The sequence below is a fragment of the Muntiacus reevesi genome, chromosome 15 (assembly GCF_963930625.1).
Source record: "Muntiacus reevesi chromosome 15, mMunRee1.1, whole genome shotgun sequence".
Classification (NCBI taxonomy): domain Eukaryota; kingdom Metazoa; phylum Chordata; class Mammalia; order Artiodactyla; family Cervidae; genus Muntiacus; species Muntiacus reevesi.
In genome coordinates, this window is record NC_089263.1 from 56852830 (window position 1) to 56924918 (window position 72089).

The 72089-nt window shown below is 43.8% G+C and overlaps 1 protein-coding gene and 1 non-coding gene across 2 annotated transcripts; one reads left to right on the forward strand and one right to left on the reverse strand.

Moving 5' to 3' along the window:
- Nucleotides 1-20400: 20400 nt before the first annotated feature.
- TRNAE-CUC (transfer RNA glutamic acid (anticodon CUC)) lies at nt 20401-20473 on the forward strand. The gene has a single exon. It is a non-coding gene; the product is annotated as a tRNA-Glu (tRNA).
- A 4149-nt stretch (nt 20474-24622) lies between these two features.
- On the reverse strand, nt 24623-28196 carry TCL1A (TCL1 family AKT coactivator A). The gene is made up of 3 exons (XM_065906079.1): nt 28066-28196; nt 25096-25258; nt 24623-24679 (listed from the first exon to the last, which is right to left on the reverse strand). The coding sequence occupies exons 1-3, from the start codon at nt 28194-28196 to the stop codon at nt 24623-24625; spliced, it is 351 nt and encodes a 116-aa protein (XP_065762151.1).
- Between the last annotated feature and the right edge of the window lie 43893 nt (nt 28197-72089).

Below are 72089 nucleotides of genomic sequence, written 5' to 3' on the forward strand. Positions count from 1 at the left end.
GGCTAGAAAAGCCCTCACTTTTACACCATGCCCTGCCAGCCTCAGTGGTGAAGAATCCACCTGCCAGCGCAGGAGAAGCAGGACATGCAGGTGCGATGCCTGGGTCAGGAAGATCCCCTGGAGTAGGAAATGCAACTCATTCCAGTATTCTTGCCTGAAAAGTTCCATGGACAGAGGAACCTTGCCGGCTACTGTCCTTGGGGATGTAAAGAGCTGGACAGGACTGAGCAACTGAGCACGCACATACATTGCCATCCCCACAGCACTTTATGTTACAGATTCAAGGTGAAATATGCAATGCAGCATGGAAGCCTAATCCTTATAGCAAGCCCAGGAGGCAGGTCTCTACTGCTCTGAGGAACCCAGGCCTCTGAAACGTGCCCTGGTCCACGGTCAGTGGTGGCAAAGTCAGGGCTAATGCTCAGGCATCCCAGCTCCCCCATCCCGGCTCTTCTTTGCCCCACCAGGCAGAAGCTGTGGGAAAGGAGACAAATGAAGATGCAAGAGTGGTTGAGGAGAGAGAATGGACGGAACTTGGTACTGAGCAGATGTGGGAGAATGGGAGAGCTGGGGACAAGGATGCTTCTCAAGAGTCCTGGTTTGGCCAACGGGGTCCTGAGTTGGGAACATGCAAGGAGGTGGAGATCCAGGGTAAATAAAGCCGCGAGTCGGGTTTGGGATGCTAAGTGGGGTATCCAGGTTGAAATACCCCGGAAACAGGTGTGGGTCTAGAGGAAGGTTGGGGCTGAATTCATAGGTGGAAAAGTCATCATCAGAGGTCATTGCCAGCCAGAGGAGAAGAGAGAAGTATCTGGGGCAGAGGTCAGCAAACTCCCTGCCCAGGGACATATAGTAAATAGTTTTGACTCTGCAGGCCATGTGGTCAACTCCTCAACTCTGCTGTTGAAGCATGAAACTAGACATGCGTGACACATGAAAAGTGGGCGTGGCTGAATCCGAATACAATGTCACTTAACCAAAGGTCAGCAGGCCAGATTTTAGCTCATCAGCCATAGTTTACTGACCCCTGATCTAGAGAACAGGTATGCCAAGCAGAAAGAAGAATGCCAGATTCTTAGCAGGGCAGAGAAAGAATCAGCAAAGAAAACGTAAGTAGAAGCAGTCCAGATGGTTGGTAGCTAGTTGGAAGAGAGAGAGAAAAGTCTGATGTGGAGAATGAGAAAAGGAGTTTAAGAAGGACATATAAATTTCTTCTTAAAGATGGCTGAGAAAACAAGGCACCATCTTTGTACTCCCAGGCACACAACTCCAGAGGTACCACCCACTCATACTGGGATGGACTGGTCCCCCCAGGGCTGTGTATCATGGTGGTCTTTGTTATGCCCGATGTCCAAATCCCCGAGCGGGAAGAAAAAAAGGCTTCTAAGACAATGCAACTCGCAAAAAAGGGAAGTTTATTACTGACTCGAGCCAGGGCCTTCTGCCTCACCCATCACAGTGGTGCAGGGTCAGAAAAAGCCCCGAGCCCAAGCTGTTAGCAAATTTATAAGATATGCATAAGCAATTAGTAGCTGGCTTAAGCGGATTGGTTACATGTTTGCAAAGCAATTCTATTGGTACAGACTTTCGCGGGCTTTTTCAAACCTGGGCGTTCGCGGGCTTTTCAGTTTTCCCTTTGTCTCTTACTGGGCGCATATTGATTGGCTGGCTCCAGGTTACCTGATGGGGGTAGGGAATCTTACCATTTCGGGGGAAGCGAAAACTTAATCCAGGCTGCCTGTCATGGTATTAACCCTGGCAGCCTCACATTCCCCCCTGTCTTCTTGTTTCTGTGGAAGGCCCAATCATGGGTCATTTATCTGTGGGGGCAGTTGAATATTGAGATCTGAGTAACATTAGGTGGACAGACAAGCAGTGTGTTTTTCCTAACAACTCTCTCTTGAGAGAGACTTCATACTCAAGATGCTTTTTGGGAATTGGGGCGGAGGTCTCTTTCTTCTGTAACTTCTTCCTGCTGTGCCTGGGCGTAGGCCTGCCTGGCAGAGCAGAAGTCTCTCTATACCTGACCTAAGTTGGGGTGTCTTATATCTGAAACCAGCTTTTATTTTTGTAATAACAGCAACTTAGTTTGAAACTGTTGGCGCCTCTCAGAGATAAAATAGACAGTTGCCAAACAGGAGACCTAACAGGATGGTCATCACTGGTCTCCAGAAACAGGAGGCAACATTTGGGGTGATTTGCTGGTGGTCAAGCAACAGAGCTGTGTTTCAGGAATCTTGTGTTTAGTCTGAAGTTACCATCTTTTACCTGGGTAGGGGCTCCAGTTCTGTAGAAGAACTCAAAAGACATTGTTATGCATGTTTTTTGAGTCAGAACCAGGACCCGTCTCAAGGCTGTACCACCATTTGATTGTTTTTTTTTGTTTCTGTATTTTTTTTTTTTCTTGATTAGCAATTGTTTGAATCTATGCTTTAGAACTCAGGGAAGGTCAAGGAGGCTGAATAAAGCCTATATTTTACAGTACAGCAGGTCTGTACTCCAGAGTCACCAACCCACAGAGTCTTGCTCAGCTTTAATTTAGGGAACAGGGTAACTATGACTGTGATAATCTCTTGTCAAAATGGGGCATAGGATTGCCTCAACCTGGAGAAGAGACATTGAACTGGAAGTATTCCTGAGTTTCAAGTCTCAGATCTGAGCCTTGCATGATCAAAATCTCAATCCCCTGGTCTGCCATTTTGTTGTAACATACCCAGTTAGTAGTAGCTAGAGGAGGGATAACTGGAGTTTTAATAGACAAAATAAACCTCTTTTTTAGAAGAATAGGCCTGAAACCCAGTCTGGACCTGGCACTTCAGGGAGACCTGTAGCCAGGTGGCCAGTTGCCCAGCCTTATAAAAAGTAAGGTAGAAGTTACTAGCTTCCAGCAGACATTGTTTTGAGAATGGTGGCATCCAAGCCCGACACGACTCAGAAAACTCAAGTGTCCAGCAATACAATGTCTAATCTGAAACTACACCCATAGTAACACCTGGTTATTTCTCAGGATGTCTGAACCATAGCTGAGTACTCTATTTTGACTTTTAATTGTAAAATTTTTTTTAATAGCCAAAGCAGATGGCACCATTAATGATGTCAGTGTTTTTCTAAGTATGAGAAGATGCAAGAATTGGGACTCACAAAATCTCCTGAAAAGATCTAACTATCTGAAGGCCTGTTCTGCCAGTTTTTTTTCTAGAGCACGGAGTGCCTCATTTTTGATCTTCACCCTGAACTCCCTTCAGGGCCGTTAAAAGTCAGCAGCTGCAGTGGCCATGATCCAATCTCTGTAGATGTAGATGGCAAGTGTCAATCTTCAGTTGGCAGAGCCCCTTTTTGTTCATAAACTTGACCATGATTTTGAGGGGGGCATTTCAAGGCCATTTTATCCCACGGTGCTGAGAATGTCCATTCTCAGGTTTGGCAAAGATTTTGTTGACAGGCCACTCAACGTGCTGTTACTGGACTAGGCCATAAAACAGTATCCAAAATTCTCTGGACCACCTGTCTTACTAGCCTCTTGGTCCAGGAAAACATTCCCTCTTGTTGCTTTTTCTCATACCTAGAGTTACACTGCCATCATCATTGATCTCATAGGGAACTATATATTATTTTATCAGAGGCCTCAGTCATACATTTGGCACTGTAAGAAATACCAATTTTGTAAAACAGGTGAAGTACAAAGAACATAGCCAGCAGTACTAGTAAAGTCACAAGTAAGACTTAAGAGCTTTCATTAGATGTAGCCCAGTATATATCCCAGGTCGTCTGACTTAGTCTATTCTGTACGAATCTTTATCTTTCAGGGAAATTATACATTGGCACTACCATCTATAAGGCACATAGCTCAGTTTTCTACTGTTACTAGACTGATTATCTTTAGCATGATATAATTGTTTTTAACACAGAGGAGACTTTAAACCTCTTATAATTGTGGGAGACTTTTTTTTTTGTTGTTGTTGTTGAAACTTTTTTGTTGTTCTGATTGAGCTTGAGGAATAGAAAAAGGCTCAAATTTATGGCCAGAGTCAGAGTAGGCATTATTAATTGGCCCAGTGAGGGGATCTAAATTTTTTCAGGGCCAACCAGTTAGAGTCTTGTAGTGGAGAAATTTACCAAGGTAACCCAGAACTAGATACAGGTAATTGGCCAGAAACCCAACAATTGGATTGATTTCTAAAACCAGCATAGAATCAGGCCTCTGCTAGAAAAGCATTTGATTTATATGCAAAGGTCTAACAAGTCAAGAAAACATTATAAATGATCATACAAAGCAGATCCAGCATCTTGGGCAAGCTGTCTACCTCTGATGTTGCTGTCTTCTCATCCTGGTGTAGTTTCTTTTGTTTGAGCATCATTTTAAGGTGAGATCAGGTCAGCTGTCTTCTCTATAGACTAATCCAGTGTAGGAGCCTTTGAAAGTGGGAATTAATCTAAGAGTTAATTTTTCTTCAGTTTTATTGTGCATGAGCTAGTTAAGAGTACCTGATAAAAAGTCTTTTCATCCAGGTTGGAGACAGTCTCTTAAATTATGTCTTTTTCCAGTCCTGGTTGCAGGTCACGAGGCATCTGATCTTCATCCAAAGATAGATTACTGAGATAAGCTTTAGAAACAAACTTTTACATTAATATCACATAACAGCAAAGAACTATCTGAGAAATGAGTCTTATTACATGCAGACTTCTATCAACAAACTGGGATTTAACATTTATGTACCTGTTAGTGAGATAACCTTCTTAGCTCATTTGTTAAACTTACTGGAAACCTAAGAGACCAAATTATTTTTATAACTAGCTTGAGAGGAAGGTTTTTTTATTTCCGGAAAACACACGATTTAAACCTGTAATTTTTAGATAGAAACCATAAAAGTTATAAGCATATTTGCTGGTTCATTTAGTCCTTTGTTAACTTTTGTGAAGTCATCAGGTTTTTCATTAGAATACCAAGACGTATCAGAATGTTAAGAACTCCATATACTTTTTAGGATATCTGTATTATAAATTTTTCATACATTATAACATGAGCAGATTTATTACTCATTTGATAATCTTTTTCATGTAATTTAACCAACTAAATAAACAGTTTAATATCCCTCTTTGGGGTGTTTCAGGGGCCCACTGAAACACCCCAAAGTTAGCTAGATGTCAAAGGAACTTCAAAAGAATTCAATTTAGGAAGTTTTATCGAAAAGATCAATTAAGAGCTTTAGAACATTTGGTCAGATTTAGTCAATGCTGATGGGTGTATCATTTAGCTTGTTGATATGTCACAGTGGGTGTAAATACCAAGGCTCAAGGTCTAGTGAAAGTCAGCTCAGCCACTTGGACCTAATTGGTTCTAAGCAGTTTTCTTACAACCAGGTCATTTTTAACAAAGTCCACTTATCTAACTAATTGTAATTTAATTTTAGAAAATCTTGATCATGCATAACTCTTTTTTACTATTTTTTCATACTTTACTGAAAGCACACTTCTTGCTTTCTTTTAGCAATCAAGAGCTAACTTTTATATTAGCATTTTATAGATTGGTGAGCATAAATACCAGTGATAATTTTTAAAACTCTTGCTTTTTTTAAAACATTTTAGGATGGCATGGAACATTATTCATTTATAGTCCCAAATCTCTTTCGTTTTTCTGTAAAAGGAAATTAGTGTTTAGTAGTAAATGTTTTAAAATCTTATTTCATTTGGAAATGACCTAATTATTTAGACACACACACATATAAACCTGGCAGTCCTCATCAGACACTCCCTTAAATACAAGAATGCAGTCTCTCAGAAAACCTTCTATAGAGACACAAAACTTCAGATGTCTTCAAAGATTTTAAAAGGAGGAAGGGAAGCCAGGTTGAAAGAAGGAGGAGGAGGCGGGAGAGGGGGCAAAAGGGGTGGACTTACAGACGTCTCCTGCCACCTGCAGACACCCAGGCGTTACAGGAATTTTCCTGGGCTTCCAGAAAAGGGAGACCAGAGACAATGCCGGCACACACACAAACACGGAGAGCCGAAGACAAACACACAGACAGACAGACGTCGGCCGACGACACAGAGCTGGGTTTTCGGGCCCCCTGAATTTTTTTTTTGCCTCCCGGTAGCCGATGTACTTTACCGAATGGTGTCCGCTGTTCACCAGACTCGGGGTCGGGAGAGGAACTTTTTTTCCCGCGGAGTCGGCTGCCTCCCAGCGCGTCCGCTGGCCTTGGCCTTACGCCAACTAGTCCCCCTTTATAGAAAGCCTTCCTTCTGCGCCAGATACGTACCCTCCTGCTCCCCAGCAGGGCCTTGAATTTACTCTGGTCCTTCCTGAGCACCGGTGTTATTATTTATCCTTCCCCTTTGTCCTGTAAGCATTTTTTTCTCCCGGTCAAGGGATCCCGGACGAGCCCCCAAATGTTATGCCCGATGTCCGAATCCCCGAGCGGGAAGAAAAAAAGGCTTCTAAGACAATGCAACTCGCAAAAAAGGGAAGTTTATTACTGACTCGAGCCAGGGCCTTCTGCCTCACCCATCACAGTGGTGCAGGGTCAGAAAAAGCCCCGAGCCCAAGCTGTTAGCAAATTTATAAGATATGCATAAGCAATTAGTAGCTGGCTTAAGCGGATTGGTTACATGTTTGCAAAGCAATTCTATTGGTACAGACTTTCGCGGGCTTTTTCAAACCTGGGCGTTCGCGGGCTTTTCAGTTTTCCCTTTGTCTCTTACTGGGCGCATATTGATTGGCTGGCTCCAGGTTACCTGATGGGGGTAGGGAATCTTACCGTTTCGGGGGAAGCTAAAACTTAATTCAGGCTGCCTGTCATGGTATTAACCCTGGCAGCCTCACAGTCTTGCTCCCTTCAGATGATTTAGAACCACCCAGAACATAACACATGAAAGATAACCCAGCACCGGAAAACATAACCACTGATGTTAAGTTCGAACACAATTTGACCTTTGGCATTTCACAGGGTATCATGCTCATCACTCTGGTAGAGTCTTTGTGCTATTTGACCTGATGGACAGGAAGTGGCTGGCACCCCAGATGCCCTCATAAGATACATGTGTGCCCAGAAATAGGAGTTAACCCCTGTGAAGGTTCAACGCTGTGTCTTCAGTGACGTTTTTGGGTCCCTGCGGTTTGTGGCAGGATGGACCAACCCCTCCAAGCTAGAACATCGCCTGTGGCAGTGGGGCCCAGAGCAAGAGAGGGCTCTGCCACAGATCTGCTCTTTCGTCAGGGCCAAGAGACCCAGCAGATGCCAAGGCAGCTTTCCAGTTCCCGGGTTCGTGGGTCAGAGTGGCATTCCCATGGGCAAGACATGCTGCCCTCAAAAGCTGAGAAAGCCCAGCCAGTGCCACACCTCTTTAATGGTGGGAGATGAGAGGTGAAGGGAGAAGTGTGACAACTCCTTTAGCAGGATACCATTCATATAGTCCCTGCCCCGCCCCCCCCAGAAACCTCATAAAATGATACCACATAGATCATCAGATACAAGTATGTTGTTGTTTAGTCATTAAGTCGTTTCCAACTCTTTTGTGATCCCATGGACATAGCCTGCCAGGCTCCTCCGTCCATGGGATTTCCCAGGCAAGAATACTGGAGTGGATTGCCATTTCCTTCTCCAGGCTATCTTCCCAACCCAGGGATCAAACCTGCATCTCCTGCATTGCAGGAGGATTCTTTACCATTGAGCCACCAAGGAAGTCCATATATAAGTATAAATACAGAGAAGAAGCACAATAATGATCCATCCAAAAATGAAAATAGTGGCTAGTACATCTGAGTCTGGAGTGTGTTCATGTTTTTAGTGTTTAATTTTCTTATAAGGAAAATGTGCTTATATCTCACTTGTGCAATCAAAGTTCATATTCAAGAACCGAAAACAACCCCACACCAAAAAATAATTACAGATGGTTCCCTACCTACTTACCTTCACTGCCAAGTAGTACCTTTGCATCTTCGTATTTCCCAGCTGGACCAGAAGGTGACAAAATGTAGCCTGTGGGCCAAATATGGCCAGGCCCCTGTTTTTATAAAATTTTATTCGCACGCAGCCATCCTCATCTTTATATATTGCTGTCGATTGTTTTTCACCAACAATGACAGTTGTATGGCTACAACAGAGAACTTTATGGCCCATAAAGCTGAAAACATTTCTTAATACCATCTGACCCTGTACAGAAAAAGTCTGCTGGCCTCCAGTTTAGACAACTTTGCTGGTTCCTCTGCCTTCAGGTCTGTCCCAGCACACAGGAGGTGAATCAGACGTGTCACTTCTGGCTTCCCCCAGGCCCTTAGGACAAAATAATCTTCCTGGCCAGCAGGGTCTTTCTCTCCATTCCTGATTCATGTGTAGGGCCACGGGGTCTTGTCTGCCCGTGGCCAGCTCGCTTGCTGTCCTCCCAGCTGAGGAGTCCACACCTCAGCTCTCGGGACAGCTGGGGCCTCCTCGCCTCAGGTCCCAGCCCCAAGTGTTGCCTCCTCGTGGGGGGCTTGCTTGACTGCTGCATCCCTGCTCATTGCCCACCACTTATCACCACCACAGGGCTTCCTCTTGTCCTGGGGCGTGCACCTGCTGAGTCTAGCTCAGGGCCGAGGACCGAGCTGAATACAGAATAGTGGGGGCTGGAAGGGGGACAGATTCTGGCCACACGTGGGCCACACCGCTTACAATTTGGGGCAAATAACCACACCTTTGAGGAAATTGAAGAAAAGAAGACTAACTTACTCCTTTGTGGGGTGGAAAGGGGTAAGTAGCTCATCAGTCCATTGTTACCACTTTGAGCCCAACTCCCCTCCTGGATAGAGGAGGTGACCAAGGCGCAGGAAGGGGCTGCCATGACTCATTCCTGCGGCAAGTTAGAACGTTGGGGCTAAGAGCCCGGCCTCATGACCCTCTGTACCACGTCATGCACCATCAGCCTTGCATTGCTAACCGGTGAGCTCATTACTTCCAGCCTCTTGGAACTGAAGGACAAGGTCCCCCATTATCCATGGGAATCCCAGTAGAGGCCTGAGACCACGGATAGTATCTAACCCTATATATACCATGTTTTTTCCTATGCATACATGCCTATGATAAAGTTTAACTTATAAATTAGGCACAGTAAGAGATTAACAATAACTAATAATAAACATAACAATTATAACAACAATATAGTATAATAAAAGTTATGTGAATGTGGTCTCTCTCAAAATATTGTAGATTTCATGCCTTTTCCATTTTAACGTAGCATTTATTACACACTGTGGCCTTTTCCAGGTGTAGCGGCAAAATTAGTATGAATTTTTTTTCTTCTTCACAATTTCATGGATAGAATATTCATTCTCACTGTAGATCTTAACAGTATTAAGATCTTTCCTTATTGAGAACTTTTACCTGTTTACTTAAATGAAGCACCTTATGGCTTCTTTTGGGCAGATCCAAATGGCCAGCATCACTACTCTTGTTAAGGAGTCCAAGCTCTCTCTGCTGGCCACATGCCAGGCCAATTAACCAAGAGACAGGATGTTTTGAGGCGAGGAATAAGGTGGCTGACTAAGAAGATGGCTGACAAGTGTCTCAAAATAACCATCTTACTGGGGTGTGGATGCCAGGTTCTTTTTATGGAACAGAGATGGGGGAGGTGAGGAAGTAAAGTAAAAAGACAGTCTTGCAAATATCTCCTAGAATGGCAAGCCCTGAGGAGGGGATGTGTTAATTTGTTTTTTCCTGGAGTCACCTGCAGGCAGACTGAGTCTAGAAGAAAGGCATTCTGGTTTAACAATCAGGCAGAGGGGCAGGGTTCCCCCAGGCAGGCTATTATGTATAAACAGTATCCTTTTAGTGAACAAAAGCAAAGGGCAGCAAAGATTAAAGTAACAGATCCAAGGTGGGGTCAGAATTGGCTCCTCCCTGCAGCACTCTTATGCTCTGGGACCCTTGTTAATAACACAAGGGTTGCTTAACACAAGTACAACAATACCAAGATGGCCAGTTAGTGACTAAGGGTGGGGACATGCTGGAAAAAAGATGATTCATTGTCCTGCGTGCTTTCCCAATGGCTCAGCAAGTAAAGAATTTGCCTGCAATGCAAGAGGCCAGGAGATGTGGGTTTGATCCCTGGGTCAGGAAGATCCCCTGAAGAAGGAAATGGCAGCCCACTCCAGTGTTCTTGCCTGAAAAAGCCCATGGACAGAGGCTGGTGGGCTACTCAGAGCCCACATTTTCCATTTAATATGTTCAGACCCCAGTTGACTTTGGGTAACTGAAACCATGAAAAGTAAAGCTACAGATAAGGGGGGATTCTCATGGCTCTGTACACTTCAGTTCAGTTCAGTTCAGTCGCTCAGTCATGTCTGACTCTTTGAGATTCCATGAATTGCAGCACGCCAGGCCTCCCTGTCCATCACCAACTCCCAGAGTTTATTCAAACCCCTGTCCACCGAGTCGGTGATGCCATCCAGCCATCTCATCCTCTGTCGTCCCCTTCTCCTCCTGCCCCCAATCCCTCCCAGCATCAGGGTCTTTTCCAATGAATCAACTCCGCACGAGGTGGCCAAAGTATTGGAGTTTCAATTTCAGCATCAGTCCTTCCAATGAACACCCAGGACTGATCTCCTTTAGGATGGACTGATTGGATCTCCTTGCAGTCCAAGGGACTCCCAAGAGTCTTCTCCAACACCACAGTTCAAAAGCATCAATTCTTCGGCGCTCAGCTTTCTTCACAGTCCAACTCTCACATCCATACATGACCACTGGAAAAACCATAGCCTTGACTAGACGGACCTTTGTTGAACTTTGTTGGCAAATGTCTCTGCTTTTTAATATGCTATCTAGGTTGGTCATAACTTTCTTTCCAAGGGGTAAGTGTCTTAATTTCATGGCTGCAATCACCATCTGCAGTGATTTTGGACCTTAAAGGCTACTAAAAACTGGGATTAATGAAAGTCAGGATACAATATTTACAAATCTCTGCCTAAAAGGATTTCAAGAAATGTGACAGCAAAACGTGCATAGTACACAAGTTTTATTCTTTTGTTTATATATACAAAGATGTTTTAAGTAGGTATATAATTAACAATACAATTTGAGTTCAAGTTTACCTTTTCATTCTGTGGTATTAACACCTGGATAAATACATTCTTGGGTTGCCTGAAGCAAACAGGGATGGGGGTGCCTGTCACCCTGCTAAACAGTCTCCAAGAAAAGTAGAAATGTTGAAAAAAGGCAGCTGTAACTTGGAGCAAAAATCAACCTACTTATTTGTGATTATATGTCATGTTTTTTAAGGCAAACCCCTCAAATAAACCAATTGTTTGATTTTTTTTTAAATAGAGCAAATCGTATTGTTCTTGCAGTATTCTTCATCTTTTTAGCTGCAGACCAACAACCATTCCCTCCTTCCTGTTTAAATTATATTAATAAAAATAAAAGAACTGGCACTGACATTTGGTTTGTCCCTCAATTCTTTTTTTTTAAATAAAGCAAAATCATCTTGTGTGTGTGCTAAGTCGTTTCAGTTATGTCCGACTCTGTGTGATCCTATGGATTGTAACCTGACAGGGTCCTCTGTCCCTGGGATTCTCCGGGCAAGAATACTGGAGCGGGTTGCCGTGTTAACTAAGAGTGAAGATACCCTAGTTAATCCCTCTAAGTCCCAATTTTCTTGTGTGTAAAAGAGGCATCATTATAATAATACCTCCCTGAGGGGTAGCTCTTCAGCGGCTCCTAGTCAGCACTGCAGGCTTGCTCTCAGGCCTGGGCCAGACTTCCTCCCTGCTCCTGGCCTCGGTCCTCTCCTGGAACACCCCAGGATGTCCCTCAGTACAGCTGAGTTCCGCCTGTTTTCCAGAAGGTGTTCTTTGATGGGTCCTGTACTTCTGAACTCTCTTCCCCTCCTCCCTCCCTCCTCACCTCAAACATTCTGAGCAGGTATACAGGAAGAAAGGAAGCAGAAAGCGTAAGAAAAGAGAAAACCTGCAATGACCCAGAGCAGTTCTGCCTCCTAGGAGAGATTCTCCTTGGAACAGTTCATCTTTTATTTAGCAAAAAACACATTGACGGGGCACTGAATCCAGAAGAGCTACCCCAAGTCAACCAGAACACAGTTGTTCTGCATAATAAGCTAAGAATATTAGCATTTCAGACATTAGTTATATGAAGAAAGGAGGGAGGAGGTGATGGCTTAGTGGGGAGGGTCTGGTGCTGCTCTAACAATGGCGGTTAGTCGCTCAGTCGTGTCCCTCTCTGACCCCGTGGACTGTAGCCTGCCAGGCTCCTCTGTCATGGGATTCTCCTGGCAAGATTACTGGAGTGAGTAGCCATTCCCTTCTCCAGGGGATCTTCCAGGGATCAAATCCAGTTCTCTCACATTGCAGGCAGATTCTTTACCATTTAAGCCATGAGGGAAGCCCAAGGGACTTTTCAAAACCAGAGTGTCGAATAACTGACTTTAAGGCATAGTCTGAATGTTGAACCAAAAACCTCCTCAAATCCTCAATCACAACTCCAAATGCACCCCCAGATCCTGTCAAGTGCAGCCATGTGGTCAGGAATGACAGTGATGCCCAGGGAAGGTGAAGCGATGTGCATGGACAGGAATGGATGGGAGATAATCCATAATCCAATCTTGTAAGGGGCAACGGGCAGATGCTGAGACCCCCGGAAATCCCTGGGGAGACAGTGAAGTGTGATATGGAAGAAGGGGAGGAGTCAAGCTAACTTAAATCTTTTCTAAAAGGATGCAGTGCCCTAGCCAATAAATAGATCACATTAAACACGGGATTTCACCATGAGCCAGATGGGATCATCAAATCATGACCGGAATCTATTATTCGTGTGTGTGTGTGTGTGTTTGCTGAGTTGTCTGACTCTTTGCAACCCCATGGACTGCAGTGTGCCAGGCTTCCCTGGTGGCTCAGACAGTAAAGAATCTGCCTGCAATGTAGGAGACCTGGGTTGGATCCCTGGGTTGGGAAGATCCCCTGGAGAAGGAAATGGCAATCCACTCCAGTATTCTTGCCTGGGAAATCCCATAAACAGATGAGCTTGATGTGCTGTAGCCCATACGATCCCAAAGAGTCGGGCAGCTGACACACACTTCTGTAACATGCTAAATCTGTGTGTGTTCTTTCCAAGATGAAGATTTATTGTGGTCATCCATGACCCTCAAGAGTCAGAGGATATAGGTAGGAAGGAGACACTCAGATCTTTAAACAAATACAGTCCAATCAAAAAGGTGGTGAAGGACATGGCTCCTAGGTGCCCTTGGTTGGTGGTCTGATAAGGCTAGTGTTGAGGGGAGGCATCATTTGGTCAGAGCAACCAACCAAGTTCTCTTGATTTTTGGCTTTTTGGCTCAAGTCCACGGGCTCAGGTAATCAGCATCTTAACCAATGGGGCTGCTGTATAAAGACCCGTATCATCTGAACCAGTTTTCAAAGTTGAATTCGATTACTGAGAAGTGCAAAGAGCTCTCCCATATTATTGAAATGTTCAGTTTAACAGTTTCAAGGACTATTGATTTTCCACCTCAAAACTATGAATGTTTACTATAGTAAAGTACTTGTGAGAGCATTTTCTTGGGAAATTTCTCACTTCAATTTGTAAACTGTTTGCCATAGGAGGTTCACTCACCAAAACTAGATGGACTCACTAACTGGCAATGATTTAACTGAACTAGTTCAAGTTACCTTGTTTGGTATAAAAAGATGGGGGAGAATCTTTTAGAATTAGTATATTTCTAACGGCATTTCCCCTTTGTTTATGAAGTTGTTTTGTAAGCAGAATACAATGACACTAACAAAGTAGCTTTAAAAAACAATAAGAATCAAGGAAATTTGGTAACAATGGCATTGATTCCCAGTTTCCTCAAAGCCCCTCACAAAACCCAGCAGAGTAACTAGGATAGAAAAATAATGTAGAAAGTTGAAAAAAAAATCAGGAAAAGGAGTCTTCCAAAGTATTCAAGTGAAAGTGATGGATAAAGAAAACAGGCTAAGGAGATTCAACATATGCATATTAAAAGTTCCTCCTCCACTCAAGTCCCCAACTTCAGAAAAGTAATACTGTGGAATAGAACAAATACAAGATATTTCTAAAAAAACTTTCTGGAAAATAAAACAACGAAATCACTTGAACCTGTTTTTTGTTTTTTTGGTGTTTTTTTTTAAATATCTGGCTGCACCAGGTCTTAGTTGTAGCATATGGAATCTAGTTCTCTTATCAGGGATCAAACCCAGGTAGCCTAGCCTACATTGTAAGCCTGGAATCTTAGCCACTGGCCCACCAGGGAAGTCCCAAACCTGTGTATTTTAAAATAAAAGGATATGATGTACCTGGAACATACAACCAAGAACAGTCAACCCTGAGACACAGACTATTAAAAGCATCACATTTTATAGAATTGAAATCCTTTTGACATAAGGTAAAATGACCAAGTACCTTATATGGGATTAGACTTCCATGGAACACTTTTATCATTTATTTGGCTGCACCAGGTCTTAGTTGTGGCACTTCGGATATTTCGTTGTGGCTCTTGGACTCTTTTTAGTTGTGGCATGGTTTCAGTAGTTGTGGCACACAGACTTAATTGCTCTGTGGCAACTAAGGATCTTAGGACGCCCGCCAGGAATCAGAGTCGGGTCCCCCACATTGCAAAGGTGGATTCTTAACCACTGGACCAGCAGGAAATTCCCATGGAACACTTTTAAATTAAAACACAATGGAGTAATAAAGTACAGATATCAAAGAAAGAAAATGTGAACCAAGAATTTTTTTAATTCAGCCAAAGTGATCTTCAATTATAAAGAACACAAACAAGCTGATGAAGCTGAAAGAATCAGAGAATATTGGTTCTGTGCGCCATGCCTGAGCGACCTACAAAACAATAAGGTTCAAACAATCAAGAAGTGTTTAGAGAAGCTTTTTCTAAGAACTACTAGTGAGCACTAATTGTATTTAATTGTAGAATGAAGATTAGGAGGCAAAAGGGTGAAAAATACTATGTATTTGTTCCATCCTCCAATAATGAAGACAGAATTCATCTATTAAAAGCTGGGAGAGAAGAGAGAGATTATGTATAATGTAAGCCTGCTCATTGCCTCAAAGGTATTGTTTAGCACTAATACTGGCCACCTGACGCAAAGAGCTGACTCGCTGGGAAAGATTGAGGGCAGGAGGAAAAGGGGCTGGGTGACAGAGGATGAGATGGTTGGATGGCATCACTGACTCAATGGACATGAGTTTGGGTAAACTCCAGGAAATGGTGAAAGACAGGGACGCCTGGTGTGCTGCAGTCCATGGGGTCACAAAGGGTCGGACATGACTTAGCAACGGAACAGCAACAACAAAGCTTTCCCATTGCCTTAAAGGTAATATTTAGCACTAAATGGATGAGATACTTAGGGAAGAAAAAGGAAAGGGGAAGAAGAGGTTACTAATTTCAGTACTCTTCACATTAAGGAACCACAAACTCTGTTACCATCCAATATGGCAGCCACCAGCCACATATGGCCACTTACTTTTAAATTATCATCAAATAAAATTTAAAATTCAATTTCCCAATCATACTAGCTACATTTCAAGTGCTCCACTGACTACTACATGTAGCCAGTATATCTTTCACACACTCGAGAACACAGATAACAGAATATGTTCATCATTATAGAAAGTTCTTCATACAATGCTACAACAGATAGCATTTTTAAAAGAATATTACCCTGAGATATCAGTATAAAGATAACCATTGAAACAAAACACCCGTCGATGGTATTTTGCTTTGGCATCCCAAGAAGATGAATAGATAGCCATCCTCTACATATTAATCTGCAGAATCAACACAGTCTGTCAAAATATCCGCTGACTTCTTTGCAGAAGCTGTCAAGCGACCCTGAAATTCACACAGATATTCAAGGGAACCAGAAGAATGAAAACAATCTTGAGAAAGAACAAAATTGGAAGACATACTTCCCAGCTTCAAAACTTATCATAAAAATAGAGTCATCAAGACACTGTAGTATTGGCAAACATCAATTGAATAGAACTGAGAATCCAGAAATAAACCCTTACTTTTACAGTCAATTAGTTTTCTAACAGAATTTTAATTTATTTTCGACTGTGCTGGGTCTTTGCTGCTATGTGGGCTTTTCTCCAGTTGCGCCGAGCAGGGGCTACCCTCTAGCTGTGATGCATGGGCTTCTCACTGCGGTGGCTTCTTTTGTCGGGGTGCACAGGCTCCAGGCGTGTGGGTTCAGTGGCTGCGGCGTGTGGGTTCAGTGGTTGTGGCTTCTGGGCTCCAGAGCACAGGCTCAGTAGTTGAGGTGCACAGGCGAAGTTGCTCTGCGGCATGTGGGAGCTTTCTGGACCAAGGATCGAACCCATGCCTCCTGCATCAGCAGGTAAATTCTTTACCACTGAGCCACAGAGAAGCCCCAGTCAATTGATTGTTGACAAGAGTGCCAAGACATTTCAGTGGAAGGAAGAAGTCTTTCAACAAATGATACTGAGGTAACTGGCTAAACACGTGGAGTCCTACCCTCACAACATACACAAAAATTAACTCAGACTGAAAAAAAAATTAACTCAGAGTGGATTATATACATTAATGTAAGAGTTTCAACTTTAAAACTCTTGGAAGAAAATCTAAGAGTAAACTTTCATGACTGTGAAGGTTAGACAAAGCTTTCTTAGATATAATATTAAAAACACAAGTGATAAAAAAGATACATTAGATTCATCAAAATTAAAAAGCTTTGTACTTTAAAGGATACCATCAACAAGTGAGTAGACAATACACATATTGGGACAAAATATTTGTAAGTTATATCTGATAAGCAAGTTGAGTTCAGAATATATAAAGAATTCTTGCAACTTGGTAATAAAAAAGAAAATAACCTAATTTAAAAATGGACAATAAATAAATAATGATGATTTAACGTTTAGCATGGTGACTATGGGCTTCTTTGATGGCTCAGACGGTAAAGAATCTGACTGCAATGCAGGAGACTCAGGTTCAATCCCTGGGTCAGGAAGGTTCCCTAGACAAAGAAATGGCTACCCACTCCAGTATTCTTGCCTGCAGAATTCCATGGACAGAGGAGCCTGGCAGGCTATATAGTCCATGGAGTGGCAAACAGTCGGAAATGACTGAGTGACTAACACTCTCACTTTCATGTTGACTATAGTTAACAATATTGTATTATATATTTGAAATTTATATAATAAGAGAGCATATCTTAAAAATTATTATCACAAGAAAAAAATCTGACTATGTATGATGACTGATGTTAACTAGACTTACGGTCATGATCATTTCACAATGCATACTAATATCAAATTATTATGTTAGATGCCTGATATGTTACATGTCAAATATACCTCAATTAAACAAATGGGCAAAGCATCTTAGTAGGCATTTCTCCGAAGAAGATATACAAATGGCCAATAAGAACATGAAAATGTACAAACATAATTAGCCACCAGGGAAATGCAAATCAAAAATACAGAGATTTTTTATACCTTCTATGTGGCTAGAATCAAAAAGCCAGATAATAACTGACAGGGATGCGAAGAATGAAATTCACACATTATTGGTGGGAATGTGCAGCCACTTTGGAAAACAGTCTGGTAGTACTTTAAAAAGTTAAAAAAGTTACTGTATGACTCAGCAATTCTACTCCTATGTATTCTACCAAGAGAAATGAAAGCACATGTCCACACAAAAACTCAATGTGTGACTGTTTGCAGCAGCATTATTTATAATAGGAAAAAGTATAAATAACCTTAATATCCATGAATGTATAAAGTGGGGTATATTCATGTAATGGAATATTATTCAGTCCTAACAATGCATGACATTTTATTATATGCCATAATACATATGAACCTTGAAAATATTATGTCAAAGTATCATCACAGAAGGTTACATACAGTATGATGCCATTTATATGAAATATACAGAATAGGCAACTGTGGTGATGGTTGTACAACTCTGTGAATGTACTAAAAACAACTGATTGTACATTTTAAGGGTGCATTGTATGGTATGTCAATTATATATGAATAAAGCTGCTACATAAAATAACCATATAAAAATTAAAAATAATAAACACCCAATTAAAAGAGCTAGAAAAGGGACAACAGAAACCAAAAGAATATACAACTTTAGAATTAAAGATAAAAATAGGCATCAATGATAGAGAAAACAAGCAAAATAACAGAATTAACAGATGAGTCTAAAAGTTAGTTCTTTGGGAAATAAAATAGACAAGCCTAATTTTACTGGAGGGGTAAGATTTAGTAAAATTTTTAATAATAAAAAAGATAAAAGAAATAACATGGGACAAAAAGTAGAAATGTGGCTGCCAGGAGTTGGTGGTGGGGCAAATGGAGAGGGGTTGGTAAAGGATACAGAGTTTCAGCTATAAGATGAGTAAAGCCTGAGGATCTAATGTAAAACTTGGTGACCATACAGTTGATAATACTGGATTGTATAATTGAAATTTGCTAAGGGAGTAGAACTGAAATAATCTCAAAAAAATTAATAAATATGTGTGGTGAGGGCTAGGTGAATTAACTAAAAGGGGGAATACTTTCACAGTGTGTGTGTGTGTATATATATATATATATATATATAAAATCATCATGACATATAATTTATATATCTTAAAATTTTATTTGTCAAATATACTTCAATAAAGCTGAATTTTTAATGATAAAAAAGAAATAACATGGGGCAATAATAATGCAGAAAGGACATTAAAAGTCCTGAGACTATTTTGAACAACTATGAAAATAAAGTATAGACCCCAGATGAAATGGACACCTTTCTAGAAATAGTTATTTAATCAAAGTTTACTCCAGTAGAAATGAAAAACATTTCATTCATTCAAAAGAAATAAACAGACCAATTTCTATAGAAGAAATTAAGAAGTTGGAGAAGAGCTCCTTGAAAAAAATAACACCAGACTTGAATTCTTTCAAGCTAAAAAAAGATAATCCCAATGCATTTTACAGTATTACAGAGTAGAGCAAAAGAAAAACCTCTAAATTATTTTTATGAAGTGGCTATAACTTTGATGTCAAAAGCAAAGATGGGGGGAGAAAAATTTCAGACCTTATTAACTACAATGCAAAATTTTAAAATAAAACATTACACAGATGTATTGAACAGTCTTTGGACTCTGTGGGAGAGGGCGAGGGTGGGATGGTTTGGGAGAACGGCATTGAAACATGTATATTATCATATGTGAAATGAATTGCCAGTCCAGGTTTGATGCGTGATACAGGGTGCTCGGGGCTGGTGCCCTGGGATGACCCAGAGGGATGGGATGGGGAGGGGAGGTGGGAGGGGGGTTCAGGATGGGGAACACATGTACACCCATGGTGGATTCAAGTCAGTGTATGGCAAAACCAATACAATATTGTAAAGTAATTAGCCTCCAATTAAAATAAATAAATTTATATTAAAAAATAAAATAAAACAAAATAAAACACTAGCAAAGAGATCCACCAATACACTAATGCATTATTCATCATGATTAAGTGTGGTTCATTCCAGGAATGCAAGAAAGAGTCAATATCCTAACATCAGTATAATATTCTTAAAGTTTAATAAAACTACCATCTAATCAATCCACTCTGGTATTCTTGCCTGAAGAATTCCAAGGACAGAGAACCTTGCAGGCTAGAGTCCATGGGGCTGCAAAGAGTTGGACACGACTGAACACATAACCCATGATTCTCTCCTTACATATCAAAAGGCAGGTAATAAAACTCAGTATCTGTTCAAGTTAAAAATTCTAAAACAGGGATTGAAAGATTTTTCTTTAACTTGATAAAATATAAATACTTAAGCCCCAAAGATGGGCTCATACTTAATGGGGAAACACCAGAGGCCTTTCCAATAAAGTTAAGAAAATTTTTAAAATGTCTATTACTTATCATAGATTTGGAGACATTAGACAAGAAAAAGGAATGACAATCCTAAGAGTTAAAAAAAGTTTACCTGGTTTGCTGTAAGGAAGGAGGTGGGTTATAGATCACAAGAGACTTCAGATGCATCAACCACACACAGTCTGAGTCTTGATTTAAACCAGCTGCAGAAAGACATCAGAGACAACTAGGGAAATCTGAAAACAGACTGGGTTAGATATTGAGGAATTACAGTTAATTTTGTTAGGGGTGACAATGGTATTGTGGTTATCAGGAATAAAAAGTCTTCTCTGTGAAGATACATAATAAATTACTTGTGGGTGAAATTATACAGCCTGTAAAATACTTCAGCCAAAAACCAAACCCCAATGTCGTGGAGGGTGGGGGGAATGAAACAAGACTGGTATGGTACTGGTAACTGCTGAAGCTCTTTGTCAGATGCCAACATACATTTGTGACCCAGTCCATCTTGCTTGGCTTCCTCAAGAATGCCGGTCCTGGGACTTCCCTGATGGTCCAATGGCTAAGACTCTGCACTCTCAATGCGGGTGGCATGGGTTCAATCCCCGGTCAGGGAAACATCCCACAAGCTGCAACTAACAATCCACATGCTGCAATTAAAAAAGCCCGCATTGCCGCAAGGAAGGTCAGAGATCCCACAAGGCACAACTAAGACCCGGAACAGACAAATAAATTAAAAAATTAATAAATATTAATTTATTCCCTTCAACTGCACAAAGGAGTAGAGTGTCCGTCACCCCTGACCGAAGCCCCCTCAAACTACACTTCTCCACAGCAAAGCTCCTAGCAAGGGCTGTTTCTCCTCACTCCCCTTCTCTCTTATGCCCACCCTGACCAGACCACACTGCCATCACAGCAAACTTCTCCTGACGATGTCACCACCAGCCTCCACATGGCCAAATCTGATGCCCACTTCTCTCTATTCAGCCTCTCACCAGCATGCTCCACAGCCTAGCATCGCCGCCCTCTGTAAATACTTCCTTCTTCGGTTTAAAGATGCCACCATCTTTCCATGAGGGGCCTCGGCCAGGCCCCTGGCTTTCATTGCTATTGTCATTTTAATGACTCGTACACTGATACTTTTACTCCTGACGGGAGTTTTAGATCCATATTCTAACAACAGCCTATCAGTTCTCCAACTGGAACATCACAAGCAACTCAAACCTCATGTTGTTAAAACAGTCTGGACATTTCTGTCCTACTGAGCCCACTTCCCCTATCTCAGCAATACCACTGTCCACCCTGGGGGTCTCAAACACAACCTCAAAGTCATTCTTGTTGCAGAAAACTCAGATTCTGTATCACACTTATAATTAGGATGACATGCTCATAAAGGGCTTCTCTGGTGGCTTAGTAAAGAATCTGCCTGCAACGCAGGAGACGCAGGTTCGATCCTTGGGTCAGAAAGATCCCCTGGAGAAGGAAATGGCAACCCACTCCAATATTCTTGCCTGGAGAACCCCACGGACAAAGGAGCTACAGTCTGTGGGGTCACAAAGAGTCAGACATAACAGAGGCTGAGCACGCACACGTGCATTCTCTTAGTAAAGAGAATCTTGTGCCCTTTCAATTTCCACAGCAAATTAAACTTGCACAACCTTATATCTCCTTATCCTGGGATTCTCCTCCCTAACTTAAGAATCTAGCTCCTTCTCATTTTCAAGGTCTGATCTTAAAGGCCACCTACAAGGATGGGAATTCCTTCAACACCTGACCTAACTTGCTACCTGGTTACTGTGTTCCTTTTTCTCCGTAGGATTTGGCACGTTCTGAGCTTCTTGTTCTTCTTTATCCAGAGGGACAGCTGCCCAAGAGCAGGGCCTCAGTTTTGTTCACTGCTGTATCTGCAGCCCTCAGCAGAGTTCATGGAGGTGGCCAAAGTTTTCATGAACACAGCCTTGGTTTGCTTGAGCTGCTGTAACAAAATATCACAGACTTGGGGGCTTAAACAACAGATGTTTATTTCTCCCAGTTCAGTGTGAGGTCAGAAGTCCAAGAGCAAACTGCCGGCCAGCCAGCTCAGTGGTTGTGTGTGGTCCTGGCTTGCTGCCTGCCGTCTTCCTGCTGTGTCCTCACACGGCCTTTCCTTGGTGCGTGCACCTGGAGAGAGGTCTTTCTTCCTCTTTTTATAAAGGCACTAGTTCCATCATGGAAGCCCCATCCTCAGGCCGTCTTCTTACTCTAATCATCTCCCAAAGGTCCCACCTCCAAATATACACACCCAGCAGTTAGGGCCTCAACATATGAATATGGGGGGGGGGGGGGTTGGACACAAACATTCAGCCCCAATTGAGAACTTTCCCGTTCCTGTGCCTGTTCCTAAAATAGGCCACTGGCTGCCATGGATGCTCCTCCTCCTCTGAGGTTCCGACGCTCCAATAGACCAAACTCCTAACATTGTTGAGTACCGTGCAAAACAACAGGATTGAGACAGAGGCCCAGGAAGGTGTGGAACCAGACGCTCACCTGTCTGATGCTAATTACGAAGACTGGGATCGGAGAATATAAAATAGGAAAAGTAGTATTTTTCTTATACAATTCTCATATTAGATTCTTGTACGCGTGTTAAGTCACTCAAGTCGCGTCTGACTTTTTGTGATCCCCATGGACTGTAGCTCTCCAGGCTCCTCTGTCCATAGGATTCCCCAGGGAAGAATACTCAAGTGGGTTGTCACGTTCCTTCTCCAGGGGATCTTCCTGACCCAAGGATTGAACCTGGGTTTCCTGTGTTGCAAGCAGATTCTTTACCATCTGAGGCACCAGGGAAGCAGTATTTTTCTTCTGTAATTCTCAGATACTTAACAACCTATTGATATTTGTGTCCTGACCCTGACATGGCTCTGTGATGAAGAGCTATGGACTAAGGTTACAGCAAGTGAGGAGGAGCAGTATTCCTCTGACTGGAAGGCATTCCGTTGTGATGCCTGAGGTCCTGTTTACCTGTTCAGAAGATAAAGGAGGAAGGAGCCACGGCGAATCTTGAGAAGAAAGCAGGAGGCTTCTGGGGGCTGGGCTGTGACCTGGGGTGTGGGAGGAAGGGAAGGACTCTGGCTGGCTGGCTGGGGACAGTGTCCGGCAGGAGGGGCTCCTGCTGGGATTGGAACTACCCAGGGAGGGACAGGAGACAGAGCTGGCTGGACCAGGAAGGGAGGAGAATGGGGCAAAAAAGGGGCGTGTGTGTGTGTATGTCCTGAATGCCAGGAGAGGCTGACTGTGACTTTTTGAGGTCACTTACTCCAGTGGTTCTCAAAACTATACCTCTAAGAACACTGGACTTTTTGAGCACTTGGATTATATGAAAATAAATTCCAGCCTTATCTCCAAAGTAAAAACTATACACACACACACACACATATATATATACAGTAATTTCATGAGTATTCTTTCCCTTTCAAATATTCTTACTTGGTGACTGCTCCTGCTTCTCTCCACTAGAATCAAGGTCAAGGATACAAGCTGGTCCAGCACAAAGTTAGATGAACTGTCTTACATTTAATCAATCAACATTACAAAGTGTTTACGCTACATACAACTTCATAACATCCGGGTCTGAGGGCATCTGTAAAACAGGGGGACCTCCAACCTCTCTTTCCACAGGTGGGCAATCAGACGGCCGGTCCACCGCGCTGGCCTGCCGGGCCTCCTGCCATGTCCCGGGCTGGGCGCCTCTGAACCACAGGCTTCGGAGTCCTGAGCACTGACCCAAGCCCCTCCCAGGCCGTCCTGTGAACCCCACCCAGGCTGCTCGGGCAGGGGGCGGTGCTTTCGGGGCGTGGGCGGGGCTTTCTGAGGCATGGGCGGGGCTTTCGGGGGCGTGGTCGTGTGCAGTCAGGGACGACGGGAGATAGCTGGTTCAGGGGCTCAGAGACCAAGCGCAGGCAAGCCAGCCCCATTCCCTGCGGCCAGAAGGATACAGAGCTGAGGGGACGGAGCGGGAAGCAGTCCAGGGTGTGCAGGACGTGACACTATTTGCTGTGAGGGGCGGAACAGGGAGAGAGGCTGAGACCATCAAGCAGCTGAGAAGACCAGAGGCAGGCAGAGCCGGGGCACGTGGACCCCGAAGCTGTGCCCACACGGCCTCTCCCGCAGGCAGGTCCGGTCGGGGGAACTCATCCTCTGTCTGTCTGTCCGACCCGGGTGTGGTGGAGCAGATCACACAGGGTTGGTAGGTACAGGAAGGTGAACGCCAGCACGAATATCCCCCTGGCAGGCTCAGGGCTTGGGAGGAGATGGGAGCTGCGGGACCTGGGACAAACGAGAGAACAGGGTCAGGGGCAAAGGGAAGGAAGGGGTGGAGGGGCTGGGGTCTGGATAGGGGAGCCAGGGGGGTCAGTCCTGGTCCCCTAAGTCAGCGGCTTGGCGTGAGAAGACCTGGATCTGAAACATGACTCTGTGATCTGGACCAGTCATTCTATGTCTGAACCCCCCCCACCCCCCGCCACCTATGACCTATAGAGTTAAATACTATCCAGGTCTGGTGATGTGATGGTCAAGAGACCCCACGCCTACGAAGCACCGTGCAACTGTGAGCCCCTAATATTAAGGAGATGATCGGCTCCTGAGGTGTTAAAGGAGAGCGAGCCCGGGTCCCCAGCCCCGGGGACGATCGGAGGTCAGTGCAGTTGGGGATGGGGGTCAGCACAGCCTCCACGGCGGGGAGGAGGGGCGTCCCCTCTTCCTGACCTGGCCCCGGAGTGCTCACCTCATCACTCGTCCTCTGGGTCTGGCAGCTGCTCCAGGAGCATGTCCTCGGTGCCGCCGATCTGAGAGACAGAGGGAGGTGGAGGCCAGAGCCCAGGATCCTCCGTCCCCTCCCACTTCTGGCCCTGGGATTGGGGTATCAGCTGGGAACCTGCGTGGGGGGGACCCCAGGGGCCTCGTCCCCCCAGCCTGCAACCCTGAACTGCTTGCCAGAGAGGTGCCTGCCACTAAGAGGGCTTCCGTTGGAGACCCCTGAGGCTGGCTGGTCATTCACTTTTAATGTCTCAGCAATCCAGTCCTAAAAATATCTGCCATTGTAAAGTCCCTCTTTTTTTGGGGGGGGGGCAGAAGTGGAGGGTATGGAAACTAAAATTTCCATTTACTAGAAAATAAATGGACTGCAGGGGCCAGACATGGGGGCGGGGGAGCGGGGTCTGCCACGACCACCTGACGGGTCCCCAGAGAAGCCCACACTTGCCTCGATATGGTATACTATGCGCCAGAAACTGGAGTCTGAGGCTCGGTACCTCCTCCCAGGGTAGAGCTGCCACATGACGGGCAGCAGGTACGGGCCCAGCTGGCTGGGGCACACAGGATCCCCCAGGGGCACGTCTTCCTGACGCAAGAGGACTTGGAGGCTACTTTCTATCTGAAGAGAAGAGAAGGCCGGGGCACACCCTCAGGGTCCGGCAGGCACAAATACCCACGGCCATCCAGCCACCCGCCCAGCCTGCAGCTGAGATGCTGGTGATCACTGCTCCCCAAAGATCCGGTCCCTAAGCCAGACAATGCTCCTCTCAGGGGGCTCAGGCTGGGCCGGGATGAGCAGCACTTGAGTGGGTCAAGATACCCAAACAGGACCACAGAAGGTCCACCTCGAGACCAGTGCCTAGTTGCCAGGGAATGCCACAAGGCCCCCGGGGCTTCTGTAACCATGGTGTCTGGGGTCTGTTTCAGCTGATGTGGGATGTTCTTGGATTATTCATTATCATGCATCCCCTTTGAAACAGAAGATCTCCCCAGACCCCGGCATCAGGTGACAGAGCACATTTCACCATCTTCACCGCAGTCCGTTTCATTGCGTTTCACTAGACTACAGAGACACCAACCTGCCGCCGAGTTGGTCCTGTGACCCACAGCCAAGTCTCAGCTCCGCAGCCAGTGTGTGTGTGTAAAAATCCTGTCCCTCCACTGCTGGGTGCCCTTTGACACCTTCCAATCGCAGGCAGATGAGCTGGAATCTTCACCATGGCCCGCAGGCCTGCTGAGCCAGGTCCCTGCCTCTCTCACCTCTCACCTCCTCCTATTCCATCCCAGTTCCTCCATCCACTCCGGCCACACTGACCTCCTCACCATGTCTGGGATACACATGATCCCTTCAAATAGAAATCCCTCCTACTTGCTGTCCTCTGCCTGGAACATTCTCCCCTAAATCCATGCAGGGCTCACATCCTTTTTAAAGGTAGTTCTCTGTTCAAATGAACGTATGTCTATAAAGACAAATGCCAGAAGAATCCAACTCTATGATATCCATAAGGGGCATGCCCAAACAGATGTCCAAAAAGGTTTCAGAGAAAATGATGGGCAGTTTGCAGGTACATGCAAATGAAGACTCTGGAGGGGACCTGCATGAAGACCCTATGCCTGGTTCCTGCCTGCTATCCCATTGGAGTTATCCTACACAACTTCCCACCCACCTCACTACTGTCCTGTCCCTCTCCCTGAGTAGAATATCAGCTTCACAAGCAGTGGGATTTAATCCCACTCACTGCAAATCCCCACAACCGAGAATTCTTGGCATATCAATCAGACACTTATCTTTATTCAATGATTATTTTTCCAAAGTGGAAACAGCTTTTCAAATTTTGTCCATGAAGTAAGTTAGAATTCACTGTTAAAAAACAATTCAGAATATCTTGCAAGATACAAGGGTGGAAATCACGATTCTTGCCATGTTAGGATATGGCTTTCCATATCCTTGAACCATTTGAAGTTTGCTTATTCATCTTTTTGTTGTTGACTTACATAAATATTTTCAGATGAAGAATACTAGTTCTTTAAAGTTATGTGCAGAAAATCCTGTCCCACGGTTTGCTAAATGGTTTTGTCCAGAATTTATAATAATTATGTGAAAAACTCTCCTTCACAGTTTCAGCATATTTAAGAAGATATGCCCCAACCAGAGATTTAAAAAAGATATTCACTTACATTTTCCTCAAATACTTGACTTAAAGTAAATATATAACTCGATTTTTTAAGTATATATATTTCAAAGTCTTAAAGGACAATAAGGATGCAAATTTTAGATGGTGGTTACATTTTAGAGGATGTTGCGTGGGAATCCCAACCCCATTACCTACAAGCATCACTACTTTGAACAAATGTACATTTTTATGTCTCTATTTTCTCACCTATAAAATGAGAAAACAGGCATTCTCAGTTATTTTTTGCAGTTTTACTATTATATTCATAAATGTTCTAATGAGATTTTAATTATGCTTTTATATATTCTTTTAGTTTATATATGGAAAGTTTCAACTGTTTTCACCTAAGTTTCTTTGAGGAAACCCATGCTCTGATGGAAAGTGCTTATAAGAGAGTTGTATTTCTTAAAAAAACAAAGTTAATATTAAAGATCCATCATAAGGTCTTAAGGCATCACACATAAGTCAGTGACTATTCGGTACTGCTTTATGCCGTGTGAAATTTGTTTCTTTCAAAGAATAGAGGAGGTAGGAAATATCCCACACTCTACTGCAGTGGTTCCCAAACTTGACTGATCTTAATTTGTGGAGGGTCCTTTCAAAATACAGATTTCTGGGTTCACCTATGGAGATTCTGATAATCGGCCAATGGCGGTAATCACTTTCTAGTGTGAATCGTTCAGTCATGTCCGACTCTTTCTAACCCACAGACTGTAGACCGCCAGGCTCCTCTGTTCATGGGATTTCTCAGGCAAGAATACTGGAGTGGGTTACCATTTTCTTTTCCAGGGGATCTTCCCAACCCACTGATTCAACCTGAGTCATCCACACTGCAGGCAGATTCTTTACGCCCTGAGCCACCAAGGAAACCCAAATCACTTCGGAAACAAGATTATTCCCATTTTATGGATTAGGTCCGTGAGACCCAGAGAAACCCTATTTCACTCGAGAGCATATTCATACACTCCAGACATACTGGGTCCCCATCCTTTGGCTCTGTGTTTCTCCCACCCTGCTTTCCTGGCCAGGAGAACCTCTCATCCTCAAGCCCAACTCAGAGTGGTTTCATCTGTGTGTGTGTCCTGGCCGCCCTGGGCGGACCTGCCCTTCTGAGTCTTCCCGCCGCCACCCTTGCCCTGCGGCATCTGAGGGTGTCCTCTAGGGCCTGCACGACCTGGGGCGCCCGGCTCCAGACCCCGGGCCGTGGGGGGGCCGCTCATGCTGCCCTGCACGCCCGGCCCCACAGCGGCTGTACCTCGATGGTTATGGGCAGCCAGGTGCGCCGGTTCTCGTCCACATACACGGCCTTTTCCCAGATCCACAGGTGGTCCGGGTGCAAGGGAGTCTGCGCCCTGAAGAACGGGCCCTCGGCCATGGTGCCTCAAGGGGCCTGGAAGCAAGCACTGGAGCCGCTCGGGGCTTCTCGCTGATCCGCGGGCTGCAGAGCCTCGATGCTTTATAGCCGGAGGGCGCGCGGGCGCCCCCAAGAGGTGGGGCTGGAGGAGGGGTGGGGCTGGAAGGGATGGGGCGGGAGGGGCGAGTCAAGGGGAGGGGGCGGGGCGAGGGGGAGGGTGGGCTGCAGTGGGTGGGGCGGGGCGAGGGGAGGGCGGGGCGGGGCGAGGGGAGGGCGGGGCGGGGCGAGGGGAGGGCGGGGCGGGGCGGGGCGAGGGGAGGGCGGGGCGGGGCGGGGCGAGGGGAGGGCGGGGCGAGGGCGGGGCGGGGCGAGGGCGGGGCGAGGGCGGGGCCGGGCACAATAGGATCCGTGGGCCCTGCACCCAGACCTGCCCGGTGTCCCGAGACCCTGGCAGCCTCTAACTCAGATACAGCCCCACAGACTCAGGGCTTCCTCCAGACCCCAACCTGAGCCAGCCTTGCGCTCCCCACTGCCGGGAAGGCACTCAGGTCTGTGGCCTTGGCCTTTTCTTCTGTGAGCAGGCACCAGCGCCCTCCGCCCCCCTGGACGCTGGGACTCCACTGCTTGTGTGCGGCTCCTTGGAGCCACACTGCAGAGTGGGACTCCGAGCCTCTCCTTGGAACTCACAGCCGACGCTGGGCAACCCAGAGCCAGGACCCCCTCCACATCTGGGATCAGAAGAGAAGGGTGCAAGCCTGAACCAGGCCTGGACTTTCCCCAGATTCACAGCACCACTTTTAGCCTGTGGATTTGGGTATCAGAGTCAACTTCCTTGGTAAATTGCAACTCTTGAAGCCCCTGTGCCCCTCCCCCACACATTTTCCACTCTTTGATGATGCTGTGGTCATCTAATAGCTATTGTGAAACACGGTGGTGAAGAAACATGGGTTTTTCCCTTTATAGGCTTTGTATTCATTAGTGAAAACATCCTTCGAAATGAATGCTTAAAAAGAAACCCCTCCCTCCACCCCAAGATCAGTGGATTTGAAGAGTCCCTGTGTTAGAGGATCAAACTGTCTCCCAGTAAATTGCATCAACTGAGGAAAATAATTTCATTTTGCAGTACCACATGCCCATTAAAGCAATTATGAAAATAAAATACAATGAAAAACATGTAAAACGGGCTCCAACCTCGTTGCTCAAACATCACCCGTGGTTTCTTGCCTCACCTTCCAGCTCTTTCTCGTCTCTCTGACAAGGCGCTGAGAAAATAGTCTGTAATCTTTTAAAAATGCCTCAGAAGTGAAAATGACCTTGACACCTGAGCCCCCTGACAGCAAAGGTATGAATCTGCACCTCTGCCTATCCACACAGCTTAATTCCCAAGAAGGTGCTGAGGTGGCCTAAGGAAACAGAGGTACATCAGGATTTATCATGAACACAAAATAGAAGACAGACACCAAGTAAAGTTGGAAGTGGAGGGAGGTGACTTGAGTCCTGGAAACCTCTTTCCCACTGTAGCCCCTAGTGGTGCTGCTATTTAATATTCAGACTTGTGGCTTTCAGGTTGATTTCCCTCTGGCTGGTTCTTAATTCCAGACCCAGAGAGCCACTGGGAGCAAGATAACATGGTCACACGCTCTGTTGACAAAGTGTCAGCCCAGTCCAGAGCTTTGAGGTCAAAAATGAGGACAAGTCCTGCGTAAACAGTGTTGCTGGGAGGGCCTCTTTTGGCAAGGGAAGGGGGCACTCAGGAGCCAGTGTGGCCACTGATCCAGCCACATGGATGGCTCCAGGACCCAGAATGCCGTGGGTCTGCTGATTTCATTAGCACGCCTTCTGCTTTCCTAAGAGGCCACAAAAAGTGGACCAACAATAAGGCCCATTTGGCTGGATACACTTCTAAATGTTCTGGGAATATGACTGCCCCTCACACTCTGCATATAAAAGAATAATGTACATCTTCAGTCTCACACAAGGGCTTTTTAACATTGAATAGGAGTATGTGTCATTCTTGTGTAGGACTTAGAAAATCATTTGAGAAGCAGATCCGAGAGTCAATGAGTGAAATCAGCATGACTGGGTAATTTGTCGAGCAGCTTCTGTTGGAGGCCTGAACCCTCTTTATGAAAATTCCATGAGAGGGGAAACGTAGCTCGTGTGTGGTCCCAGAGACAGGGGAGCCCCTTTAGCATCTTACCTACCCCATCTTAAGGCTCAAGGCCAGCCAGCCAAGCTTTAGAGCTGTGTATTCCTTTCCAGCTCTGGCCTTTATTAGACTACCAGCTCCCTAAGGATAATGAAGATGATATTTCATATAAAAATTAACACAAGACAATTATGTTGACTCACTTTTTTAATAGTATCTTTAACTGACGCTTTCATGTCCTAACTTGGAGCCAGTTTTGACTTTGCCTGTATCACCTGTGAACTTGGCAAATCCTTTGCCACCTTGGCCCCATTGCCATACTTTTCTAATGAATGAGTCAAGCTAGATGGATGCCCTCTAAGCCCATTTCTAACACAACAGCCCCTGCTTCTCTGATAAAGTTGCCTAGTGGAGGAGAAAATAGTTAAGAAGTTTTGAGCAGAGTATTTCTGGGTACGAATGACGCCTGGAGAATTCATTCTTCAGGACCAAGGAAGTCATTCTTCTTGTTTGGGTTCCTCAGAGGGTTTGAGGGGTGAGTCATGGTCATCAGCATGATCTAGAGCTGTGCAGCTCTGAGTATGGTCTCTGACCAGCTGCATCTCAAGTCCTCCCCAGACATACTGAGTCAGAATCTGCATTGTAACAAGATCCCCAGAGAATTTGGGGGCACATTAAGTATTGATCTACCAGGGGGGGATCAGAAAGGAGAGACGGTGGTGTCTGCCTCTCTCCACCAGTTTCCTCTAGGTCTCCTTATGACACAAGAATTAGATATGGGTTTCTTTATCATTTAGTTCTAGGCTCTCTTGCTTTCTGTCAAGATCACTTCTAATATATAAGATATTTTCTTCTTAAAATCTTGGTCGTCATTTTCTGTGTCTCCTGCATTGGCAGGTGAATTCTTTACCACTAAGTCACCAGGGAAGCCCTCAATGACATTCTAACCATCATCAAAGAATGTAACAAGCTGTAAGGAACCTACTTGGGGCTACTTAGGGTCCAGGCCTCTGAGTTCTACTGTGAGTGGCCCCTGATGAGTGTGTGCTCAGTCATGTCCGATTCTTTCCTTTCCCGTGGACTGTAGCCTGCCAGGCTCGTCTGTCTGCGGGAATTTTCAGGCAATGACACGGGAGCGGGTTGTCATCCTTCTTCCAGGGGATCTTCCCGAGCCAGGGATCACATCCCTGTCTCCTGCAACTCCTGCACTGGCAGGCAGATTCTTTACCACAGAGCCAGCTGGGAAGTGAACTGAACCAAATCACTAAGCTAATGGTTCACAACCCTGGCTGTTTATTAGAATCATCTGGGAAGCTTTCTAAACTACTTGTGGCTGGACCCCACCCCAGACCATTGAGACCAGAATCTCTAAGACTGAGGCTTTGGGCTTTGTTTTTTAAAGGATTCACCAGGTGAGTCTAATGGGCAACCACAATTGAGAACCACTTCTTTAAGACCAGTTTTTGAGGTATGGCCAAGATTTATAAAATGAAATAACCGTGAAAATGTTAAAGTCATTCTTTCTCCCATCAGTGCTCATTATGAACCTCACCTCAAGCCTGCAGGCACTTAACTTCTTTCCCTAGGCTCTACTTCCAATTTGCTGCTTCCAATTTTTCTGTGTAGGGAACCATAATACCAAGATTATTGGGATTGCAAGGGTCTGTGCATGCTAAGTTGCTTCAGTCATGTCCAACTCTTTGCGACCTTATGGACTGTAGCCCACCAGGCTCCTCTGTCCACAGAGATTGTCCAGGCAAGAATACTCAAGTGGGTTGCTGTGCCCTCCTCCAGGGAATCTTCCTGAACCAGGGATTGAACCCGCATCTCCTACATCTCATTCATTGGCAGGCAGGTTCATTACCACTAGCACCACCTAGTAACTGTGTGAGATCTCACCAAAGTATGAAATATATAAGCTGCATCCATGTTAATTGCCTGGAGTGTTTTTGTTCTTGTTAATTTCTACATCTGAGCCATATTCTAGATAATGAAGTCTGATGACTAAGTGAGAGCAGGGTCAAAGGGATGTTATAGCTTTAACCATAGGGATGAAATTTTATCTCTAGGTTAACGGAGAATCTGGGACAAGGATACACTAAGTAAAACTCAGGGGCCAAGGATAGCTTTATCCCTGCATGGCTTCTGTCTCTCTCTAAACTTAACAGTTTTCATTAAGTCTTAAGTGCTTCTCAAACTTGAAGGTATAAATGGTGACCTTGGTAAAACACTGTTTCGAACTGTGTAGAGCTGGTTGGGATTCTGCATTTCTAACAGACTCCAAGATGAAGCTGACGGCTATGAACTACCTCTGAGGAGCAAGGTCCTAGGCTAACCCAGTACATATGCAACACAAATGCAAAAGCAAACACCCATAAGCCTTGCTCAAAACACACCATGTGGTTGACCCTGCAAGCTGGTGCAGTGAACAGCAGGTAGTGGAGCTGTAGCGGAACGCACTGAGCTAGAAATGAGACAGCCATTTGCCTGGAAGCAAGTTAAAATTTACTTGCGTTTGAATCTGAAACACTTCCTGAGCCTGGGATTATTGCACGCTGTGGCTGTTATACCCAGCCTATCACTGGGGCTGCATCTTCTCCTTTCTCTTCTTCTCCTTCTCCTCCTCTCCCTTCCCCTCCTCCTTCTTCTCTTTATATTGGAATGCATTTTTAAGATTAACTTAATGTACAACATGGTTCTTGCTCCACCCTCAGTTCTTCTTGAATGTACTTTGATGGCATTAATCTGACCTCAGAAAAATATTTCACGTATCTCTTTATTCATCCTAGAAAAGTGGCACTTCAGCTTCATGCTTCTAACGTGTATAAACCGAGATAAATATATTAACTATGTAGTGCTTATAGTTTTCATACTGAAAATGTCCTCTGTACCATTTACACAATGTCTCTTGACCTAGCTTTTCAGTTTTAGGATATTTTAAGGAGAATTCTTTCACTTTCATCAAGAGGCTCTTTAGTTCCTCTTCACTTTCTGCCTTAAAGGTGGTGTCATCTGCATATCTGAGGTTATTGATATTTCTCCTGGCAGTCTTGATTCCAGCTTGTGCTTCCTCCAGCTCAGTGTCTCTCATGATGTACTCTGCATATAAGTTAAATAAGCAGGGTGACAATATACAGTCTTGACATACTCCTTTTCCTATTTGGAACCAGTCTGTTCCATGTCCAGTTCTAACTGTTGCTTGGTGACCTGCATACAGATTTCTCGAAAGGCAGGTCAGGTGGCCTGGTATTCCCATCTCTTTCAGAATTTTCCACAGTTTATTGTGATCCACACGGTCAAAGGCGTTGGCATAGTCAATAAAGCAGAAATAGATGTTTTTCTGGAACTCTCTTGCTTTTCTGATGATCCAGTGGATGTTGGCAATTTGATCTCTGCTTCCTCTGCCTTTTCTAAAACCAGCTTGAACATCTGGCAGTTCTCGGTTCACGTATTGCTGAAGCCTGGCTTGGAGAATTTTGAGCATTACTTTACTAGCATGTGAGATGAGTGCAATTGTGAGTAGTTTAAGCATTCTCTGGCATTGCCTTTCTTTGGGATTGGAATGAAAACTGACCTTTTCCAGTCCTGTGGCCACTGCTGAGTTTTCCAAATTTGCTGGCATATTGAGTGCAGCACTTTCACAGCATCATCTTTCAGGATATGAAATAACTCAGCTGGAATTCCTCTTGATGAAAGTGAAAAAGGAGAGTGAAAAAGTTGGCTTAAAGCTCAGCATTCAGAAAACTAAGATCATGGCATCTGGTCCCATCACTGAATGGCAAATATATGGGGAACCAGTGGAAACAGTGGCTGATTTTATTTTTGGGGGCTCCAAAACCACTGCAGATGGTGACTGCAGCCATGAAATTAAAAGACGCTTACTCCTTGAAAGCAAAGTTATGACCAACTTAGACAGCAAATTAAAAAGCAGAGACATTACTTTGTCAACAAGGATCCGTCTAGTCAAGGCTATGGTTTTTCCAGTAGTCATGTATGGATGTGAGAGTTGGACTATAAAGAAAGCTGAGCGCAGAAGAATTGATGGTTTTGAACTGTGGTGTTGGAGAAGACTCTTGAGAGTCCCTTGGACTGCAAGGAGATCCAACCAGTCCATGCTAAAGGACATCAGTCCTGTGTGTTCATTGGAAGGACTGATGTTGAAGCTGAAGCTCCAATACTTTGGCCACCTGATGCAAAGAGCTGACTCATTTGAAAAGACTCTGATGCTGGGAAAGATTGAGGGCAGGAGGCGAAGGGGATGACAGAGGATGAGATGGTTGGATGGCATCACTGACTCAATGGACATAAGTTTGGGTAAACTTTGGGAGTTAGTGATGGACAGGGAGGACTGGCATGCTGTGGTTCATGGGGTCGCAAAGAGTTGGACACGACCGAGCAAATGAACTGAAGTGGAATTCCTATCAATTAACAGTATGGGGGACTTATTTTTATATGAGGTATATTTACTATGATATATAATAACACTAGTGGGCTTCCGTGGTGGTTCAGATGGTAAAGAATCTGCCTGCGATGCAGGAGACCCATGTTCGATCCTTGGGTCGGGAAGATCCCCTGGAGAATTTTAGGATATTTTAAGTGGATTTCTTATGAAGTAACAGCATGGGGGACTTATTTTTATGTGAGGCATATATACTATGATATATAAAAATACTAACATGTATTATATTTTGTGTGCTGGTCAGAATCTAGTTGCATCTTAATTTTTCCAAATTTTTAGCCACTCTCCCAAAGTCTACTGAATAATTTATCCTTCCATGCAAGATTTCACAGCGCCACTGTTAATTATGAAGTTCCCATGTACAAATGGGTCTGTTTCTGGCCTTTGTTCTGTTCCATTTGACTGTTTCTATGGTAAAACCAAACTTAAAAATTATTGCAAATTTGAAATACTTGGTGGGATATGTCTTGCCTCATTATTCTTTTTTTGAAATTGTACTTTTACATCCTCTGTATTTTTCTTAATACTTTTGGGATTTTTACTGGGAGTTCATTGAATTTATACAGTTAAGGAAAACCTCATATTCTTTAATAATGTTTTGAAGTACCTCCCATTAAAGTGTTACATATTTTGTTTTGCTTACTGCTAGATACTTTGTGGGACTTCCCCTGTGGCTCAGATGGTTAAGTGTCTAGTTTTGTTGCTTTTGTGAATGGTATAATTTTTTAAATTTGCATAATTTTGCTTAGAATTTTTGCACCTATCTCTATTACTGTGTGCTGAATATAAAATATATTTTCTCTGTGTTTGTATCACTGAAAAGATAACTATGCCTTAAAAGTTGGAAAGGATACAATTAAATTATTTCTTTATTGACATGTAACATGCATGCAAAAAATTGCATGAAGGAATGGGTGAATGATATTTTTTAAAGAGATTTTAAGCCTTTTAAAAAATTGAAGTATAGTTGATTTATAATATTGTGTTAGTTGCAGGTGTATAGCAAAGTGATTTGGCTATATATTAATAACTAAATATATATACTTAAAAAAAGATTATATTCCAGTATAGTTCATTATAAGATATTGAATATACTTCCATATATATATACTGTATATAAATATACACATATATACATATATATGTGTATATATATGTAGTATGTATATATATAACTATATATATATATACACAGTAAGTTCTTGTTGTTAATGGTATTGTTTATGCTACTTTCTAGTGTAAAATTTTGGTGTTGACTTTGTACCCAGCATCCTTTCTAAATTCTCATGTTAATTTTGATGGTTACTTTATCTGCAAATAATAGTATTTTTACCCCTCTTCCTTTCCATCCTTATACTTCCTAATGTCTGTCAATCCATATCTCTCTTTTTCTGTCTCATTGACTTTTGGTTTTTGTTAAAATACGTTAATAACAGGACTGGTTGATGGTAGGCATTCCTGTCTTGTTGCTGTCTTTAATAAGAATTCTAAAGTTTAACCAGTAAGTGTGATGTTAGCTGAAATTTTTGGTAGATATGATTTGTTATTTAAAGAATGTCCTACCAAAAAAAAAAAAAAAAGAATGTCCTACCATTCCTAGTTCTTCAGCTTTTTATTTTTTAAACCACATATATTGAGTTTTATTGGATGCCTTTTCTGATCTGTTGAAAAGATCTCCGTTTGTGGTGATTTGTAGGTTGTCGTCCCAGCCTGCATTTGCCTTCTTCTTCATGCTGCAGAATATTCATTTTGGGGGGAGTTCAGCCTCTAAACTCTTCATGTAACTGGGAGTAAGGATGACTCAGCTCATGGGTAAATCCTGATTTCTGTAAGGTAGTTCTTGGTTTGGGTGACCACATGTCTTAGTGCTGGCCTATGGGATCTATGTTATTTTTTATTTAGATATATAACATTCTCAGCTGTTACTTCTTCAGCTATTGTTTGTCTTATTCTTTTTATTTTCTTCTTTTGGAGCATTATTAAATAGGTGTTTATATTTCTGCATTCATCCTCCGTGTCTTAGCTCATTTTTATTCTCTCCTTCTCTTTTCGCTAATACATCCTGGGAGAATTCCTAAGACTGATTTCTCAGTTCAGTAATTTACTCTTTACTGGTATCCATTATGCAATTTAGGTTATCTATTGAGCTTTTCATTTCAGGAATTTTATTTGTATTTCCACAATCTTTTTTTGGTAGGGCATAGGCAAGTGAGTACATAACTTAAAAACTATTGCACCCTGTGACCTAGAAAGAAACAATACTCACAAAAATGGAAAAGACCGATACACTGAAAAAATTGTTTAGCAAAGCGCAATAAGTGGTTTAAAACATAAGCCCCAGACTCTCTTTCTTCCCCTCTCCCTGTCTCTTTGTCTCTCTCCTCAAACTCCAGATTTTTAAAGAGATATTTTGAAACTGACTCAGGATTTATGAAGAGTAATAGTAAGGGAAAAAAATAAATTCAATCAAAGGAGAAGGCAGTGCAAGCTTTCTTACAAAGAAGCGACCTCCCAATGAGGTAGGAGTCACAGGTGGGACTCTAGGCAGAAAGGCTCACACCTTTGGGCTTCCCAGGTGTCTCAGCTGATAAAGAATCCGCCTGCAGTGTGGGAGACCTGGGTTTGATCCCTGGGTGGGGAAGATCCCCTGGAGAAGGAAATGGCAACCCACTCCAGTATTCTGGCCTGGAGAATTCCATGGATTGTATAGTCCATGGGGTCCCAAAGAGTTGGAAGCACTGAGCGACTTTCACTTCACTTCAGGGCAAGGAGGGAGTGGGAGTGGTCATCAACAAAAGGATTGTCTAGAATTTTACAGGAGGGCATTTGTTGCAGCTGTTGTGAAGATCTCACTGCTACCTCCATATGCACCACCCCGGTTACGGGAAAATTTGTATCTTTTCTCTGGAGGAATGGCACTTGGGACAGGTGTTTGGGCAGTACCCTAGAGGGAAGCAGAAAGTCAATAAATAAACAGAAGACCCCCACCCCTTCCCACTGGAGACCTAGCCAAAGTCCTTATCCCTGGACAAGAAGTGAAACGAGATCGACAGAAGTTCTGCTCGTTGCTCAGATAGATTTCCCAAACCAGGCCAGCTGAAACTCTTGCAGGTGAGCACAACATCTGAAATGAACTCATGAAAAGGAATCACAGGAGGTTGCAAGAACACACACCCTGAAAAAGAGGCGACAAGCAGAAGAACTTACACGTGGGGCAACAGAACTATCAAAACAACCAGAAGAGGCGTTTAAAATAAGCATAAATCCGTAGGCCAATAGAAAGTAGGGTTGTGTTTCATGACGATGACACAAGTATAGGTGGTTATTTTCTTAAAAGTCATATTCTGGAGAGGCAGTACTGTAGGGGTACAAGCACAGGCTATGGAATCAGGTTGCCTAAATCTACATTCCATCACTTACTGGGTCTGTAACATTTGGCAAGTCACTTGCTTTCTTTGTGTTTTGAGTTTGGTGTTTGGAAAATGAGAAAAATAATATTACATCTACAATTATCAAGGATAAATTTTTAAAAAAGTGCTTGTCAATAAGCAACAAGGCTTGACGAATCAGTAGATAGATAAGTAGATAGATACCACTTACTGGTTCTGTTTCCTTGGATAACCCTGACTAGTTCACATGCAATATTGGAGGATGGAAGCAGGATAGAGGGGTTCAACACTCAGGTGCCCCTGAGCAGGAGGCATGCTGGGATCTGGAAACAGACATGCGAGGACGGAGGGAAGCTGAGACTGAGGTAGGTGGTAGATGGGTCCCTGCGATGCACAGCTGATGTTTGTCAAGTGCAGTGAAATTAAAGCTTTGTTCTCACTCACATCCCAAGGACAAAGCTAGTGGCAGAAGGTGAGCTTTGCTGAAGTAAAGCGGTAAGGTACCTACTCTGAGGTCAAGGAAGACTTCCCTCTCTGCACATGCCAGGAAGGCTCCTTGGGGGTCAAAAAGGGAGGCTCCACCCCATAATAAGTGTGGACATGCACCCACGGGCCCCTGCGATGGGATGCATCTTAGCAAAAAGCTGCGTGTGCATGCATGAGGAGGGTCCTAGGACTAGAAAGCTGTGAGAAATAGAAACAAGATAACTGGACAAATGCAAACAAAGGCCCAGAAGGGGCCTTTACATTGAAGAGGGAAATTTAGAACTCATACCCAGCTAGAAAGAGCTTCATGCTGGCTCTGCTTCTGTAACTCAGCTTGTTGTGCCTTACAAAGTCATATAAGTTACATAGTTTCATTTGGGGAGGGTGGTGCAGAGGGAATGGAAACTTACAACAGTGCTAGAAGCTGAAACTTGCCTCACTCATCCTTGTCCTACTTTTGCAATTACCCAGCCCCTGTGTAGTTCTGCCTAACCATGCTTGTTTGTGTAAAGGTCAGGAGTGTCCCCTGCTTTGTCCTAGTGGCTGTTCCCTAACCGCTGTTCTGGGTGCTTGGAAACCCCTGTTTAAAACAGCCTATTAACAGTCAAAAATGCCCATTATAACTTGATGTCATGCACTGCCTATAAAAACTATGTAACCCCTTTGTTCCGGATTCACTCCTCTGGGCCCGCTTGCATAATAAACCTGAGTTCTCCAACTCTCCGAGTGCAGTACTTGAAACAACATATGGGATTTAAATCACCTCTTTCTTGTGCTCCTCATTCAGAATGCCTGCACTTCTCTCTGGGTGTGTATTTCTGCTCTGCTTCTGACTTACAGTGCCCCTCCTCGTTAGAGAGGACATCCATACCCTTTCTTTCTGGGTGTGTATTTCTGCTTTATTTCTGTCTTAAATAAATGAACTGTTTCTCTATGTGCTCTCCCATATGCTACAGCTCTGTCTCTAATAACAAACTTTGTACCTGTTTTTACAGTTTTTGCCTCCTTGAAACATTCTTGCTTTCAAACTGGGAGTGGGGGGAGGGTGGAGAGCCAGGGCCACTTTGCTTCTAGCGTTTAGCCCCTAGTGGTCTAGTGGCTAAGAGTTCTGATTTTCATCCAGGTTTCCCAGATTCAGTTCCTGGATAGGGAACTGAGATCTCTCTTCAGGACCCTCACTGCTGTCTCTTTGAGATCAAGATCAGGCCAGATGTCTCCAGTGGGTGGGGCCTCTGGTGGTGCAATGAATAAATGAATAAATACTATGTAAATGTCTCAGCAGTGAAATAGAGCTGGGGAAGATTAGCCAAGATTACACTATTTATAAACATGGGTTTTAAACACATTATTATTAAAGAGTATAACTGCAGAGAGGGCTTCCTGGAAGGTTCATTAACTTGGGCAAAGTGAAACAAAAATAGCAACACTTTATTTGCATTGCTGGGAAATGAGTCAGAGATTACAATCTGAAGTTCAAAACTAAGCACCAGGATCCTGGAAATGTATGTACAATTTTATCTGTATGGAAATATACAACTTTTTTCTAGAAAGAAGGTCCTAGATTCTAAAAGTTAAAAACTACCCATCATATGATTTGCTTCCTTGATAAATGAAGTTATCCCTCTCCTTTCAGTTCAGTTCAGTTCAGTCGCTCAGCCGTGTCCGACTCTTTGCGACCCCATGAATCGCAGCACGCCAGGCCCCCCTGTCCATCACCAACTCCCAGAGTTTACTCAAACTCATGCCCATCGAGTCGGTGATGCCATCCAACCATCTCATCCTCTGTCATCCCCTTCTCCTCCTGCCCCCAATCCCTCCCAGCATCAGGGTCTTTTCCAATGAGTCAACTTTTCGCATGAGGTGGCCAAAGTACTGGAGTTTCAGCTTCAGCATCAGTCCTTCCAATGAATACCCAGGACTGATCTCATTTAGGATGAACTGGTTGGATCTCCTTGCAGTCCAAGGGACTCTCAAGAGTCTTCTCCAACACCACAGTTCAAAAGTATCAATTTTTCAGCACTCAGCTTTCTTCACAGTCTAACTCTCACATCCATACATGACCAATGGAAAAACCATAGCCTTGACCAGACGGACCTTTGTTGGCAAAATAATGTCTCTGCTTTTTAATATGCTATCTAGGTTGGTCATAACTTTCCTGCCAAGGAGTAAGTGTCTTTTAATTTTATGGCTGCAATCACCATCTGCAGTGATTTGGAGCCCAAAAAAAGTGAAGTCTGACACTGTTTCCACTGTCTCCCCATCTATTTCCCATGAGGTGATGGGACCAGATGCCATGATCTCAGTTTTCTGAATGTTGAGCTTTAAGCCAACTTTTTCACTCTCTTCTTTCACTTTCATTAAGAGGCTTTTTAGTTCCTCTTCAGTCTCTGCCATAAGGGTGGTGTCATCTGCATATCTGAGGTTATTGATATTTCTCCTGGCAATCTTGATTCCAGCTTGTGCTTCTTCGAGCCCAGCGTTTCTCATGATGTACTCTACATATAAGTTAAATAAGCAGGGTGACAATATACAGCCTTGACGTTCTCCTTTTGCTATTTGGAACCAGTCTGTTGTTCCATGTCCAGTTCTGACTGTTGCTTCTTGACCTGCATACAGATTTCTCAAGAGGCAGGTCGGGTGGTCTGGTATTGCTATCTCTTTCAGAATTTTCCACAGTTTATTGTGATCCACACAGTCGAAGGCTTTGGCGTAGTTAATAAAGCAGAAATAGATGTTTTTTTGGAACTCTCTTGCTTTTTCGATGATCCAGAGGATATTGTCAATTTGATCTCTGGTTCCTCGGCCTTTTCTAAAACCAGTTTGAACATCTGAAAGTTCACAGCTCACGTATTGCTGAAGCCTGGCTTGGAGAATTTTGAGCATTACTTTACTAGCGTGTGAGATGAGTGCAATTGTGCAGTAGTTTGAGCATTCTTTGGCATTACCTTTCTTTGGGATTGGAATGAAAACTGACCTTTTCCAGTCCTGTGGCCACTGCTGAGTTCTCCAAATTTTCTGGCATATTGAGTGCAGCACTTTCACAGCAACATCTTTCAGGATTTGAAATAGCTCAACTGTAATTCCATCACCTCCACTAGCTTTGTTCGTAGTGATGCTTTCTTTCTTTCTTTTTTTAGTGGAGTGCAGTTTATTACACTGGCGGACCCAAGGCAGAGCCTCCTCTTAGCCAAGGACCCCGACCAGCATTTGTGAAAATCTTTCATACCCCATGTGTATGTGTCCAAACCCACCACCCCAAATCCCTTGAGGCTTACAAAGGAAGGGTAAATACAATCACAATAACCCTATCATTCATGTGTTATGTGTTCAAACAGTTAATAATCAATAAACCCACAGTTACATTCCAACCAGTTAATAACCTATAAGCCTGTGGTTACTTTCCAATAGATACTGTCCGCAGGCAGGGGTGATTAGTGTCTGTTTTCTCTTAGGTGATGAGTAACCTGGATATGAACTTCAAGGTTCCCCTGTCCTGAGGGGGTCTTATCCTTCCATTGCCGTTCCCACAGGCACTAAGCAGAGAGTTCAGAGTCCACTGGAGAGGTGGCCGAGCACGATCAGCACAGACAGGCCTCAGATGGAGTTCAGGCCCTACGAATTCCTTCTTCATTCCCCCCTCCTGATGCTCTTAAGTCATATTAAGAGCATCATTCATAGGAATATGTTGCACCCTGGCTCTCCAACTGCCAATTAGGGAGAATGACATCAACCTTCGGGTTACAAAGTTCATAATACGTTGTAAAATTCAGGGTCCACAAAGCAGAACTATCAAGGCAACTATAACAGTGGTAAATATAGTTTTCCACCAATTGCCCTTCACCCAAGATAGGACCCAAGTCCAGAAAGGAATGTTTTCGTTTGACATTGCTTTTACCTGGTTTTTCTTGTCATCTAAAGTAGTCGATACATTGTCAGATAAGTTAGGAATGTATACACACATTCAATTTTAATTATAGCACAGGTCCCTCCTTGAGCAGCTGTGAGTATGTCCAAAGCCATTTTATTATGAATTACTGGTTTTCTCATTTAAATTTGCTCTTCATTTAAGGCTTGGATGGCTTCTGTTCTATCTAGGAGGGCCTGTTTGTGAAATTAGTCAAGGCCTCTACTTTAATGATAATATTTGTTGTCCCTAGGGAGGGTATGAAAAAGGCAGCAATATACTCATACCATTGAAACACAGATCTTGTCCACCTAGCATGTAAATAAGGTAGATTTACTGGGGCTTGTTGTGGGTTAGGCTTTTGTTACACTGGCATTTATATCAAATGTAAACCCATGACCTGAGTCTATTGACTGTAGGTCTTAAACCAAGAGAGCAAGGAGAGGTTATGATTGACAAGAGAGAGGACAGTCTCTTTTTGTCATCCCAGAAAAGAGCAGAGTGGTTTAAAATCTCCTTGGCGGAGCGGTGACACCCACCAAGGAAGTCCATCCATCACAGACAGAGGCATAGTCCTATATACCCAGAAGTTGTAGGTGTTGTGGAAGTCTGCGTAGGAATGTGCCCATGAGGTGAAAGCATTGTCCTGAGTTGAGACGGAAGTTAAATTCAAAATCACGTTGATGAGGCCAAGCAGCAGGAGTTGATTGTGCGGCTTCATCCTGAAGGGGCTCGTCCGGGATCTTCTTTTCCTTCTTCTTAAGGATGGCCTTAGTCTCTCGAGGGTCATTGGGGTCCCTCTGTGCAGTCCACTCAGCGTTTTCTGGGTCTGCGTGGTATGCTCGCTTCACCCTCGTATGATGGATCAAGGGACAATGCCTGCAACTTTAACTGCAATAGGGGTAGTTAGAATAACATAAGGGCCCTTTCACCAAGAGGCTAGCAAATCATGTTTCCAAGCTTTGACCCATACTTGGTCACCAAGTGTAAACTCATGAATCTGTTCCCCAAGGGGGAGCGGCACCCTTTCTTGTACAAACTTAGTTACCCGATTTATTACCTTACCCAGTTCCATCTGCTGTGAAATCCTATCCGCCCTTACCTGAGGCAAATTTGTTGATACCTGTTTTATTATGGGAGGAGGCCTCCCAAACACAATTTCATATGCAGAATAGGCTTGGGACTGTGGGGTGATCCTGAGTCTGAGCAGAGCCATCAGAAGCAAGTCCACTCAGGAGCAGTCAGTCTCTCTGATCCACTTAGAGAGTCTCTTTAAGTGTCTGGTTGGTTCATTCCACCATCTCAGAACCCTGGGCCTACGTGCAGTGTGCAGTTTCCATTTGATGTTTGAAGTTTTGCTTACTTGTACTAAATCAGCTGCAAAAGCCGGGTCATCGCCTGATCCAATGCTGGTAGGAAATCCAAATCTGGGAACTATTTCCCTAAGCAGGCACCAGGCTACTTCTGATGCTCTTTCAGTCCAGGTAGGAAAAGCTTTTACCCATCTCAAGAATGTACATACCACGACCAGCAGGTAATGGTAGTGTCGGTGAGGTTTCATTTCAGTGAAGTCCACTCCCAGGTGTTCAAGGGGCAGCGTGCCTTTCAGCTGAATACCCGGAGGATTTTGTCTGAATCCCCGAGAGGCAGCATTAACCTGTGAGCAGGCAGCACGGCCTAGGTGGGTCGCTTGGTGTGTCTGGCTTACCAGAGTGTGTGCCAGCTCCTCCAGTACCAATAACTTGCCACTTGGCAATTCCTGCCATCCCTTTTCAGTCTTGATGGCCCCTTCCACTTTGGCTAACCTGACAGCCATTGTCCTTGTTTTATCAGGCTAGTGCCATCAGTATATAGAACCCAATTAGGGTCTGGAACCTTGAGCCCTTCTTTAAAACAAACCCCAGATACCTCACGTCCTCTTTGTAGATCTGTGCCTTCTTCTTCGACACCCGGTAACCTGCTTCCATCAACAGCTGGAGCAGTGCATTTGTCCCTTTCCAGCAGTTTTCCTTGGTCTCAGGCAGCCAGCAGCAGGTCATCCCCCTATTGTAGGAGCCGACATCCATACTCTTCCGGATGGAATGAGTTCAGATCAGAAGCCAAGGCTTCCCCAAAGATGGCTGGGGAGTTCTTAAACCCTTGTGGGGGAGTCCAGATGAGCTGTTGTTTGGTGCTCCCGACTGGATCTTCCCATTCAAAGGCAAAGATGGGCTGTGACGCTGGGGCGAGGTGCATGCAGAAGAAGGCATCCTGAGATCTAGGCAAGTGTAAACTTTAGTCCTCGGCGGGAGGAGGCTAAGTAAGGTACAGGGGTTTGGAACAGTGGGGTGTAAAGTCACAGTAGCCTGGTTGACTAGCCTGAGATCTTGTACAGGCCTACAGTCCTGTCCTCCTTCCTTTTTGACTGGCAGGATTGGCGTATTCCAAGCTGACTGGCACTCTACTAGAATGCCTGCTTGTTTCAATCTATTGATGTGGGGCAGTATGCCAGCTCAGGCCTCTATCCGTAGAGGGAACTGGCACTTTCTAACTGGGATGGTGCCTGGTTTGAGTTCTATTATCACTGGGGCGTGATGTTTAGCCAGCCTGGGGGGAGAGGGGATTGTCTTCCACCCAGACCTCAGGTAATAATTGAGTTAGCTCTCTCATGCTCTTCTGACCCACCGGTTTTGCCTTCAGAGATTCATGCAACCTCCACTCATCTTGGGATGGTATTGAGAGATAGGTCAAATAAGTCATAGAGTCCATCTAGAAGGTGGGCCTCTCCGCAGGGGAGAAAGTCACTTGTGCTCCTAGTTTGGAGAGCAAGTCTCTTCCCAACAGGGGTACTGGGCACTCAGGAATGTAGAGGAATTCATGAATCACTTGGTGCCCCCATCTGACATTTTCTGGGCTGGCAAAACGATTTAATCATCTCTTCTCCCGATACCCCAGTTACATCGGTAGTCTTTTGGACAGTGGTGCCACAGGTTTTGTTTCTACCGACAGTTCTGCTCCTGTATCCACCATGAGGTCAATGTTTTGGCCCCCCACTTTTACAGTTACCATGGGCTCTCGGGGACCTGATATCTCTGAGCCCTGGCAGCCCTAGTTAATTTCCAAGTCAGCAAGCCCCACAACTGCGGGAACTTCCTCTTCCTTCCTTGCCTTAAGGCATTCATTCTTCCAGTGGCTAAAAGCTTGGCACCTGGCACTCTGGTTTGGCTGTAACGGGCCAGGGGCCTCCCCTGGGACCGGTTGAAGGACTGTCCTGTCCCTGGGGCAGAGGAGCTTTTCTGGAGGGCCCGAGATAGACTTTCCCAGAGCAGCAGCTTGCACTGTAAATCTCTTGTCTGTTCTCTTTCGTCCCCTCTGGCTCTCTGGCAGAGCGCAGTCTCTGCTTAATTCTAATGTCTCCCTCCCCTCCCCCCCCCCTTTTTTTTTTAAATTATTTTTTATTTTTTATTTTTCAGTGGGTTTTGTCATACATTGATATGAATCAGCCATAGATCTCCCTCCCCTTTTTGTCCGTACTCACCGGGAGAGGCGGGTATAGCTTGGGCGGTTCGGTTGAAGCTGGATCCTGGAAGTGTTGGCCAGAGGCTTCTATCACCAGGATCGGAGCCTGCCAAAACGGCGGCTCTACGAACTCCGGGAAAGCTGGCGGAGGCCCACTTGACTTCACATTCCAGGATGTCTGGCTCTAGGTGAGTGATCACACCATTGTGATTATCTGGGTCGTGGAGATCTTTTTTGTACAGTTCTTCTGTGTATTCTTGCCACCTCTTCTTAATATCTTCTGCTTCTGTTAGTTCCATACCATTTCGGTCCTTTATCGAACCCATCTTTGCCTGAAATGTTCCCTTGATATCTCTAATTTTCTTGAAGAGATCTCTAGTCTTTTCCATTCTGTTGTTTCCCTCTATTTCTTTGCACTGATCACTGAGGAAGGCTTTCTTATCTCTCCTGGCTATTCTTTGGAACTCTGCACTCAAATGGGACTATCTTCCCTTTTCTCCTTTGGTTTTTGCTTCTCTTCTTTTCACAGTTATTTGTAATGCCTCCTCAGACAACCATTTTGCCTTTTTGCATTTCTTTTCCTTGGGGATGGTCTTGATCCCTGTCTCCTGTACAACGTCACGAACCTCCGTCCATAGTTAATCAGGCTCTGTCTATCAGATCTAGTCCCTTAAATCTATTTCTCACTTCCACTGTATAGTCATAAGGGGTTTGATTTAGGTCATACCTGAATGGTCTAGTGGTTTTCTCTACTTTCTTCAATTTAAGTCTGAATTTGGCAATCAGGAGTTCATGATCTGAGCCACAGTCAGCTCCCTGTCTTGTCTGTGCTGACTGTATAGAGCTTCTCCATCTTTGGCTGCAAAGAATAAAATCAATCTGATTTCTGTGTTGACCATCTGGTGATGTCCATGTGTAGAATCTTCTCTTGTGTTGTTGGAAGAGGGTGTTTGCTATGACCAGTATGTTCTCTTGGCAAAACTTAAAAAATATCATCTTTGTGAAAAAAATCTCTCTCCCACAGAGTATGACATCTGTCCTTGAGTTCATAAAGAGAGTAGACTGAATATAAATAAACTTTATCTTATTGACTTACCAGGTAAAGTGACTAATCATTATGGTTTGGAAATATTCATAAGTTTTTAAAAAAATGCATTTATGTATTTATTTGGTTCTATTGAGTCTTAACTGCCACATGCAGAATCTTTGTTGTGGCACATGAGCTCCAGAGATTCTGGGCTCAGTAGTTGTGACACATAGGCTTAGTTGCTCCTTGGCATGTGGAATCTTAGTTCTGGATCAAGATCAAACCCATGCCCTTTGCGCTGGAAGGTGGATTCTTAACCACTGGACCACTAGGAAAGCACCCCTAAGGAGTTTTAATGATCAGGCTGACCATCCCCCAAATAGTTTGACTCTATTCCCACCCCCTGCTGACTCCTGTGCCTTTTTAGTTCTCTTTACTTCCCAAAGCACTTGTTTACTTTCTCTTCCTTTTCTGTTCACCACCCCTTCATGATGGCCTCTGTATATCTTCATTCTTCTATTGTCTAAGTTTACCTGACCGTCATCTGGATGAGGGGCTAAGGATGACCTAGACTGTGTATCAGACATTTTTCTTAGAGCTTAGTGTCCTCACTAGGATCTTGTTCATTTCCTGGTTTGTATTTCTGCCAAAAATCTGACCACTGGATTCATCTGAGCATTGCTATATTTTGTTAAAACTAAGCAAACCAGTTGTGGCAATAACCTTGAGAGATTGGAATATATTTCTGGAACATCCCGTCAAAGAGCTGCTGTTTTTTTTTCCCCTCCTTCTAATTTACAACCCTCTCATGTTGGTTTGATCTCTTCCTAAGTTTCTGAGGACTGATGGAGAAGGTCAGAGCATTTTTCTGACTTTATACATTCATCATGTCTGCTCCCACGCAGCCCACTCAGCAGCCTTACAGATTTATAATCTTACTCAAATTGAAGATTTCCAACTTACTCTTCTCTAGGTCCTCACCAGAATGTAAGCACCTTAAGGGTTGAGATTTGGTCTTATCTCCTCATATCCTGAGCACCTAGGACAGTCTGGTACACAGAAGACACTTGAGAAGTAACAGAATGAGCAAACTGCAGACCGGAAAAATCCTTCCATAGGGGAGTGGCTGAAGTACACTCTCGCATCAATTCTTGGGCCACGCACAGTGGGGCAACACAGGGAGTCATTAAATTCAACCCTGAATTCTCCTTTAATAACATTAGTTAATTGAATTTCATGAAGTTAGGAATTCTCTTCATCAAAGAGAGTAAAAACCCACAGAGTGTTGTATTTGTGATATATAGAAACTGATCAACTGCTCACATCTAGGTTACATGAAGATGTCTAACAAAGTAATAGAAGAATGGACAAAAGACTTGAACAGACACTTCACAAAAGAGGATATCCAAATGCCCAGTAAACATGTAAAAATATGCTCAACCTCCTTACTTATCAGGGAAATGTCAATTAGGCCACAATGAAATTCTACCCACCAGGAAAGCTAAATCTACTATCCTACTCATCCTCACTCCCGGTGTCTTAAGCATTAGTTACATTTGATTCAGGAGTATTGAAATAGTTTTAACGATTTATTTATCTATTTATGATTTTTCTGGCTGCACTGGGTGCTTGTTACTGCCTGTGGCCCTCCTGCAGCTGTGGCGAGTGGGGGCGACTCTAGTTGAGGTGCATGGGTTTCTCATCGTGGCGGCTTCTCTTGCTGCAGAGCAGGGGCTCCAGGGTGCCTGGGATTCAGTAGTTGCATCACATGGGCTCCAGAGCACAGGCTTGGTAGCTGTGGTCCATGGGCTTGGTTGGTCCACGGCTTGTGGGATCTTCCTGGACCAAAGATCGAACCTGTGCCCTCTGCACTGGCAGACGGATTCTTTACCACTGAGCTACCAGGGATGCCCTAAAGTTTTTTTAAGCATTTAGGTTTTAATATACTTGGAATCCATTTTGGAGGTTATGTATAGTAAAAGTTCTATTTTTTTTTCATAGGAAATTTCTTAATTCCAGTAAGCAAATATAGCATGCTCTTCCCAGGGCACTATGATATACTTCTGTCATAGGCCAGGTTATCATAGGTGTGGGCATAATTTTGGGCTAGCAATTAATATCATGTACCATTTGTTTTCTTTTTATCTACTGCTGTATCATTACCACAGTTTTATTTACTATAATTTTATGGTAACTTTGATATCAACATTGCCTTTCCTTTATACCTTATTTATGCCTCCCTATTCCCTTCTTAGGGCTTCCCTGGTGGCTCAGACAATAAAGAATCTGCCTGCAGTGCAGGAGACCCAAGTTCGATCCCTGGGTGGGGAAGATCCCCTGGAGAAGGGAATGGCAACCCACTCCAGTATTCTTGCCTGGAGAATCCCATGGACAGAGGAGCTTGATGGGCTATTGTCTATGGGGTCACAAAGAGACACTACTGAGCAACTTAATACTTCTACTTCTGTCCCCTTCCTGAAAAAACTTCTTTAGTTGAGCAGCCAAGGGCCATCATGACCTGGCCCTGAACCTCCTCTCCCCTCTCCTCCTCTGTCTCCTACCCTATGCTCTCTGCTCCCACCATAGTGAGATCTACTTCAGGGGTCAAACTGTGCTGTGTAGGCAAAGACATGGAATGGGAAGTAGGGAATGGGCGCTGACTATGTTAAGGCTGTTGCTCTATGATTAAGGAATGATTTTTTTTAAAGAAGCATGCTCTTAAAAATCCAGAATTAAATGTTCAAACAACAACATAATTCCTTCTTAATAATAGGAACCTTATTAAGAGCATCAGTGCTGACATTCTTGTCTTGGTTGTAGGGAAGTAGTGGAGAGAAGACAAAGATAGGAATAATCTCTAACAGAGATTAGGAAAAATTAAGCAAAGGTAGAATATTTAATAAGAGTGTCTAAAAGAAAGCATTAAAAACTACCCACCGACCACCAAATCCCAGGAATGCCAGGTTAGTTTAACACTCAAAAATGGCTTAATGTAATATACTATATTCACAGACTAAAAAAAAAATCATCATCTCAGTAGATGCAGAAAAAGCACTTGACAAAATTTAGCATCCATCCCTGATAAAAAGTCTCAGAAAACTAGAAACAAAAAGAAATTTGCCCAAAGCTGATAAAGAGTAATCTATGAAAACCAACAGTTAACATACTTAATGGTTAAATAGTTAATGCTTTCTAAGATCAGGAAGAAGGCAAAAATGTCTCTCCCCACAAACTCTATTCAAAATTGTGCTGATATTTCTAGTCTGGGAAATAAAGAAAAAGATATAAAAGACATCAGATTGGAAAGGAAGCAGAAAAACTGTCTTTATTAACAGTTGACATGATTGCTTATGTAGAAAATCTGATGAAATCTATTTTTTAAAAGGCCACTAAAAGTAATAATTTTAGAAGATCAATATAAAAATCAATTGCATTTCTCAGTATTACCAACAAACAATCAGCAATTTTTAAAATATCATTCAGAATAGCATTCAAATGTGAGATGCCTGGGTAGAAGGCTGACCAAAGATGTGCAAGAACTATATACTACAAAACATAGCTAGGAGAAACTTTAAAAGGCCCAAATAAATGGAGAGAAATAGACTGTTTATGGGTCAGAAGATTCAATGTTATTAAGATGGCAGATCCCCCTAAGTTGATCTGTTGATTCAGATGCAAGCCCAGACAAAATCCTAGAAGATCTTTTTTTTTTGTAACTGACAAGCAGTGGTATCAGAGAAAGTGGATATACATATGAACCAAAATGAATCTTAGCTCTTATACAATGTGCAAAACTATTTTGAAATGGATTGCAGATTTAGATGAGATAGGCAAAATAATAAAACTTTAAAAGGAAGACATAACAGAATATCTTTATGACTCTAAAATAGCCAGGCTTCTTGAGTAGAACATAAAATACCTAATCATAAAGTAAAAGTAATAAATTTGCACTATATTAAAATTAGGGAAGTCTATTCACATGGTATACTATAAAAGAGTAAACAGTCAACTCGCCAAGTGAGTGAAGATATTTTCAGTACGTGTATCTGACAAAAGACTCTTATACAACGTATATAATGTCTACAAATCAATATGAAAAAGAGGCAACCTAGTAGATAAAAGGGTAAAATACTTGAACAGGAACTTCATTAAAAAGGTTATCCAAATGGCCAATAGACATATGAAAATAAGCTCAAGTTCATTAGGCAACAGGTTTCAGTTTCAGTCAGTTGCTCAGTTGTGTCTGACTCTTTGCGACCCCATGGACTGCAGCGTGCCAGGCTTCCCTGTCCATCACCAACTCCCGGAGGTTACACAAACTGATGTCCATCAAGTCGGTGATGCCATCCAACCATCTCATCCCGTGTCATCCCCTTCTCCTCCTGCCTTCAATCTTTCCCTGCATCAGGGTCTTTTCCAATGAGTCAGTTCTTCACATCAGGTGGCCACAGTATTGGAGTTTCAGCTTCAGCATCAGTCCTTCCAACGAATATTCAGGACTGTTTTCCTTTAGGATGGACTGGTTGGATATCCTTGCAGTCCAAGGGACTCTCAAGAATCTCCCCCAACACCACAGTTCAAAAGCATCAATTCCTCGACGCTTAGGTTTCTTTGTAGTCCAACTCTCACATCCATACATGACTACTGGAAAAACCATAGCTTTGACCAGACGGACCTTTGTTGGCAAAGTAATGTCTCTGCTTTTTAACATGCTGTCTAGGTTGGTCATAGCTTTTCTTCCAAGGAGCAAGCATCTTTTAATTTCATGAGCAGTCACCATCTGCAGTGATGTTGAAGCCCAAAAAACTGTGTCTCTCACTGTTTCCACAGTTTCCCCATCTATTTGCCATGAAGTAATGGGACCGGATGCCATGATCTTAGTTTTCTGAATGCTGAGTTTTAAGTCAACATTTTCACTCTCTTCTTTCATCAAGAGGCTCTTTAGTTTTTCTTTGCTTTCTGCCATAAGGGTGGTGTCATCTGCCTATCTGAGGTTATTGATATTTCTTCCACATCAGGTTTAATGTAAGTGTAAACCATTAGGACTTCCTTGGTGGCCCAGTGGTTAAGAATCTGCCTGCCAAAACAGGGAGCACATGTTCAATCCCTGGTCCGGGAGTAGCACCACAACTACTGAGAACATGCATGCAACTACCTGGACAAAGCCCACACGCCCTGGAGACTGCGCTCTGCAGCAAGAGAAGCCACTACAAGGAGAAGCCATGCACCACGACTAGGGAGTAGCCTCCACTCGCTGCAATTAGAGAACGCCCCTGCGCTGCAACAAGGACCCAGCACAGCTAAAAATGAAAAAAATTAAAAATCTAAAAAATCGATACTAGGCACCACTGTACTAACCAGGATTGAGAAAAGGGAAAAGAAAATATCGAGTGTTCCTAAGGTTATGAACAACAGGATCTTTATGCACTTTTGGTAGAAATGTAAAGTCATGCAATTTGGGAAACCATTTGACACTTTGTGCTAGTGTTGAAAACATGACCCAACAATTCCATTCCTCGTTACACACCCAAAAGAAATGTGAATCTCTGTCCACCAGAAATCTTGGACTAGAATGTTCAAAACTGTTCAAGCTGAAAACCACTCAAAAAGCCATCAGTGGTCAAATGGTATTCATTCCATGATGGTATTTCCATACAATGGAACAGAACTTGGCAGTGAGAATGAGAAAATTAAAGAAGTTGAAACTCGAATACTTTGGCCACCTGATGTGAAGAGCCGACTCATTGGAAAAGACCTTGATGCTGGGAAAGACTGAGGGCAAGAGGAGAAGGGGGCACAGAGGATGAGATGGTTGGATGACATCACCAACTCAATGGACATGAGTTTGAGCTAACTCCAGGAGACAGTGAAGGACAGGGAAGAGTGACATGCTGCAGTCCATGGGGTCACAAAGAATGACTGGACAACAATAACAACAACACCAACAACCAAATGGATGGATCTCACAAACACAAGGGTGAGGAAAGTACATCAGTCATGGGTGCGTTTGCAGACATTGTGTGGGCAAGGAAGCCAGGCTCAAAGGGGTATGTATGCATGACTCCATTTACCACTGTATTTATGGAAATACCAAGAGAAGCAAATCTGTAGTATTATAAAGTCAAGAGAGTGGTTATCCTGGGTTGGGGAGGCAGTGACTCTAAGAGGGCACAGGGGAGCCCCTGGGTGGGTGGGTCATGTTCATTTTGAGTTGGGTCCTGCTGCCCAGCTGGATTCAGTTTGTGATCATTCAGCATACTGTACACTCGTCTAGTCAAAGCTATGGCTTTTCCATTAGTCAAGTTATGGATGTGAGAGTTGGATCATAAAGAAGGCTGAGCACCAAAAAACTGATGCTTTCAAACTGTGGTATTGGAGGAGACTCTTGAGAGTCCCTTGGACTGCCCGGAGATCCAACCAGGCCATCCTAAAGGAGATCAGTCCTGAGTGTTCGTTGGAAGGATTGATGTTGAAGCTGAAATTCCAATACTTTGACCATCTGATGGGAAGAGCTGACTCATTGGAAAAGACCCTGATGCTGGGAAAGATTGAGAGCAGGAGGAGAAGGGGACGACAGAGGATGAGATGGTTGGATGACATCACCAACTGGATGGACATGGGTTTGGGTGGACTCCAGGAGTTGGTTATGGACAGGGAGGCCTGGTGTGCTGCAGTCCATGGGGTCACAGAGTCGGACACGATTGAGCAATTGAACTGAACTGGCTAAATTAATACACTCATACTTGCAATTTTCTGTGTACTGTATTCCCAGGTGGCTGAGTGGTAAAGAAACTGCCTGCCAGTGCAGGAGATATGGGAGACTTGGATTTGATCCCTGGATCAGGAAGATCCCATGGAGAAGGAAATGGCAACCCACTCCAGTATTCTTGCCTGGAAAATTCCATCAACAGAGGAAACTGATGGGTTACAGTCCATGGGGTTGCAAAGAGCTGGACACGACTTTATGGACTAAAACAACAACATACTATATTTAGTTAGAAGGTTTCTATTGTTAAAATGAAATGACCATCAAATGTTAAATAATAAAAAAGGAGAGGTTATATGGAATTCTGATGTTTAAAAACCAAAGGATCAGCATAGGCTTAGGTGTCATAGGAATTTAGAATTAAGAATGGTTGGTGTGGCTTGGAGTGCTTCCAGTGGTCTTCGTGGGGGAAGGGGTGCTGGAATGGCCTCAAAGGCCAGGCACACTCTGGATGAAAGGGAAGAGCTCCTTTGGCTCCAGACAAAAAGTAACCTTTAAAAGTGGGCCAATGATTATAGCCTACTCTTTCCGCCCAGAGAAGTCTTTCTGATCAGTCCTTTACAGGAAAAGATTTAAAGGGACTTTCAGCATATAGTGGGAATGGAAAGAGGCAGAAATAAGTGCTTGATTTTAGTCAAGTTACTTTGAATCTCTGAGTCTCAGTTTCTTTATCTGTAAAATGGAGGAGAAAACAATGTCCTTTCAGAGGACTGTGTGTATTAGTCGCTCAGTCGTGTCTGACTCTTGGCAACCCCATGGACTCTAGCCCACCAAACTCTTCTGTCCATGGAATACTCCAGGAGAGAATACGAGAGTGGGTGGCTGCCAGGGTCCGGCCCCAGCAAGATCCAGGGGAATCCTCAGGATGAAAGGCGTCGGCGAGTGAGAGAGAGAGAGAGAGAAAGAAAGAGAGAGACCAGACCGGGATGTGCAGCAGAGTCTGGCAGTTGCGTTATTTTTCACTGTAGCCTTTATAACCTAGGTTGGTACATTTCTAAGGAGGAGATAAGCACACAGACTTAGTTTAACATTCCATCAGCTTGTCCTTCACGAAACCAGGTGTGCTCTGCATACGTTTTTGTTTATGAGAGTCTTTTTCCATAGATTTTTTGTACATTATCTTTTGGCCTTGAGCTTAGCAGAAAACAGAAAAGTGGCAGTCTCATGGTACAGCAGGTTGCAACATAGTAGAAATACAATCCTGTTAACACAAAGGTCAGTTCTTTTACAGAAGTTCTCAGCTAAATTTATCTAAAAAGTTTAGCACACAAAGACTCTGTGGCTCTGGACTGGCAGCCCCTGTTCAGCACTCCTGGGTAAAATGAACAATTATCTTCTTGTTTTTACACTAGGGCTAAACTCTCGGTTTTCTAAATCCTTAACTATAACCACTCTTAGAATAATATTTTTGTGTTCTCTAATAGGGCTTCCTCACCCTCCGGAGGGCTCTGTGCCTACTAGAGCCTTTTTAATGGTTAATCTCTATGTATAATATCTTTTGGCTTTCAGGCCTGTTGACAATTTATGGCTTGCACCTGGTGTAACTTTAAGCAACTTCAGTAGCTGACCCTATCTTTTTTTGTGGTTAATCTATTTTCTTTCTATTAGGCGTCATCTCCATGGGAACTAGATAGGATTACATTTTTACAGAACAGAAATGCAAAGGATTGCAAAAACAGCAGATATGGCACAAAACAGGCTCTTCGTCTAAAAGTTAGTTACCTGCAAGAAGTCACCAGCCAATCTCTATCTAAAGTATTTTCTATTAGGCACATTTGTGGCTATTTATTTGTGGAACCTTTCTCACCCCGCGGAGGGACCTAGGCTTAATGGTTTCTTTTGTTACCGTACTGTGCTTAGGATGTTTAGAACAATCATGAGCATTTTTTGCAATGGGAGCACACATTTATCAAACAAGCCAGAATGCCAGCAAAAAGGTTTGAATTGAAGCATTTCCTTCATCCCTGGCCCCTTCAGAGGGTACGAGTGTCCAGGAGATTTATTAATTAGGGTTTTCAGTTGGTCCTCATTCAGTGAAAGAGGAGCAGGAGAGCTCTCAGCAGGCAGCACAAGAATCTGCAGCAGGGCAAACAAGAACAGCAGCAGCAAAGGGGGGAGGATACAGGGTGGGGTAGAGGCCGGGGCCGACCCGGAGTGTCCCTTATGTCCTGAACGGCCTTGCGTGTCAGGTATTTTCTTCATGACCTCGTCATGGGTGGGATCTCCCATAATGGCTCCCAGCATCTCCCCCTTGTTTTTTAAAACAGCCAGATGAATTTCAGTTGCAAGCTTCTGAGTGCTCTGCCGAAGAGCTCTGACGATACAAGGGAGGATAGCAATAATAATAAGGATCAGTGCTGTTACAGCAACGTAACTGAGAATAGTAGACAAAATACTTTTGGCAGAGATAAAGTTGGAGAAGGTTTCAAAGAAATCACTGGCTGCTCCAGCGGCAGTAAAATCTAATCGGGAATGCTCTATTCTTCTAATCTGTCCATGCAGTATCTGTCTAAATCTAAACTTATACTAGAGCTATTCTATATCCCTGAAATATGATTTTTAATTCTTTCCAATTGTAATCAGTCTCATTAACCTTTGAGGGTGTTACACAAATCCACCAGTAGTCTGCGTGGCAGTACAGTGTTAGTTTTACTTTTGGGGCTTGCAGTTCTGTTCCGATATGCATCACCGCTTCCTCCAGAGCATCCACCTTCATCTCCAGTCCTCTGTCCACGACCTCTCGAGCAGCCAAAGCCAAGGAGACACCCTTTGACATAGTATCAACATACTGTGCAGTATGCACCCGCCGGGTTAATGCAACTGCCGCTGGCAAGAAAGTAAAGCAAGCATAGCAATAAAAACCCTTATAGGAGAGGCTGAAGATCCTGTAGAGAAGCTGTTCTCTGTGCTGGATGGCAAAGCGACTCATTTTGTCCCCATGTGGGTATCAAGTCTTGTTGAGTTGCCCGCGCAGGACGTCCTGGTTGCAGGTCATGAGGCATCTGATCTTCATCCAAAGATAGATTACTGAGATAAGCTTTAGAAACAAACTTAGAGTGTCTTTTTAATAACTTCATTAAATCTGTTAGCAATGTAACATAACCACAAGGAACTGTCTCAGAAGTGAGTCTCAGTAAACACTAGACCTTAATTAACAAAACTAGAAACTTAGTTTAGCAATGTACAAAACTTAATATTCAGTGATTTTTTCATCATGGAGGCATTAACCCTGTAGCCAGGGAAGGCTTTAACCCATCAAATAAAAATGAGGTTTGCCAGGGAGCTGGGAAAAGCCAAGCGGCTGTCTTGGATCTCCCATAGCCCTGACTCTTTGATTTTCAGCTATTGTTCACTCATTTTTAATTACCCAATTTAGGAGTAGACTGCTGCCATGTTTTAAGACATTAGGATAGCACAAGTCTAACAGTGAGGGTTTGTTTTTGGTAGAAGCAGAATGAGCTTCTACATGTACCATAATCTTAAATAACACTTATATACCTTACTAAAGTAACAAAAGATTTTAAAAACAAATATAAATCACTTAAAGGCAAAGAAATTTATCATCTGTTATTGAAAGATTTATTTTAAGAAAACTTTGTTCTCTTAACATAGAGAGTAGACTAAATTTCAGTCTGTTACCAATTTACCAGATAGCAAACAAACACAAATTTTCAGTTAATCTTAGAAAAATCTTTTTTTATAAATCTTGAAGAACTAGCAGTATTTTTGAAAGGCATGAGAGTGAAACCATACAAGGCATGTTTAAAATCTAATTAAATTATAATTAACAAAGTAGCCTGGTCATTGCTGTGACTTGTAACACTTTAACATGATAACTAAAATTATAACTGACAACATTTTACCAGGACATATCAGATTTTTGTGAATTTTATATAATTTCTAGAATATCTATATAAGTAACATCAACCATACAATATAACCTGAGAAGATTTATCACTCCTCCAACAATACTTCCCATGCAATTTAACATGTCAAATGAACTCAGGTAGTTTAATAGCTCTTTGGGATGTCTCAGGGGCCCTCTGAAGCATCCCAAAGTCAGCTAGAAGTCAAGCTACTTAGGCAGTTCTGTCAATAAATATCAAAAGGGTTCATAGTACTCTGTCAGGTAGAATCATATAGATCACTGTGAAATAATATATTTACTTAGCCAAAGTAAAAAAGAAGATTTTAAAGGTAAACATAGAACAGATCACTTCAGAGGTAAAGAAACTTCAAATCTGTTATCAAAGGCAGTTCAACATCTCAAGAAAACTTTTATTTATACACAAAGCTCTTCCCTTGGGTTGTAGTTTCCATAAAACCTTTTTATCACTTTTTGTACCCATTCGTTCTCCCATCCTGGAACAGCCAACTGTAAGTCAGTCTTACTTCCTTTTTTCTTCATAAAATGTAACTTCATTTTTCATACCTTCTTTACTAAACACACACATCTTACTTTTTTTTTAAGCAACCAAGAATTGACTTTTATATTAGCATTTTATAGACTGGTGAACATAAATACCAGAGATAATTTTTTTAAAAAAATTCTAGCGAACATCTCAGGATGGCATCAAACATTATTCATTTGTAGTCTCAAATCTCTTTAGTTTTTCTGTAAAAGAAAATCAGTGTTTAGTAGTAAATGTTTGAAAATCTTATTTTATTTGGAAATGACCTAATTATTTAATAGACTTCCAATACTTAGTTTAGTACAACCTTTAGAAATTTAAGTTACGCCAATCTGGAGAGACTCTTGTAGACAGATATTTTTAAAGAATAATTATTTTTAATAGAGTTTATATACAAATCCATATCTTATTTACATTTTTTAGAAGTTTTTTCACTCGAGATAATTTCTTTGTTGACAAACCTGTAACAGATACAATATTTAACTTATATTAAACCCAGGTACAATGAAAATATTTTACTTGATGTTAATTAGTCTAAGACATGTCTATATTAGATAGGTCAACAAACAAACATTAATATCAGGTATTTAATACTGAATATTTCCCAGTTTACCTGAACCTGGAATTTAATGTTTAATTTAGAATTATTTGGTTTGTAAACCAAGGACATTGCTCTCAGACAAACGTAAAAAACGACTGAAAAGGACTGAACGCTGGTCTTTTTAATTCCTCTACGGTTAAGGAGTTGCATTATGACTCCAATAAAAAGCTGCCTTTCTTTTGACTCACTGTTACCCATTTTTGTTAGTAATTAGAAGAAGAAAAAGGAGAGGATGTTAATCTTAGAAAAGAAGGAAGCTGAAACCTACCCACCTTTTTACCCTACCTTTCTTATGTAGGGGGGCCTGTAGCGCCATAGTGGGGTCCTACTCACCCTCCTCACCCTACCTGTCTTATGCAGGGGGGCCCTCGACGCCCTGGTGGGGTCCTAGCCATCCTGAAAACTGGACAATGACAGACTTCACTTTGGGTTCCTGTTCGTGGAGAGTGGGAGGGAGGGCTTGAGGAAATGAAACAGGAAGGGAGACCCCAATGCCAGGAGGCCTTATGAAGTCGGCCACCACTCTGAGTGACTGGTTGCATGATCCCATGGACCTTCCGAGTCCCTTTATGGAATGCCCCTCAGGACCATGCTCCTGCGGGAAGAAAGTGGGAGGCCTCGGCTCCCATCCCATTGGTCAAGACCTGTCCGTTGGTGTTCACTTTCCACACTTCCGGTTGTGCAAGCAGGAGTGCCAAAGAGTATGACACCCATGAGAGCCCTGGGACAGGGCCTGAGGGACATGTGGCCCAAGGCTGAGACGCAGCGACCCCTGCACAAAGCTGCTCAGAGCTCAGCAGAGCCGGCCAGGGCCGCAGAGGCTGGAAAAGAGGTGAGGCTTGCGGTGAGTGTTGTACTCCATCAGAGAGGCGTGCAGGAGGCCCCCTGAACCCAGTGCAGGGGGAGAATAAATTAACTAGAAAGGGCATGCCCTGCCTGTGCTTGAGAAGCCCACCATCTCCTAGGAATGACACAAAAACGAATTACACACGGGTGCGAAGTGTGCCTCCACTGCTCATCTCTGTCAATGCATATTTGCTTTGTGTCAGGCCCTCTCCGAGTTAAGTGCTTTGCCATGGATTTGTTCATTCAATTCTCACCGCAATCCTGCAGGGAGGTGCTATTATTATCCCTGTTTCACAGAGAAGTGATGCATTGTCTAAAGGCATAATCTAGTAAGTGGCGGAGCTAAGATGCCCATCTTTTAAGCCCTATGGGGTTGCTTATCCGAGGAAGTAGAGGCTGAAGCTGGTGGGTGGGAGGGAGGGCACAGATCAGCCACAAGTTGATTAGAATCATACCTATGTTTTTGCAAAGGCACCTGTGATTTAATCAACACTGGTAGTACAAGTCATTATTATCTTAAATTTACTGAAGAGGAAACGCCTGCAGAGGTGCAGCGTCTTTCTCCTGACCACACAGAGCATCAGCGGTGAGGTCAGCCGGAGGCTGCAACATCAGTCGGAGGACAGCCTTGCTGCCCTTTCTCCACCTCTGCCCTGTGAGTGGACAGCCTGCTTTGGGAGAGGGATGCCAGCAGGGCCTGGGCCCATTGGCATTCCAGTGCTGTCCCCACGTGAGTCAGGCACCACTAAACAGACTCAATTCTCCCTCTGGTCATTTCCTCCCTCCGTAAAGATTTATTTTGGGCTAGAGTGAAGAATGGATTCCTCAAAGCTGAAAGCAAATGCCATTTGATTCCGGGAGCGGAGGGAAATGTTGGTTTTCCTTTAGACCACCTCTCCTGGGTCTTGCTCCCTGGAAGCCAGCCACGGGGCTGTGGGCCACCAAGCTTGGGGCAGCAGTCACATTCCAGATGGCAGAAGACATTTGTGTACCCTTTGGTTTCAGCCAAAAAAGAGAGTCTTCCTGATGAAGAGCAAAGCCTGACAGCATTGTCCCCAGGCTACGTGGGCCAGTCCTTGGCCAGATGAGAAGCATAAGTATATTATATCATCCTCTTGAATATTTATATATGTATAGATATACACATACATACATGCACACATACACATATATGTATATATATACACTTAAGCATATATAATATATATATACTTGAGTATTATATATATATAATGAGTATATATATATATATATATATATATATATATATATATTTATGGGCTTCCCAGGTGGCACAGTGGTAAAGACTCTGCATCATGCGGCAGATGTAGTAGATGCAGCTTCAATCCGTGGGTCTGGAAGTTCCCCTGGGGAAGGAAATGGCAACCCTCTCCAATATTTTTGCCTGGAGTATCCCATGGACAAAGGAGCCTGGAGGGCTACAGTCCATGGGGTTGCAAAGAGTGGATGAGGCTGAGCAGGAGCACAACAACAACATATATATGTTTATACTCATATATATATATGTAGAGTATAGTATATACATAGTGTTCAGTATATAGTATCTATATAGTGCTCATAAAGGGTCAGCCTCCTTGTAATCCTCTCAGCAGCCTTATGAAGCAGGTACAGTTAATGTCCCCAATTTACAGAGGAGGATGTTGAGTCAGGCAGAGGTAAGTGATTGCCCAAAGTCTCAAAGGTAAGCAGGAGGACAGGGATTCAAGCCCAGGCAGCCTGGCCCTAGAGTTGTGTTTTTAACCTCTAGCAGGTATGACTGGTCTAGATGAATGAACATCGAACTGGACGTTGGCTTGGAGTTGGATTGGAAGGGAGAAGTTGCCCAGCTGCAGCTTACTGAGCAAGATTTCTGTTGTGCTCACCATCCCCTCCCTGTTCACCCCACCCTCTGAGATATTCTGCAGGCAATTTGACCCCAAGTGGTGCTGGACTCATTGCTTTGACCCCCTCTTTGCAGGTGGAGATAACACATCTGGCTACTCCAGAGGTGGGGGATGGGGGTGGGCAGTACAGCTTCTCATCTGGCTAGAGCAGAAGGTCTTGGGCATAATAGGCACTCTGTATGTTTCTGTTGGCATTTTGATAAGTGCATAAATGCTCGAGTTGGATCTTACTTGAATTTAATGTAACTTTGAACTAACACTGTGATTTGCAAGTGCAGGGCTTCAGTGTGTATGTGAAGAGTTCTAAGCGGCAAAGGAAAAAACTCTTTGAATGTGAAGGACCTTTATCCCTTGGAAGCCTACCCATCATGACCTTCAAATCCTAACTAGTCTGCCAAGAATGACGGTGCAAAGACCTGACCTTCAAATCAGGTCTTTGCACCGTCATTCTTGGCAGACTAGTTAGAAGGCAGACAGACTGAGCAAGATGAGCTAAACTAGCCTGTGAGTTATTTTAGCCTGAGTCTAAATCCGTTATCTAAAATAGGGTGGCAAAAATCGTCCTTCTGTGCAAAAAAAGATGACATTTTCTTTGGTAATACCTCTCATTTGGGGATTCACAGTGGTAACCATGGTTGCTTAGAACCTTCCCTTCCAAGGGCCATTTCCCATTAAGTAAAGACAGGCAAGGGGCTTCCCTGGTGACGGTAAAGAGTTGGCCTGCAATGCAGGAGGCCCTGGCTTGATCCCTGGGGTGAGCAGATCCCCTGGAGAAGGGAATGGCTACCCCCTCCAGTATTTTGCCTGGAGAATTCCATGGACACAGGAGCCTGGCGGGTCACAGTCCATGGAGTTGTAGAGTTGGTCTCCACTAAGGAACTAACACTTTCATTTTCTTTTTTTTCCCAAAGATGGGCAAAGGATAGGGGGAGAAAGAGCAGCTGCTGTTAAGGAGAGCTTGAAATGTTATCTAGATCAGAGTTCCTTGACTTCAACACTCTTGACTTTCTGGGCTGGACCACTCGTTGTGGTGGGATCTTTCCTCCGCCCTGCAGGCTGGTCAGCTGCATTCCCGGCCTCCATCCACTAGATGGCGGCATCACCTTCACACGCATCAGAGGTGTGATGACTTAAAATACCTCCAGACCTGGCCACATGCCCTTGGGGAGCGGAATCACTCCAGTCCAGAACCACTGATCTGGGGATTTCCTGATAACGAGTGTAGACATGAGGGCCACATTTCCTAGTTCTCACTCCAGCTCTCTTTAAGGAGCAGCACATGCATCCCCAGGCACTACGGTTCCTGACAAGGTGATTGCAGGCCCCTCAATTCTGTTTCAGGAAAACGTGGCCGGGAACTCTACCTGAGCTGTCACCTCCTAAACAGAAGGGATGGAGGGGTGGAGGCGAGCCATCCAGCCAGTCTCAAAGGGGCCATTCCAGCAAGATTGTTCCATGTGACATGTCTCATCAGGCAGGATCCCCGAAGTCCATCCCGATGGAATCTAAAAGGGGCATCTCTCCCAGTCAGTTTCAGGGGCCTTGGTCAGTTCCAGCTACTCATGGAGAGGGAAATCCTCGGCTCCAGGAGACACAAAAGTCACCGGATCCCTTGATCATTGTAGCTGATGGAGGAGCATCGCCCTGCTTCTCTGCACCCATTGCCCAAACTCAGAGAAAAGAGAGCCTTGCTCAGGGTGACTTTGCCATCTTCATTAACAAAATTTTTCGAGGGGTTTCCAGATCATGACTCTTTATGTCTGGTTTCAGCTCAGCCACCTTGGAAGTTCATAGAGTGAAAGACATTAGCTCCATTTTACAGATAAGGAGGCTGAGACTAAGGGAGGACGAGTGACTTTTCCAGTAAGAACTCAAACTTCAACTCACTCAAATCTCAAATGACGGTCCTTTGAGTCCAGGTCCAAGGGCTCTTTCTACACTTGCAAAACTGCTATTTACAAAGTTAGATGGGATTAGGGGCTGTTCAACCCCTGTGGTCACTTGCCATGGGACCTCTGGGGCACGTGTCTCTCTCTCCTTCCTTTAGGCAGGATGCCCTGAGGTGGGAACACAAGCTCTGGGATCCAATGGCTGTGTTCAAGTTTCAGCTCCACCGGGCCCACACCTGCTCACCTTGAGCAAATGGCTTAACCTGCCTGAGCCTCAGTTTCCCCACCTGCAGAATGAGGATAATAATAGTCACTACTCCCCTGTTTATGGTGAAGAAGCCGTGCAGAGTCATCAGCACAGTGCCTGGCAATCATCCCGCCTCCTCCCCATGAGCCGTGATTGTTCTTGGACTGTTTGGTTTTTCTGCCAGTTAACACAGCTGGTTCTGGTCTGCATAGAATGAGGTGAATCCCTCATAGCACAATGAGTATTGCTTTTGATAAATCTACTTTGATCACCTGATACAAAGAGCCAACTCTTTGGAAAAGACCCTGATGCTGGGAAAGATTGAGGATAGGAGGAGAATGGGGTGATAGAGGATGAGATGGTTGGATGACATCATCAATTCAATGGACATGAGTTTGAGCAAACTCTGGGAGATGGTGAAGGACTGGGAAGCCTGGCGTGTTGCAGTCCATGGGGTTGCAAAGAGTCAGATACAACTTAGTGATGTGACAATGACAACAATTAAAATCTGTCAAGAGTTCTCTAAATTCCAGAGAGATGCTAAGCCCTGTTTATGGGGCTCGCCTCCTGTGTCTATTCTATATGCTATTCTTTAAAGGGTCCTCTCTCTCTCTTTGAGCAATTAGTATGTATTAGTTTAGCAATTTTTAATGAGATGGGTGATTAGAGCTCATTAATCTGGTGACATAAAGTAAGCAGAGAGCATGGAGGGTGGGGGTCAAGCTCAAAGGGAAGCTAAAGGTCACTCATACCTTTCAGGGGTTCTTGGAGATTCAGGAGGAGCTGGACCCTGGGACAAGTGGATGATCAAGGGAGTGAAGGCTAGAAGGGAGCTCCTATCAACCCGGAACTGAGCTGCAAGGCATCGCGCTCATGTTGGTATCCAAGCCTCATAATCACCTAATGGTGAGGAATGACTCTTCAGGAAGGTCTGAAAACCCCACTTGTCTCCACTGAACTTATGGACTTTTCAGTGCTGGCGTCTTTTTGTTTATCACACATTTTGTGCCTTGTACATTGTTATCCCCATTTGACAGCTGCGGAAATTGAGGCCCAGACTTGTTAAGTGTCTTAAACTAAAAAGCTTCTGTTTCCTGCTTAAAGCAGCAGAGCTTTTTGGACACCAAGACCTGCCTTTTCTGTGGCACCAAGCAGTCTCTAGCAGAACAAGGTGGGTCTGGGCCAAAGGGAAGACAGTGGCGTCTTGCTGGAGAGAGGCTGCTGATGCCTTCGGTGGAGACGCAGCTTCACTGCACTTAGCGTTCCTCCCATCACGGGCAGTCCAAGGTTAGGGAGACAGAGAATAATTAGCCTGATGGGAACCAGAGGGGATACGTGGAGGCCAAGTGGAAAAGAAGCCGACGGTTGGAAGGAGGGAGAGACCCTCCAGCATGGGCAACTGAGTGAATGATGGGCATCCAGAATACATCAGAAGAACGAGAGACAGGAGCTGAAACGTGGTCCAATACCTTACTCGTTAGAATAACCAGAGGGATCGCAGAGGAAACGAGAAATAGGGAGTGACCGTGACTTCTGTAACTCAGACTGGGGTAAAGTTCATCAGAGACTTGAAGCTCAGCCCTCAGAACAGCCAGGGAAGGGAAGCATTTCGAACCCTCTATACTTTGAGTTAGGACTACGCTATTGGCTCAGATGGTAAAGAACCTGCCTGCCATGCAGGAGGCCTGGGCTTGATCCGGGGTCAGGAAGATCCTCTGGAGAAGGGAATGGCAACCCACTCCAGTATCCTTGCCTGAAGAATTCCTTAGACAGAGGAGCCTGGCAGGTTACAGTCCTTGGGGTTGCAAAGAATCAGACACGACTGAGCAACTAAGGCTTTTTCACTTTACTTTCTGTTTCTGTTGTGTCTGCCTTCTGGGAGCCACAGGGAGAATTTCAGAAGGCATCAGCTGTGTTAATTATTCATAGATCAGCAGGCCACGGCTTCTCTGTGGCTCTTTTGATGTACTTAAATGGCCTATTTCCCCTGTTACTATTAAGACTATCATTAAGAATGTTGCATGTGAAGGAGAAACCATTTTCTCTCTCAATCAGGTTTTCTACCTTGGTCTGTAAAATAGAAACTATTGTTCTTTTGGAAATATTGGAAAGTGGCTTCTACCCTTTAGTCCACTCCTAACAGCTGACTACTACTGGAAGCAGGAAGAAAGACACTGGGGAGAAGGATGGGTAAACGGACTGTACATGGGTGTCTTGAGCCCTACTGAGCTCTTTCTTTTTCTTTTTTTAATCTTTTTTGAGCGCCTTCTTTTTAATATAATTTTTATTTTATATTGGAATAGTACTTTGGCCATCTGATGTGAAGAGCTGACTCTTTGGAAAAAAACCCTAATGCTGGGAAAGGTTGAAGGCAAAAGGAGAAGGGGGCAGCAGAGTATGAGATAGTTAGATATCATCCCTGACTCAAGGGACATAAATTTGAGCAAACTCCGGGAGACTGTGAAGGACAGAGGAGCCTAGCGAGCTGCAATCCATGGGGTCACAAAGAGTCGCACACAACAGTGACTGAACAAAAATCACAGTTGATTAACAATGTCATTAGCCAATACTTTGCTGTTAGTTTCAGGTGTACGGCAAAGTGATTCAGTTATATACAAACATATATCAACTCTTTTTCAATTTTTTTCCCATTCAGGTTATTACAGAGTATTGAGCAGAGAGTTAGTTCTATACAGTAGGTCCTTGTTAGTTATCTATTTTAAATATAGCAGTATGTACATTTCAAACTCCTAGTCTATCCTTTCTCCTGCTCTTCCTGCCTGGTAACCCTTATTTCATTGAATCCTTCTGGGGCTCTTTCCATTGGCATATCCAGACGATAGCAAGTGGAGCTTCCTTCCCATTCCTGTCCTCCATGGGGTAAGCAACCCTGGGTGGGGCCTGGGTCAGTCCTGGCAACACACCAGACATTTTTTTGGGCCCTCTATAATTGACAAGGTGTGAATTGGTCCAATTCTCTTCTAGCTGCTTGACTCACCCATTGTGTATATTTCATGATTTAGAAGGACCTATGCTGAAGCTGAAACTCCAATACTTTGGCCACCTGATGCGAAGAACTGACTCATTTGAAAAGACCCTGATGCTGGGAATGATTGAAGGCGGGAGGAGAAGGGGATGACAGAGGATGAGATGGTTGACTGGCATCACCGACTCAATGGACATGAGTTTGTGCCAGCTCTGGGAGCTGGTGATGGACAGGGAGGCGTGGCATGCTGCAGTCCATGGGGTTGCAAAGAGTTGGACGTGACTGAGCGACTGAACTGAACTGAACTGAGGCTTCCCAGAGCAGGTAGCAACTGTGCTGAGATGTGAAGAATTCTTCAGAATTAGTCATGTGAAGATAGATTGGAGGAATAGTCCAAACACAGGACACAGCAAAGAGATGTCAACTGAAAAAAAAAAAGCACAACCTAAAAGCTGAGAGTTATGTTCTATTTGGTGAACAGATCTGAGGACTTAAGCCTGAGACCCCAAATCTCAAGTAATTCTGAGAGGCTGCCTCAAAGAGGCAAAGGAGAGAAGCAGGATACATAAGAATTTTGCAAAGACCAGGGAGTCAGAACATCAAAAGGTTACTGCTAATTAAAGAAAATTGGATGTCTCAAGTTAATAAAATTGGTGCTTTTCTACGTCTTGGATGATGCAAGAGCCTGGGCTCACTAAAATCATTTCTTTGATGTGCACCTCCGCTATCTGGGGCCAGTATCCTGTGTTTTCTCATCCTGAGTTCCCTCAGGCTCACCATCCAGGTGGCTGTAATGTGACGGCTTGACGGATGGCTGCTACATCCTTTGCTCACTGATACGGCAGGTAGCTTTCTTAGTTCACAGAGGTAAGAGGCAGGGCGGCAAAGGTAGAATGGTGTGTGTGTGTCTGCTATTCCCACAGCTTAGGAGGTGAGGCAGAGCGTGGGAGGAGTTTAGTTAGAGCCATTTAGAAGACATCACAGGACCTTCCATACCTATCTCTGGAGTTCTGTTTTTAAGAATTCTTATGAGAGGATAGTTGATTTACAATGTGTTATTCTCTGCTGTATGGCAAAGTGAATCAGTTATACAGACACATATCTTCATACTTTTTAAAATCCATTTCCCATATAGGTCATTATAGAATATTGAGAAGAGTTCCCTGGGCTATACACTAGGTCATTATTAGTTATCTACTTTATATACAGTAGTATGTATATGGCAATCCCAATCTCCCAATTTGTTTCTTCCCACTATTTCCCTCCTAATAGCCATAGATTTGTTTTCTCTATCTGTGACTCTATTTCTTTTTTGTAAAGAAGTTCATTTGTAACATTCTTTTTGATCACACATTATCTGGTGGCTCAGATGGTAAATAATCCACTTGCAATGTGAGAGACCTGGATTTGACCCCCGGGTTGGGAAGATATTCTGGAGGAGAGCCTGGCAACCCACTCCAGTATTCTTGCCTGGAGAATCCCCATGGACAGAGGAGCCTGGTGGGTTACAGTCCATGGGGCCACAAAGAGTCAGACATGACTGAGTGAGTATGTACAGCACAGCACATAATTGATATCATATGATATTTTCCTTTCTCTTTATGGAGAACAATATAGAACTTTTTATTGTGTAGACTAATTAACTTCTGAAACATGTTTCTTAGAAAACTAGTCTTGTAACATGGTCCTTGGGGAAAAGTCCTGAGGCCAAGAATGCATGGGTGATACTTTAGGAATTCCTAATAAATAGTGACACATTAGAGGACTGAGAATCCTTCAGTGAAGAAAACTGGTCCATTTATTGACATGATAAAAATTTGTAACACAATGAAAAGCCAGGATCTTAAAATTCTCTTTGGCAAACACTCTTTATGGGTAATCAAGGGTCTTGGAAAGGTTTTCCAAGGAGCAATCCTGTAGGATTTATCTTTAACAGTATAGAAGATAGTTTTGAAGAAAATAAAGCTGGTAGAGAAGACTAGTGAGGAGAGGGTTATAGGAAGCTGGGGAGAGATGTTAAGGATATAGAAAACATTGGGAGATATTGAGGGAGGAAGTGTGCTCAGAGTTGTCTGGGAGGTAAAACAATCAGAACCGGGAGATCTGTTGGATGTGATGAGTAAGGGGAGGAAGAGTCAAGGGTGACTTCAGGTTTAACCAGGTAGATGGTCATGCCACCATATAAGATCGAGAGACAGCACTTTTGGACAAGTTGAGTTTGAGGAACCAACGATGTGTCAAAGTAGAAAGATCTGGTATGCGGATAGATATAAGTCTGGCTCATTGGAAGAAGTTCTGGTTGATGATACAGTCTTTGGATTTGTGTTTAGTTGGTCATTTAAACAATGGCACTGAACTAGTCCATTGTAAAGAAGATTAGTCCCAAATATTCACTGGAAGGACTGATGCTAAATTTGAAGCTCTAAAACTTTGGCCACCTGATGCAAAGAGCTGACTTGTTGGAAAAGACTCTGATGCTGGGACAGATTGAAGGCAAAAGGAGAAGAGGGAGGCAGACGGCAATGGCATCTAAGCATCACTGACTCAATGAACATGAATTTGAGCAATTTCCTGGAGATAGTGGAGGACAGAGGAACCTGACATACTGCAGTCCATGGGGTCACAAAGAGTGACTAAAAACAGCAACTGAACAAGCGCTCCTAGACAAGGGTGTGTGTAAAATTCAAAGACCCACAGGCTGAGAACTGAATGTTAAGAAATAACATGTTTGGAATGGGAAGAGAGGGAGCCTGTGAGGAATCCAGAGAAAGGATGAAAGTGGGATGAGATAAACCTGAAGCTTCAATGCTGTGGAAGCCTTGGGAACAGTAGAGTCAACAAAATCCAGGGATCAGCAGAGTCAGATCTCAGAGACAAGCATCATGATGAGGTGCAGAAGAAACACGTCCCACTGGTTCTCAGAAGTTCAGTGATAATCTTCCTGAGGCCAGTTCTGGGCAGTAAAAGCCAGTGTTAATGGGCTGAGAAATGAAGGGAAATCAGTGAATGGCATTAAAGATAACTCCGAACAAGTTGGGAAGAGAAAAACAGCAGTGAGATTGGAGGATAGCTGAAGTGAAAGAGATCCGAGCATGAAAGCAGTTGAGAAGAGGAGGTTAAAGAAGCAGGAAAAAGAGGGGAGAAATCATGGAGCAAGGAAAGAGGAAATGAAGTGGGAAAGGAGGCTGAAAAAAGGACAAGTAAAAGGTTTTGACAGTGATGTGGGTGGCCTGATCAAGGGAAGATCAGGAATTTTTAGCAGACCTAATCAGCATAACTTCATGATTTTTCTTCTGCTCAGCAGTCTAGCACAGGAGCAGAGAAGGTGGGAATTTGCCTGGAGAGATTGATGGAGTTTTGCCAACTGCATGCACTGTAGGGATAAGGTGCAAGAGAATCAAGGATGTTGATGAAAGAATGGTTCAGACCACCCACCATGGAGTCTGGGCGAAGTGAAGTGAAGTGAAGTCGCTCAGTTGTGTCCAGCTCTCTGCCACCCCATGGACTGTAACCTGTCGGTTTCCTCCATCCATGGGATTTTGCAGGCAAGAATACTGGAGTGGGTTGCCATTTCCTTCTCCAGGGGATCTTCCCAAACCAGGGATTGAACCTGAGTCTCCAGCACTGCAGGCAGACTCTTTACCATCTGAGCTATCAGGGAATCCCAGAAAAAAGCTGGGTAGGGATGCAAAATGGGCAAGAGGGAGCCCAAATCCTGGGAGAAATGGAGAAGCTTGGGGAATGACTATGAGCCCTTGGTAGAATTGGGGGCTTGAGAATTTGGAAGATTAGAACAGAGTGGGGAATACTAGAAGTTATTATTTCAGAAGGAGGAAGGTTCCAGAGCTAAGGAAATAAAGCAAGTGGTTCTGTGGGTGGGTGTTGGAAGGTCAGTGGCATTAAGCGGAGTCAGTGTGTTGGAGGCTAAAGTGTTGCCGAGTTTGCTAAAGGGATGATGAGGCTGGAATGGATCATCTCCAAAGTTCCCACTGGATTGTGCTAATGTTCTAGGCCAGCATCTCCAGGGCTGGACACATGTAACCACCAGCCTACTGGACATTCCACCTGGATGCCTCACAGGCAACTCAAACTCAACTGGTTGAAATTGATCACACTGTATTTTTCTCTCCCTGGGTCCCCTCTCTCAGGGAGATGACGGCCCCACCATCTACTGAGTAACTCAGGCCAGAAATCTCATCTCCGACGTATCTTATATTCTAGTACTTTCCTCCTCTTTGCTTCCCTATCACTATTATCAACAACCCCTTTCTCTGTGATAATTGCAGACTTCGAGGTACTGCTAGAGATTTTCTTAAACTGTTAGCCTGGGCATGTCCCACTCCTGTACAATAACAGAAATTCAAATCCTTAGCCAAGGACTCAAGGCCCTTCAGTATGTCTCTAACCTGATTTCCAGCTTCATTGCCTGTGCCTTCCACTCGGACATCCATAAGTTCCAGCCAAAGGAATCTGTCTCCTGTTCATGGCTCTGGAGGCGTCTACCTCCTTTTTTATATATAAATTTATATTTTATATAATTTTATAGAAATTTATAAAATTATATCTAATTTTATTTATTGACCTTATTTGTGGCTGTGCTGGGTCTTTAAGGCTTTTCTCTGGTTGCAGAGAGTGGGGGCTCCTCTCTAGTTGCGGTGTGCGGGCTTCTGCTTTTGGCGGCTTCTCTCACTGTCAAGCACAGGCTGTAGGGCGCACAGGCTTCAGTAGTTGTGGAACATGGGCTTAGTGGCTCCACAGCATGTGGGATCTTCCCGGATCAGGGATCAAACCCGTGTCCCCTGCATTGGTGGGCGGACTCCTGTCCACTGCGCCATCAGGGAAGTCCTCTACCTCTTTGCTTTCTTCAGGCTGTTACCTCTGCCTGGAATGACCTCCATCCCCTCCCTCCACCAACATGGCTTTTAAAATCCCACTCTGTTTTCAAAAATCAGATCAAATGTCAACCCTTCCATTAATGTGATTCCTCTTTGTCTTCTTTGGACTGAAAGGTCCACACTCCTTCTGTGAATTCTCAAAGGGCTTAAATTAAACCTCTTCTTACTATTTGCATTTTGTTACCATTGGCATTTTGTCTGGGCTCCAGATTAATCCCAAGTGTATGTAAACATCCCTGTTTAACTGTGAGCAATTGGAGAATAAGGGCCAAGTCTTTTTAAAAAAAAATATTGATTTATTTTATTTATTTATTTGGCTGCAGCAGGTTTTAGTTGCAACATGTGGGGATCTGTAGCTGTGGCATGTGGGATCTAGTTCCTTGACCAAGTTTTGAACTTGGGCCCCCTGCACTGGGAGAGCAGAGTCTGAGCCACCAGACCATTGGCAAAGTCCCA

What these genes read in the sequence shown, in the direction of transcription:
- TCL1A (XM_065906079.1), bottom strand. Translation starts at nt 28,196, where the DNA reads ATGGCCGAGGGCCCGTTCTTCAGGGCGCAGACTCCCTTGCACCCGGAC. An exon ending in ACCATCGAGGTACAGCCGCT is followed by an intron (nt 25,259 to 28,065) that starts GTGGGGCCGGGC and finishes TCAGATAGAAAG; the next exon opens with TAGCCTCCAAGTCCTCTTGC. An exon ending in GCATAGTATACCATATCGAG is followed by an intron (nt 24,680 to 25,095) that starts GCAAGTGTGGGC and finishes TCTGTCTCTCAG; the next exon opens with ATCGGCGGCACCGAGGACAT.